The following is a 70,309-nucleotide window of genomic DNA, read 5'->3' as shown; positions in this document are numbered from 1 at the left end:
TAAACATGAGAGAAAAGGGGAGGAAGTCCCATGGACCACCCTATAAAGCTACGCCCGATGGCCCACATCTCACACGATAGCTCACACCTACATCGTGCACGACGTCACTCTCCTTCTGCCTCCTACTGTCGTGCGCTCTCTCACCCTCTACTTCTGCTTCTCATATTGCGGCGAACGGCACTCACACTGCCGCGCACGGCAGCACACACCTTTTGTCTCTTACTAATGCGTGCTCTTACTGTTGTGCGCTCTCTTACTGTTGCACGCTCTCTCACGGATGCGCCCTCTCACTGTCGCGCGCTCTCTCACTACTGCACGCTCTCATTGTCGCGCTCTCTCACTATCGCTCGCTCTCTCACTGCCGCGCGCATTCTATCTCTTCTTCTCCCCTCTACAGTACACTCTATTAGGCAAGGAAAAATCTAGGTCATCACATTATTCTCCCTCCAAGTATGAATACGTATCCGAATGTAGACTTCACATCATCTGGATCCTTGAGATAGTTTGTATCTGTATATCTAAATATCCAAGCAGCTAAAAAAAAAACATGGGACTATAGCAGCACCCACTCAATTATTGCACATACAATATATACAATCTCAACATTCTTATGCGTATATCATGAGGTGACATAGCAATTTTCGTGCAAAGTGTAATTCAATGCCCATTGGTTTCAGAATAAGTAAAACCTTTATGAACTATAAAAAAGTTCAACCACACTAGTCATCTGGTGGTAAATTCATACCAACAAAGTTATCTAATTAACATAATATGTGTGAAGGAAGCTTAGTAAGATGGCCTTTACAACATTCCCTATGGTTCAAGGTATTAGGTAATAGAGGATTCTAAATAACTACAAACATGAGTCAAGGCATATGGGTATTTTAAAAACCTGTGCATGACAGACTTTCTCCCAATTTGTAAATATCTTGATGGCATAATGGTTTTCCCCCTTTTAAAAAAAAAAATTGACTTGGTATATATATATATATATATATCACAAGTAATGGTTAGAGAATAGTATGACGGTTTAAAATGTTGTTTTCATAAAGACTTAGTGGATCTAACATGACTATATTGTTTTCTTAAAAGCCTCATTAATTGACTTAGGTTTTTTCTCAAAACATCCAAATTTAATTTTAAAATATATGTTTAGTCTTCATGTTTACAACTACAAAACAAGTCATGAAGTCCATATTACAATTTTATCTAAGTTAAAGCATGACTAAAGAATGATTATCAAAATCTTTACAAAAAATTATTTTTGTCAAATATGGAGACTTTATGAAGAGATCAGCATTACATGCAACACATCATATTACTGGACATTATTGAGAGGATGGCCACTAAGATCGAGTTCTATCAGAATATTTCATTCATGCTTACATATTTGAATGAGTCATATGCATACCTCGTATCTCATACTTAGGGCTCAAAGCCCTCAATCAACTCACATCTCCATGTGTATGACTCCCTTAAGTAGTTCGTACTCTTAGCGCAAGAGGCACTATAACACATGGTATTTATAAATAGACTCTATCAAATTTGTTAGTACATATCACTCAATGTCCATATACTCCATACATGTTTATGAAACATTTAACCAAAATATAACCAAAGCATATAAAAAGTTTCGGAATCGTCTTTCCCTATATGACCTTACCATGTAATGTGAGATAGATTTCATACCTCAAAATCATGTAGTGTGGTATCTGGGCTTTTATGATTCATTGCTTTTACAATTGTTTGGCAATGTTGGAAGAGCACACAATTGATGGAGAATATATTGATCTTCGTTTTCGCATGTCACGATGTGTCCATATCTGCGGCACTTGGATTCTTCCTTGTATCACACAGCGAAGAAAACGTCTTCTTCATCTCATCATTTCAAATATCACAAATTTGATTCTCCCATTTATCAGTAACTTTTTTTTTTGCTACCTCCAAGCCTCTATATGTATTTGTTCATTTCGAAGAAACCAATATACTTTTATAGGTATTGTGTTTCTCCTTCTTTCTGTTATTCTCAGATCGAATACTATTCATATAGAGTATCGTACCTTGCCAACTCTGTACTTCCTCTCTCTGAAGTTTTATTATAATAAATCATACCTATGTTACACTGTAAAACATTTTTAAATGAGCCCTAAAAATGTCTTCATTACTGAGAACCCAAATATGTGCATTAACATGCAACATCTTTTTAATCAACTCATAAAGAGTTTCTCTCCGAATCCTTTTGAGTACTAAAATAGACTCAAAAATATAAAAAAGTGCTCAGTTCCATCCCTAAATCACACCATTAAGTGAGTCTACCTTTTGGTAACTTTTACGACAAAATACAATTTTCTTAGCAGAAAATCAGGTTGAGCATCTCTCAATAAAAAAATTGTTTCTCTCAAACCTCAAAGAATTTCTTCCTGAAATCTCATGTCTAAAACTAAACTCAAAACCAAATCATAACATCATAGTATGTATCCCAAACAATACCTTCCTTCAGAGAAATAAGTAAGGTGACATACACATCACAAAATAACTTATACTGCAGAATTCCAAGATAAATATTGTCTAGTAAAATTGTATTTTCTCTTTACCCTTGTAGAGTTTTCCTTTCAAACTAATTTTGGTTAAAAGTAGACACATAATGGTAGCACATATATTTCCATAAGCCTTATATCACTCTGTTAAGTCGGCTTGATAATTATAAATTTTTAAGTCACAATGAAGAGCATACCATAATTGCTGAAAATTTAGGTTGACCTCTCTTCAATCCAAAATTTTTATTCCCCTCTTCCCATAAATATTTCTATCTCAAATAAATTTCATTACAAACAAGTCTCATAATGGAAGTATAAAAACTTAGTGTGAGCCATAAAACATTATGTTAAGAATAGAAATAAAATTTTGACTTCCAAGTCATGGAAATAATTTTCTTTGTAGAAAATAACACTTGCGCACCCTTCAATAAATTGATCATATATTTCAAACCACAAGGAATTTCTTGACGAAATATTTTTTGTTTGAAAGTAGATTCAATTTTATGAGTTCTAATTAAATTTCAGTAAGAAATAAAGTCATATCATTGGTGGGAAAAATCACAGAACTCAATGGACAGTTGCTGAATTTGGCAGGGTCAAACTGATACATTTCATTCATGAGTCCATAACTCTCAATTCCCTTAGGAACTCCCACTGAAATTTTGTAGATAGATCCTACTCTCAAAGACACACAAAATCATTGAAGTATGAAATAGAGAAATACATGATTATTTTATTCATATAACTAGTCCAAAATAGCACATAATACCTTTTCTGCAGATTTCCTTTCTCGGTGTTTCGAATATTTCAATAATTATTAACTGGGTGTATTACTTGATTATAAAGATTATTGGCTTTCTCGTATCTCATTCCCAAGGTTCGTCTTGACTCAATAAAGAGAAAACACATTTAATGACATCAAATATCAACTTTACTCAGATACCAATAAAAGTTTGACTAGTGTGATCTTTATCAGGGAATTTTTTTTTTTCTCACCCCTTTTTCTTTTTTTTTCTTTTCTTTGGCAAAGATCACTTGCAAGTAGTCTTATTACAATAACTCTTGCTTCAAATAAAATAAAAATTTACCAATCTAGGAACTTAATAACTTTGATGCCATTGAACCAATTTTCTTAATAAAAAAAAATAACCCTAAATCTTGTGCTTGAGAATATTAAGACTATACAATTAAATATGCAAGGAACAAAAGAGAATACTGGAGATTATCTCAACTGGGCTTATTACGCCCCACACCGAGTCACCACCATCCGATGGCGTGGGATCGACAGTCTTTATTCAATCTCAACTGGGAAAGCTACTTCCGGCCAAGCTCTTCAATGGAACCCTTATGCTCACGCTAGATTCTTGGGATCAATCCCCAAAATACTGAGACAAAAACTCTCCCTTTTTTATTTTTCTTAATCCCTAGGACTTTGAACAAAATTAAGAGAGATGAGAATTTTTAATTCTCCTTAGAGAGAGAGGCGTGCTATCGGAGAAAGAGTACAGGAGATATTGGGTAGAGGAGATATTGGGGAGAGAAATTAGAGAGAGATGGTTTATCTCTAGGTGGGGGGTGAGAGTAGAGGAGATATTGGGGAAAGAAATTAGAGAGAGATGGTTTATGTCTAGGTGGGGTGTACCTGCTAAGAGAGAGAATAGGTCTAGGTCGAGCGTGCCCCTTTTATTGAGAGCTAACAGAAGGGTGTGCCCCTTTTATTGGGCTAAGAGAAGAGGTATGTGCTTGAGAGGGATGGGAGAAGTGAGAGGTGCGTGTCCTTTATGAACAGAGAGATGAGAGAGGTGGAGAGTGATTAGAATGAAGGGGGATTACCCCTTTTTATAGAGAATTGGGTTAGGGTTACCATTTCTTACCTCACAAGATTGAATCTGAACCGTCGATCAACTGTGACTTGTGGGGTGAGAGATCTGAGCCATTTATTCTATAGATGGGTCATCAACATTACAGAATGTGTTGAACCATTATCCCCCCTTTCCTTTGACCATTATCTCATCAAATAAAAATTAATCAAGATAATATTATGCTCTATCCAAAATATATATTCATAAGCTTTATAAGCCTTCTAAAAGATTTACTCAAATCTCTTAAGGACAAAAACACAACTCAACCCAATTTGAGATAAAAAATGTCAACAAATCCCATAAAGAGGGGGAGGTGCCACCCATAAGATAAGCCTCCTCTCAAAAGGTGGTGTGCCACCCAAGATAGGGACTTATGGCCCCCACCTTCTAGAATATGGTGGGTCCATGTGCACAATGGGCCCCCATAAAATTTCATATATTTTAAAATACTATTTGAATATTTAAATCATTAAAAATCAATATCTTTAATTTTATAAATCCAAATTTCATAAATAAAATATCCAGTGATTTATAAAAATTCAAATGATAATTCTAAAATAATATCTTCCATAAAAAAATACAATTAAATTAATTTGATGGGAAAAGGATCCATATGGTCAAGGAATTAAATCAATAATGAAGCATTCCATCTTCAACTGTAGACTACATACCACGCTTGTTTTATCATGCCTACTCAACGTTGCCCATGACCCACAGTCCAAGCAGAGGCTCATTAGTGGGTCACCAAAGTCTGGCCGATGAGCCAAAGGATCGCAATCCCAGTCTATGGATTTCAGGTTCTCCCTTAGAGACGAGTCAATGTCACCTAGACCTGATGCGACCATAGCACTATGACGCATAGGGATATCTCTCACACATGTATACGCTTCACCCCTAAAAGGTGACCTGCTCGCTTTCTCAAACGGTCTATCAATATGTATGCTTTGTGATGGTACATGGATGAGGCTTTCGCTCCCATCTTTGTAGGCCACCATCACATACCAAGGTTACACAGTATTTCGACTCTCTCATTCGGGCATACTCCAACCTCATCAAGGGATAACCCACTAGAACCCTTCTCGATTTATTTCTATACTCAGACAATATATGTTTTTCCTAACCGACTGGCCTAGACTATCAAGCATAATATGGTATTTGCAAACCTCTTTTACATGATATGAGGGACTACACTCTCAATGAGTCCATGATCTATTGTATCAAATGTCTTATCACAATCACTCCTAAGGCCTTTAAAGGCCACATAAACCCAACATGGGCATCTTTCAACTAGGCAGGAGGAACCAATATGGGAGGATTTACCTATATAACTTATCAAAAATCTCTCTCCACCTCTCTTCTCATCCTTAATAACTTTGCAAGACTCTTTTCTTCGCCTTTCTTTTGATTCCTTTTCCTCTAAGGCATTTTGCTCGCGGGAATTCTCCCCATGAGGGATTTTTGTCGACTACATGTTTCATGGGAAAGCAGTAACCAAGGATGCCCCCAAAATTCATGCCATTGTATATTTTAGCAGGGTTGTTAGGAAATAGACTTCAAACTTTGCGAAGTATGAAGCTAATTTCCCATCTCTAGGAGCAATTTCTTTTGTTTTTCTGAAAGAATTATTTTTTCTTTTTCAAAAATTATGCATTCACACACGGTTCATCTAAAAGTTCAGAAAGTAATCTTCCAACAAAAGTAGTCATTCCTTTGTTAAAAAACATGAAAGATTAAGTTCCTAGGGGGTAGAAACTTAATCTAACTATGCATAATATAAATACATAATATTACTATTATTAATACGATATAATGTAGGGAAATTATCACAAATATACCTCTATTTAGAAAAAAAAACCCTCAACTTTCATAAACCTCACCCATACTTTTTTTTTTTTTTTTTTTTTTTTTTTTCAATTTTGGCGTTTTCTTTATCAAAATAGCCTTCACTGTAGTCATATTACCATGAAGCCAATTACCATAATTTAATTACCGTAAAAACTAATTCATGTTATATGGTATTTTAAGTACCGTAGAAAATAACCCATATTATACGACATTTTAAGTACCGTAAAAACTAACCCATATTATACGGTACTCAAAATGCCGTAAAATCTTTTCTCAGAGAATTAGAGAGAGAAATAAGAGAAAAAATAATTTGAGAGAGAAAGAAAAGATAAATATTAAAAATAATTAGAGAGAAAAAGAAGAGATAAACATAAAAAGAATTAGAGAGATGAAATAAATAAATATAAACAGGAGAAAAGGGTTTACAACATTTAGAGTGTCGTATAACATGGGTTAGTTTTTACTACACTTAAAAATGCCGTATAACATGGGTTAGTTTTTACTGTACTTAAAAATGTCGTATAACATGAGTTAGTTTTTACGGTATCGTATAACATTTTAGTTTTTACTTTTTACTTTTTACTGTACCGTATAACATTTTAATTTTTAGTTTTTATGGTACTTTAAGTAGCGTAATTGTGCTTCACGGCAATATGATTACTATGAAGGTTATTTTGGTAAAAAAAACTCTCAAAATTGAAGAAAAAGGGTGTGGGCGACGTTTATAAAAGTTAAAGGTTTTTTTTAAATAGACGAAAATTAAGGTATATTTGTGATAATTTCTCTATAATGTAATATAATATTATTATAGCATAATATTATATAATATAATATTATATTACATTACATTATATTCTATTATATTATATATTTATATTTATTCTATTAATGTAATTTATATTATATAGTATATATTGATTATTTATTACATGGAAAAAGTTTATATAAGATTGCAACCTTAAAATGTCAAATTATAATTGCACCTCAAAAATCCATCGACAAAAGTTGTTTAAATGTTGAAAAAACCTCTAATTGATCATCTTGACATAGAGATGTATGAATATGAAAAAAAAAAAAAAAGATTTTGAGTCCTATAAATAGTGCATCTTACAATACATTATCTAGACCGTCTATTTTCAAGATTTTTATATGTTTATAGATCTGCTTGATTTTAACCATTTTTGGAGTTTAAAATTTATTTTATCAATTCAATTGTTGGTACTTTCATTCGGGATTCAATTTTTACTAGTATGCGATCAAAGTGCGACCATTGCTTTGAAGTTGTCCTACCTTTTTTTATGGCTGAATAAATGGGTCAATTCATTTTCTTTTCTCTTGGGTAGTTCAGAGGTAAGCATCAAACTTGAGATGTAATACTGCTAAACTGCGAACTAATCATACCCGAGCCTGATTTCTATATAGATATAGCTAAGCAACCATCATTAGTCATGTAGTAGATATCAAGTGCACTATGTATATTAAATCTTCATATAAGTGTTGATTTCAATGAGAGTATCAATTAGGACGATGACAATGATGTTGGGAAAATAGAAGAAGAATAGTATAGATTGTGCGGTGCTGCAAGGTACTAAGACCTCCACTGCAGAAGCAGAGAGACTTAGGTTAGTTCGGGAAAAAATCGAGAGAGTTAGGCATAACCCCTGGACAAAGACGCACAGGTCGTGAGCATCGTAGGATAATTATTCATAGCGATGACAACAACGATGACGGACAAAACACATGCAAAGGAGGCAATGAGCATAAACAGTTTCAAAGTCTAGGTGACTATAGCCTAGAAACTTTACAATGTAGTATTCCTACTTGGCAAGGAGGTATTGTTGTTGCTCTACCGACTCCATCGGGCTTCACGGTGATTTTTTCCCTTGTCAAACCTGATAAAAAAAACTCAAGAAAATCCTGAACCCCATCGTCGATCTTACTACTTTTAAGTAGTGCTTTTTACTATTATGTAATATTATGTAAACTAGTTCATCAAAAACAGTATTACTTCAGGTATCTAAAATTTTCTCCAAAACTCTATTATGCCTATAATATATATTTTTTATTTTATTTTATGTGACAATATATAAAAACAATACATGTAAAGTTTTTTAAAAAAATTACAATTTTGTACAATTTTTTTGGTTTTTTTGGGAATTTTTACCCAAATTACATTTTCCAGTAAAAATTGGGGCACTAATCAGTTGATTTAGTCCGAATCAATCCAACTAATCGGATAGGACCAAGATTGACTAGTCAGCCCGATTCGTTTTTTTAACACTGACATCCACCACCCTAACCAGGCCCATTCCTCTCTCCAGCAACATTCTTTTGCAAAAGGAAACATGATTTAAGAGTTTCAAGAAAGTGATCAATGCACTTCAAAGGAGAGTGAGGCTGCTAGAGATTCTTAAAGTCTATTCCAAAGAGAGTGAGAGAGAGATATTCCAACAATTTATGAGCAAATGGGGTAACTCATCCACGGCCATGGATAAGAGGAAGGGGGAGTTAAAATGTCAAAGCTCTTCTTGACCAATGAATCACATTCGATATTTCAAAAATGAGAACTATTCTTTGGAGATCTATTTAGGTTAGCCTTCTTTGGAGTGTATGGAAGGAAAGAAATAGAAGAGTCATTAAAATTGAATATTTTGGCAGTTCCAGCTGATTGGTTCCTTGCACATAAGGATAGTGGCTTTATTCTTAAAAGTCTTATCATTAGCAATCATTTTGCATGACTATGAGTGTTACCACCAACACTCGTAGTGAAGTTGTATGTATACCACCACCAATTAATTCCTTCAAACTTAATTTTAATGGAAGTTCACTTGGCAGTCCAGAGCCAACTAACTACGGTGGTCTTATCAAAAATAATTTGGTTCACATTATATTTTCCTTCTCGGGTTCTTGTAGTATCACAACAACAAATATGACTGAAGCACAAGGTTTATTAAAAGGTTTGAAATTGCTATGCATGTTGGAAAGGGGCAGAATTATCGAATGAGACTCGGCAAATGTCATTACCTGGAGTAAGAGAAAGACCCATATTCCTTGAAGATTAAGGACTATTTTTCATCAAATTTAAGATATTTTATCAACTTCTATGGTAACAGTCCAACATTGTTATAGAGAGGCGAATAAAGATACCGATGTTTTTGCCAAAGGAGGAGTCTATACTCTCTCTCTATTGGTTACTTCATTTCTGTAATCTTGCATCTTTGCTTGAGCATCTTGTATTTTATATTTGAATTAATAATAAATCGTACGTTACCGGTTAGAAAAAAAAACAACAAGAGAGATAAGCAAGAATAAGGGACAAGGGAAGAGATCTTGAGTTTTGTGGCAATTTTTGCAGGAGATTCTTTTTTTTTTCTTTTTTTGAAGAATAGGGGAAGGGGAATCGGTGACCCTTTTAATTTTGCAGTTTTGTGGAAGGAGATTTATTTCATATTATTTGCTTTAACAAATGAAATCTGTTTTAGAAAATTAAATTTCTAAAAATTTGAAATATGATTCGAATACTTTTTAAAATCAAGTATCATTACTAATTAACAAGAAAAATTAAATTAAACTTATAATATCTCCTAAATAGGTACTATATCTAAGAGGATAAGAGCACTGTTATGTCACTCTCAATCTAATATTACTCTCTCAAGAGCATAAATTCTAAAAAAAACTGAAATCCCTGCCCAAGAAAATTTTTTATATCTAAAATTTCGAGATCTACTCAAAATCACTTGATGAGTATTTTCCAAAAAATTGGAGCAGTCAAATCTAATTGTTTAGAAACTCAAAATCCTCTTTCTCAAAAAATACTAATTTGGTTACTCTTTCAATGATTATTTAGTGTGAAAACGTCACTACAAAATCTATTCACTTCATCCAAAAAGAAGTTTTCTCCCATAATGGATGGTTTAAACTTTAGATGCCCAAATGTGATAGGTTCCTGCATATTGCTAATTACAAACAACCCAAAAGTAGAGGCTCAAAATACAAACATGTATACAATTAGCAAAAAGACAGTCAATCAATCCTTTTACATGATAAACCCTTCTTTTACTGTAACGCATCATGACTCAAAATTTTTAATTGAACCTCTAAAAACCTATTACTTAGTTTGTACTACTGGAAAAAAAAATACGGATAGAAAATTCGAGTTCTATAATTTATATACTAGAGGATTTTGTTTGATCATGGTATTAAAAAAAAAAAGTATAGGACTAGGTAATTTGTTTTTGCTCATAGATATTACTAGGGGTTAGATGTCAAGTTGTGAGCTTGACATTTATCATTGACTTAGTTCAAAATTCAAAAAGAAAAAAAAATCACATTTGATAAATAGGTTTGAACGTGATCTCCAAGTAAATGGTCTTATATTATACAATCTTTTTTTAAAAAAGTAAAATATATTTTATATCAAACAACCTTGAGTAAAATTCCTGGACTAACAACAAAAAATGTTAAAACGTTTCTCATTTATTATAATATCTGTGGATACTTTAGATAATTTTGTAATAATAAAAAAATAGAAATATCTAAATCTTATAACTCAAAATACCTGTCCCTTGCTAGTTTTCGTTAAAAAGAACGGTGCCACGTGTGCTTCATACAAAAAAGTTCATCACAATAGTTTTTCACAACAATATGCGCAGGAACAGCCAGCAAAAGGGAATAAAAACATCAGAGCGAGAGAGAGGAGGGCAATAAAAGAACGGAAATGTTTATTTGGACCATCAAATATAAGTTAAATGGGACCTCACTTTTTAGCGGTCGAATATTTGTTCGCCATTGGATATTAGTTCAATTATTTTTTTTAACAAAATATTTTTTATTTAAATTTTGTGCGTCCCATCGGGTGAACCTGAAATATATATATATATATATATATATATATATATATATATATATATATATATATATATATATAAGATGAGATCAGCCAACTAGCTCATTTGAACATAAGAACCCAACGTTCCAGATTGATTCTGTACCGATCTGACGATCACATATATCCGGTAGTGTTTGAATTTTAGTTTTTTTTCTACAAATCCAAATCACACAAAATTTTAAGCATGTGCCCATAAAAAATAGGTGAATCTTCAAAAAATATCAAAAAACTATTTTACATGATATAAATTGACCAAAATACTCCCAAAAGGTTTTAGAGTCATTTTATTTTTCACGAATAATTTTTTTTTATATTTTTTTTGGCTGTCTTGATGAGAATAACACACACCTAAAATTTGAAGTGATTTGCATCTGTAGAAAAAAAAAAAAAAAATTGAACACTACCAGACATATGTAATCGTCAGATCGGCCCAGATTCAATCTAACCCATTGCGCTTATATGTTCATATGAGCTAGCGGAACTAATCTCATCTTTTCCCATATATATATATATATATATAGGGAAATGATTTCATGTAACAATTGTATAGTAATATAATGCAACCATCTTCAAAAACCATGTTAAAAACATTTGTTTGACACAAATTTTTAATTGTACACTCTTTTCATTATGAAGAACAATCACCAAAAAAAAATTGAAAAATTGCACTATTTAGATGTTATTGAGATGGTTAGATATAGATCTCAAAGGGATTTTTGTATTTCCAAAATTTTTATATGACGTTATCATCATTAGATTAATAATGCTAAAAACAAAAAAAGTAATTTTAAATTTGTTAAGACCTAGATCTTGAAATTCACCAAAAGAATGGTCGAGATTCATTGTTGGATGGGTACTAATTTTGACCATATCTAGAGTGCAAATTGAATTTATTGTTTAGTATGATTGATTATGAAGATGAAGAGACTGTGTGCAAAATTTGAGGTCATACAAATACCAAAAATATGGTTTTGTAGAGGTGTAGTTGCATTATCCTACCATATAACCATTGCATTAGATCATTCCCCATATTATATATATATATATATATATATATATATATATATATATATATATATATATAATTCTAGTTTCAAATGTGTGATGCTCAATGAACTAAGCAATAAAAACAAATGATCAATCATTCACAGAAAGAAAGAGAGAGAGAGAGAGATTCCTGTTAGAATAACCCTATCTCTGATAAAGAAAATTTACATTAGTTGGTGCCAGTACACCGTTAGCACGCCAAGAAAACAACAATATCTTCTCCCTGCAAGTTTGAGGCTCGAGCATTGGATCTGTTTGATCAACTCAGAACAGACCCAAAAGCTAGCCCATCTAAAATGCCGTGGAGCTTCTCACAAAACTGGAGCTCCACAAAACGTGTTAACCCCCTAAAAATTTTCATATGTACAGAGTTTCCAGCTATAAAAATCTACAAAAATCTTTTAATTTCTTAGAAAGAGACTATCATGAGCATATAAATTTCACATAACATCCTCGATTTTCAAGAGTTCAGTGATAGGAGCATGGATCATCTCTCAAACTGTGTTTTATCTGAGCTCAATTTTCTTTACATGCTCCTCAATATCTGAATCATAGGGGCGAATGTGCATACCACATGATATTTTCCAACAGAGGTAATTTTCAATATTTGAAGGAATGAGCTGAAGTGCCTGACTTTTTCAAAACTTCCTTGAGAACCTTGGCAATTCTCTCAGCCATATGATGCTCCATAAACCTCTCTTTCACCCTTTCAAAGCCTTTCTTGCCCATTGTAAACCTGCGTTCCACGTGTGTAGCTAGCTTCACGATATTCTTTGCCAAAGGGATCACCCCTTCCTTCCCAGCAGGATGCAATAAACCAGTTGAACCATTTACAACTATTTCAGTGGTCCCACCAGCTGCTGTGCCCTACTAGTTAAAGATATGGGGATAACACCAAATTAAGAACTCAAATTAAGGATATGAACAATTAACTTGTGGTATATGAAGCTAAACATTGGATACAACCCACTTTCTTGATGCTTAGTCCATATGCATTTGCTTTGTATCTCCTAGTGTTTGTATTGAATGCATCTGCTGTGCAGCAACCTTTCTAGGTATTGCTTTTTCATTTTTCAATGCATGAAAGGGGGAAAAAAACAGCAATATCTCTTGCCCCTTTGTAGATTGAGGATACAAGGGCAAGATGGACAAATCTGGGTTTTTCTTTGGATTTTTAGTGTTGGAATTAAGAGATACATTTTTGGATTTTATGGGATTACTTTTAGGTTTTTTTTTTTTTGTTTTAATAGTTTTGTAGGGATGTTAGGGCCAGTTTGGGAAAGTAGTTAAGATAGTAATGTCAAGGGCAAAATTATACCCAAACCCATCTTTCCAAGCCCACCTCACATATTACGCTCGTGTAGGAGCCCAACCCCTCGGCCTACATCGTTAGTTCACCAACCACAAAAAAATGAATTGAATTCCACCAAAAATCTATGAAACCGATTTCCAATGGGCACCTTGTTTCTTTACTAATAATTTGAGAACAATTGGGTGTTTAAATTCCTTTTATCTAAGTTCGAGGACCTAAATTCCTTTCATATTTTTTAATAATATATGATTGGTTTAATAGTAAACCCTAACCCCATTGATGCTGATCTTGTCAAGGGGTATCCTAGGGTTGTTCGATCTAAACCCTACAGTTGTTTCCTAGGGTTTGTATGCAGAAGACCATGTGGATCTGCTGTTAATGTGGCAACGCTCTCTCTATCGAGATCAAGATCTACAAAGAGGTCCTGACCTAGTTTCAGTGATGGCAGTGTGGTGATGCTTAGATGTGTTTAATGTGGCATTGCTTTAATTCGTTCAAGTGTGAGAACAAGATTAGAGCTGAATAAATATCTCTCCCCTCTTTATGTGGTATCTAACATTGTAGTAGGCTTGTGTGAGTGACTGAAATTTGCTTTTCCTGCTTGTTCTATGTTCGCTTTATTTTATATACTAATGGATAAGGAATTAAACCTGGAGTCCTTAGTCTTCCTGAAACTATAGGAATACTAGTGACCTCAGTAAAATTAAATGAGTCTAATTATGTTATATGGGCTCAACATGTCAAAAGTATCCTACGGTGCAAGGGCCAAACTGAAATACTCGACTGTGAATAAGCCTAGCAAATTGATAGTCAATATGAAGAATGGATGATGAAGAATTATATGATCATGACCTGGTTGTGTAGTATGGAACCCCAAATAAGCCTCAATGTAATGTTTCTTGATACAATTGAAGAAATTTGGAACACTTGGAAAGAAACATATCCATTAGATAAAAATATCTCTCAAGTATATGAGCTGCTTGAGAAACCTATATTGCAAAAGGATTACAAGAGTGTGAGTATTACAGTACCATCAAGGGTATGTGGGAGGAGTTGAATCTATGTTAACCTATATCTAGTGATGTGGAATTAAAGAAGAGGCAGCATGAAGAATTTAGAGTTGCCAAATTTTTACCTGGCATTAATCCCGAGTACATTTCGGTAAATGGGCAGATATTGTCAAGCAGTGAACTCCAATCTCTCATAAATGTCACACATGCATTGAGCATGTCAATATATCTGCTTCTCCCACTCCTTCTAACTCAGCCTTGAATACAGTTGTAGGGAGAGGTGGAGGCAAAAGTCAAGGACGTGGTCATGACTCAGGAAGAGGCCAACGTAGAGGTGATGGTGGCAGGGGTCGAGGAACTCGCAAGTGGGAGCATTGTGGGTGTACAAATCATTAAGTGTTCAGACAAGGTTGGAAAGCCTGCTTGGGCATAGCAAGATACACATTTGAGAATGAGGACCTTTATCTGAATGGACCCAATGATAGCCAACAACAGTCCAATTCTACTGTTGACTCTATTGTGTTGTCCAAAGAGGAATATAATAAACATATTAAACAAGTACAGCAGTCTGTGGTTCCCTCTTCCTCTTCTACTGCCGTCCTTGCCAATTCAGGTACTTCTATGCTTCTTGCCTCCCAAAAACCTGCTCCGTAGGTTATCGACTCAAAACCCTCTGATCACGTGACTGATGGCTTCATTCTTAAAATAAGTGTATTCCTAATTCCTATGTTACCTTGGCTGATGGATCACTATCCAATGTGTTAGGACACGGTAAAATTATGCCCCATAGTTGCAACCTTGGGGTAAGGCCACGGTCCCACCTTAGGAACTCGATCCCACACTTCCTTTAAGGGAACTTAGAGAGAGCTGGATTTTGAGAGATAGGGATCTCCATCTACATCCTTGTAGGACCCCTCCAAAGAGAGGAGTTAACGCTTAATCGAACTACTGCTCCTCTCCTTGGTATTATAAATTTATTTCCTTCGAATATGTATAATTGTAGTGCATATCACATCGTGGTATACTGGAATTATGGTATTAAAAAACTACAGCTTAATATGATAGTAAGCAAATTTATGAAATTTATTAAAATATTTTATTGTAGTAAATCGGAGTACTATACCTATTGCATTAGTAATAAGCTAAGGTGTTTGATAAATGATAATAGATCGAACATGCATTGGCTCGATCCTAATTTCATCATATACATTTAATTGATCCATCTCATGTATAGTGGAGCTTACATATCTGCAAATCAAAACCTCAATCCCAGTGACAAGGGATCTCGCTCCCAAGTATCCTAGGATCTAGCTCCTTAACTTGTTGAATGTACCGGCTTCGATCCAAACCCCAAGGAGTTTCCACCGTATGGCGGGTTGGCATTCCCCGAACCAATCCTGCTCATGCCTCCAACAACTATAGTTATGCCTACTTCTCTTTTTCTGTCACCTGCATTATACATTCCAAAGTTACCTCTCAATTTATTATCTGTGAGCAAATTAACCAAATCTCTTCATTGCTCTGTAACATTTTATCCTCCTTCTTGTGTCCTTCAGGATCTAAAGACGAAGAGGACAATTGGTGGCGGGTACTGAGTTAGGCCACCTATACTAATTGGATCATAACCTGATTGGCGATGCTCTTCACTCCGTTGATTCTCCTTTCTTATGGCATCGTCGGCTGGGTCATCCTTCCCTCAATAACTTGAAGTTATTAGTTCCTTCTTTGAAGTCTATGTCTGCTTTAGAGGGTGCAGCTTGTCAGTTAGGAGAGCATTATAGGTGTCATTTTATCCTACAGTCGACAAATGGAGACTTGTTCCACTTACAATGGTTCATTTTGAGATATGGGGTCCAGCTAGAGTACAAAGTTTGTCTAGTCATAGGTGTTGTGTAACTTTCGTGGATGATTATTCACGAATGACGTGGTTATATTTAATAAAAGAGAGATCTGAAATTTTCTCCATTTTAAAATTGTTTAACAAAGAGATCAAAACTCAATTCAATAGGAATGTGTTTTTTTTTCTAATGCTTATGAGTATCTTTCTAGAGAATTCAATATTACTTTGCTCAAGATGGGATTTTACAACAAACCTCTTGTGCACATACTCCTCAACAAAATGCAATTGCTAAAACCAAGGCTCATTAATATGCATATTCCAAAGGTTTATTGGGGAAATGCCTTGCTAACCTCATGATATTTAATTAATCATATTCCCTTGCAGTCTTAAATGGAAAAACACCACACTCGGTTCTCTTTCCAAATGCTCAACTGTTTATCGTTCCTCCTTGAGCATTTGGTGAGTTTGCATTGTTCACATGTTAGGTACTAGTAATAATAAGCTAGATCCTTGGGCTCTAAAGTGTCTTTTTCAGGTTTTCACACTTCTAAAGAGGTTATCTTTGTTATCATCCTGGTTTAAACAAGAAATTTGTTTGTGCCAATGTTACTTTTTAAAAAATACTCCTTATTTTTCAAAAGAGAGCCATGTGTTTGATACCAATATTTTTTACCCTGCTTATGAAGAAGTCTCAAAGTCCTTGCCTTCTACGATTCCTCTTCCTATTCCAATCGATACTTCTTCACCCCAGTTACCCAACTCCACTAAATGGTACATCTACACATCATGATGGTTCTCAAGTTTACACCAGAAGAAAAACGTAGGGTGGACATTCCCCACCAACTCAGCCAGCCACTCAATCATCGTCTCCATCTACTGATCCACTTCTTTCTCATGATGACGTACCTATTGCCATCCGTAAAGGTTTCAAGCCTTGTACTCAACATCCAATTGTACTTTTTGTTACCTTTACATATTTGTCTCCATCACATCAAAGTTTTGCTTTAACCCTTTTATTTATTTCTGCTCCTAAGATCCATCAAGAAGCACTTTCTCATACCGGGTGGAAGAGAGCAATAGAAGAGGAGACAAATGCATTTCATTCAAATGATATATGGGTCACATAGATAACAGTTGGAAAAAGGGCTGTTGGATGTCAATTAGTTTATGCAATCAAACACCAACCTAATGGCACTGTACAGAGATAAATCCAAATAGGTAGCCAACAGATACACACAACATTTGGCAATGACTACTCCGAAAATTTGCCCATGTTGCTAAACTTAATTCACTTCGGGTGGTTATATTTGTAGTTGCCAACAAGGGATGGCTGTTGTGGCAACTCGATGTCAAGAATGATTTTCTCCATGGTGATTTACAAGAAGAGATGTACATGGAGCAACTACCTAGTTTGTCGCTCAGAGGAGTTAGATAAAGTGTATAAGTTGAAGAATGCCATTTGTGGCCAGAAAGACCCCACGTGCATGGTTTGAAAAATTCAGTGAAATTGTTATAGCATATAGATTTCCGTGCAGTCATGTACATCACTCAGTGTTTATTTGGAAAAAGATTCCAAAATAATTGTTTTAGTCGCCTATGTTGATGATATTGTTGTTACTGACAATGATCAAGAAAAAGTTAAGTCAATTAAAGAGACATCTAAAACAATATGCGAAGGATTTAGGTCAGCTAAGGTATTTTCTCATAATTGAAGCAGACAGATTTAAGCATGCCATTAGTTTGTCTCAAAGAAAATATGTGATTGATTTGTTGACAAAAACTGGAATATTGGGTGCTAGACCAATGGATACGCTTGTGGATTCAAATACAAAATTATTGCTTGATCACGAGGAGCGGTTTGAGGATCAACGAAGGTATAGAAGAGTGATAAACAAGCTGATTTATCCAACCATCACGAGGCTTGATATTGCTTTTGCAATAGGTGTTGGAAGTCGATTTATGCATACTATGAGGATTCCTCACTTGTTCATAGAATTTTAAGGTATCTGAACAGAGCTCCAAGTCGAGGTTTGATTTACAAGACAAATAATCATTTAGCTATGGAAAGTTACTCAGATGCTGATTGGATAGGTTCACCATCTGACAGGCTATCTAGCGCAAGTTACTGCATATTTATTAGTGGAAACCTAGTAATATGGAGAAGCAAGAAACAAAATGTTGGGGCTAGATCTTGTGCAAAGGTTGAATATAAAGCAATGAAATATACCACATGTGAATTGATGTGGCTGAAAAACACCGATGCAGTAGATGGGGTTTATAGCCAAAAATCCATTGTTCCATGAAAGCACCAAGCACATTGAAGTAGATTGTCATTTTATTCAAGAGAAAGTTGCAAGGAAGCAAGCGTCTACTCCATATGTAAAATCTAAGGATCAGTTGGCAGATATCTTCACCAAAGGCCTTGACTAATAAATAGTATGTCAAGTTTTCTTCTCAAAAAAAAAGGAAAAAATATGTCAATGTGTTCCAAGCTGGACATGGGTGACATTTATGCTCCAACTTGAGGGCGAGTGTTAAAAGTCCTTTTATCTAATCTCTAGGACCTAAGTGTCCTTTCATATTTGTATGGGCAGTTTTGCCCTTTCATATTTTTTAATAATATATAAGTGGTTTAAGAGGTGCACGGGGGGTCAATTTTTGAACCTCACGTCACTCTCTTGTCTCTCACATTTCTCTCATATCCCTCTTTTCTCTTTCTCTCACGTCTCTCACATATCTCGTCTCTCTTCCTCTTTCTCTTTTCTCTCTCTAGATTCTTTGACATTTGGAAAAAGACATACCAATACAGGGAGCTGAAATGCCATTGCTTCAATAGTTATCCTCCCAAAGCATTCTCCTCGGGCCTATATGGCAAGGAAGGTTTTAATATCAGAATGAAATTGAATTAAAAGAATGCCTTTCCTAAATCCAAAATATCTGAACTGGTCCATGACTTCCTTACTAAAGAAGATGGAGGGTAAAATTTTATGAACTTAAAGTTAAATATTCATAGCAAATGAAATAGCATGGTAGAAGTCCCGACAACGACTAAACAATAGTACCTGTGAGTTCTGAACAAGCACATCTATAGCAGCCAAATAAGGAGCAACAGTCAACGACTTATTGACAAAATGCACTTGATCCTGAATTTTTTTTTCTACAACAAAATCATGCAGTTGTTTTTCGAACTTTGGTTGTGCCTTCATATCACTTCCAACTATCACTGCATGCATTGATGGCACTTGTAGCTTCTGCTCTTGGATAATCTGCAGACTTTCATAGAATGATTGAAGAAATAAATCCTGGCCTTTCCCACGAGACACACCTACACATTGCCGATCCTAGGTTCAGGTAAGTCACGAAGTAGACATAGAATATACAGTTAATTTTAATACTCAAGATGGAAAAGCATGACACAGTCCTCAATTGAACAAATATGAACATCATGTTGGAAGGAGCTCTCTTCAGTACGTCATGCAAGAAAAACATATAGCATTCATAGATTAGAGAGGTTTTGTACTCTATGTATGACAATTGCGGTGTGTCTAACAAAATTTAACTAAGTTAGCGAGAACAACTGCAGTAGCTTTGTTTTGTCACTACATGGTTGGTTTAATTGAGTTGAGACACAATAAGAAAGCAATAACGCTTTATGGGCAGCAATGCTTATAAAAGAAAAAGGTAGGGGCACTCTCCCCTGACCTGACCCACCCAAAAAAATAAATAAAAATAAAAATAAAAAATAAAAAAACCAGTTAACCTAATCAAAAAAAGGAAAAGGAAAAGCTTCAACCAGTGTTTAAAAATCCAGCAATCCGATCCGGATCGGAAATCGTCCTAACTGTTCCGAATCCCACAGATCCACCACAGAACCGGTTCGTACCAGTTCCGGTTCTGACGTCATCATTTCGCTTTTAATATTGTGTCTAAGAAACATTTTAATAGCCTGGCCCCACAACCAATTAATGGCCCCAACCGTACACTGACCATGTGTCCTACTCAACCAAGAGCAATTAAACACACTAGCCTTAAGCCTTTTATACAACTCGATTCTCCCTAGAATTGTCGATGTGGGACAATTCTGCCACTTCTTTTCTTTCTTCAACTTATTCTTATTTGCTACTATTAGGCATTTAATAAAATGCTATACTTTCTTCATTTTATTGGTGACATATGGTTTATTAGTTCAACATTTCGTATTAAAATGGGCAGGTTTCTAGTTCTAGACCTTGAAGCAATTGTCCATCAAAATACAGATTTATTTTGGGCGGCCACCCAAAATATATATGCAAGAGCCATCTTTTTGCTTAAAAAATATACTAGCAATTTTAAAGTATTTTTTAAATTAATTATGTTTATTATAAAAAATATACTAGATTCCGGGCGATTCCGTTTATTGTTTTCCTTGGGTTGAATTATAAATTTCAAATAACATCCTGTATTTATAAATTTGTAATTCAACCCAAGGAAAACAATGAACGTAGAGCACAGGTCCAGATCTAGACAGTTTGTTCCAGTAAGTTGATTAAACAAATAATTTCTAATACCAGAAAATTCCAGTGAATGGTAACTGCACTAATAATTTTAAGGCACAAATCCGAAGGAAATTTTTCCATCGACAAGTAGAAAGCACGTACTATTTATTATGGCAAATAGAAGATCTTCATTTCGAACTCCAAGGGAGCCTCTTACATGCTCACGGAGAACCCTCCTTGCGACACTATCCTCAGCTGCTTCCATTAAATCTTTGCTATTACCAAGGTGCACAACATAGTTCTGGGGCATCTTAATCCTGTCAAGTGAAAGCCATGTAAGGCATGACTGTTTCTTTTTCTGATTGTTAAACGTAAGATATAGCAATTCCAAAGCTGAGAAAAGGAAAATTAAATGGAAACCAACTTATGTAAAGTGCATAAACTGCCTTTACATAAAGTGCCAATACACGCATGCCCATTTTATTTTGTATGGTATGGGGCCAATTGCTACAGAAATCAGTCCAGCTTTTGCATAAACTGCCACTTATTGCGATCAGGGCAAAACTTTTAAAATTTCAAAAAGTTTGCCCTCATTGGCTCACCCAGACGGCAATTCATATGCCGCAGCCAAACCGGCCCCTGATATATCTCAAAATCATGCACATACAAACAGGCAAATGGATATTTCTTGAATAGAAACATGAAAGAAAACAAAGTAGATATGATGACCATACTAGATGACAATTTTCCACATAATCAACAGTGACTTGGATAATGGTGATGTATGGAAAATAGTTATGTGCCCAGAGGTTCCCAGAGAAGGTAATAAAAAGATCTTGAGTTATAAATGAAGATAGAGCAGCATAAATTCCTAAGGTGAGAGCCAGCTGTGGTTACCCCAAACGCTGTTCGGTCCTATTGCGCCAATACTCTGCTGTTGTATGTGAATCAATCATGGCACCAGCAACAAAAGGCAGGTGCTTAACATACTCCAGTTTAAAGTAGTGCCCACGCATTTCATGGATCCACCACAAAACTTTCGGAAGAACACGAGAAACACCTTCCTTGAAAACAGCGTCCAGCCACTTACCAGCCACAGCAGTATTCAAGATGACTAAATTCGCATTCAAAGCTGTTTCTAAAGCTTCAGGACCCTTTGCCGGAATTACCTTGGAAAAGTAGGAACATGTATAATTAGAGAGTATCACAAACTAAGCTTTCAATTTCAATTTGATTCAGTAAAGGCAAGTCCGGAAGCGTAGACCATGCAAATGGAATATGTGGCTAGAAACTAAGAACAAAGCCTCTACTCTAATCCAAGGTATATCAGTGATAATCTAAATACCACAATCATAATCAGTGCTCAAAATGCACCCTGAAGCAAAACACTAGTAGTCTCATATTAAAAGTTATGATTAGAAATTAAATGCAAAAGGCATGACACAGGTATGCATATGCATGTAAGACAAACTAGCCTGATCATACAAGCTATGCAATTGTGGGACAGGAGATCATGCAAAGGTAGTTCTTAAAGGACAAATAGGGGCATCTGAATAAATGTCAATCACGTAATTACATACCCAAATTCACTAGATTTGAAACATAAAAATTTGTCCCCACGATTTGTGAATGTGAACGGTTCCCAACAGGCCGAAGGATGTGAGAAGGGAATTTGAAAGACATTCTTGAAAAAAAAGTCTTATGTACAGATAAATGCTTCATATTTTTATTTAGATCTGCCAATTGAATTTAATTCAACATGTATCCTCTACATATTTAATGCGCTAAGCCAAACAACAGAATAAGGAATCCAATTTATATTCTTAACTTTTCAGGAAATCTGAACCAGATAGTCTAACCATTTTGAAATGTATACATAATGAACATCTCAAGCCAAAGAAAACAATTATTTATTTTTTCAGAATAGGCCTGGTCTCTGTATGCCTTGGCAAGCAAAGATAAACTGAAAAGCATTAAACAATCCTCAGCTCACTAAATAGTTCATGAAGTAAATGTAAAAGTTGGATACCTGAACTCCTCTGTCCAACATTCTATGCTCCAAACTGTACACCACTTCATTTGGTTCAGCTGGGTTTTGGTTAGTGATCCATACCACCTGAGCACCACCATTTCTCAATAAAAAAGCTAACTCCATCAATAGCAAAGGGCCCCCTGTATAGAGATAACCATCATTGCAGGTCTGTAAGTTAAATATCTCATTTTCCGGTGTAATTTATATAGCAGTACTTTATATAGCACGCCAATCTTATGATTTACAGTGATTATCTTCCAGATCTTCTATCATTCTATACACAATGTACCAAGTACATATCAAACATTTAAAAGATAAGACAATTTCAATGCAAAAATGGGAGATTAATAACAAAGTTTCCGTTATTTCGTATTGCCCATATAACACATACAATTTCAACATAAGTGGGATCATAACTTAATATAAGATCAATTTTCCTGTCCTTCTGAGATTAAAACAATTGGCTTTATCAATTGGAAGGAATTGTTAGGAAGAATTTTGCAGATGTTTCGGAGAAGTTATTTTCTCAATCTAGAGTATTAGTTTGGTGGCAGGTTCTACAATGTGGCAGTTGAGGTCCACAGGCTGGACGAACCATTAGAGTAGTGGGAGCTCATAAACCTCTCAATTCCAAATCCATATCAAGACCTAGGATTTCCATTAGATGTTTGGAACCAGGATTCATACTTCTGAATGGACACGCTGCAAAGGATGTACCCACAAAGGGATGATGTAACAAGTAATAGCTTGTATATCCACAGCATGCTTTTTCATCATGGCAAATCCAGTCCCAGAGGACAACTTTGGAAGTTACAGAGGCTTTGTGCAAGGGAGCACTTTCTGTTCCTTTTGGTCATTACCACAATGAGTAATTGAGTATCTTCAAGGAAAAGCAATTGCAGAAGAAAATTTTTTCCCCTAGGTAGAGGAATTAAAAGCACATCTTACAGCTAGTAGATGCAAGCATTGCTCAGGAACCTTGAAGGACCAACTTTTGTTCCTCAGATTCACAAGGACAATGGTTGATATCAACCAATCGAAAAGCAAAGAAAGTGGAGAAGGGCTCACTCAAGGGGTTGAGACTTTGCGCACCCACAAGATAGGAACCCAATTATGGTTTCAGGAAGAGAGATCACAAATAGGGTCATTTCCCTCTCTTTCTTCCCAATATACTTTGAGGGAGGTAGATAGAGATGGCAATGGTGCTAACATGCGATAATCTTTTCACTGAGGCAGCCTCTTCCTAATCACTGACATGAAACCTATCTCAGTGACTCTTTCATGGCGTATTATATTTCATATGGTTGCCTTAGTAAAATTCGTACTATTGTTCAATTAAACAAGAAAATAAGGAGATAGAAAAATTTGATCACAAAGAAAAAAGGATTCACTGCAAATATAGAGACTGGGATGGAGAATCATTGCAAGCCTGGTTAGGATCTACCTTCTTTGTCTGTGGGAGCTTCAAGATCCTATTTTGAAAAGAGAAGAAGCATATATCATGGAAACATGAGATACTATTCATCAAGATTGGAAGATCTATACTTTCTTGCATTTAACAACAAAAGTGCAACAAAGTCAAGAGAAATAGTGCTTTCAAGCTTCTAAATGTAGACAATCAAGCACTTCCCTTCAGTCCTTCTAGATGCCGATGGCCCTTCCAAGTTCTGGACTGAATGAGTTTACATGAGATGGAGAAATGGAGAACCTTAAATCAATGAGCCAATACAAAGGAATGGAAAATAATTAGAAAATGAAAGGAATTTGTAATAATGAACTACCCATATTTAGAGTAGCCCATTTTAACAAATGGGAGGAATTATCATTGATAAGATCCAATTGCTAGTCATTTAAGACATGAAGTATACAGATGTAAAGAGCTTGGTTTTTGGTGATAGAAGGCAGCACGAAACAAAAGGAAAAGCAAATAATGACAATGCCTCCTGGCTCATAAGAACATATAATAACTGATAAGAATGGTGGGTGCGTTGATGGGATACCTATCCAAGATCTCTAGGCATGAACCAGACAAGCCCAGGCTTAATCATATAAGGAAAAAAGGCCCAGGCATTACTCAGTTATCAAAAGTACAGGGGGGAATAATCAGGAGACCTCATTACTCAATGAACACAGTTAAATATGGCTCCAAAATGAACAAAGGACACCTCTTTACTCGATGAACACAGTAAGATATGGTTCCAAAATGAACAAAGGACACCTCTTTACTCAATGAACACAGTTAGATATGGCTCCAAAATGATCAAAGGACACCTCTTTAATCAATGAACACAGTTAGATACGGCTCCAAAATGAACAAACAAACTGTTGCATCGACAGTAGATGGAATTCTAGCAAAGCCCCCAGTCTTGCCTCCACTAAGTAAATGAAAATAGAATATCAATATGACAACCAAGATGAACGAATCAAATAAGCAAATACTAATAAGATGAGATCTCTACGATACAGATAGGTTGAAATCCACTCTCGGTCTCGTTTTCAGCCATAGTCAATTCACTGTCAACTCCATCACTAACAAAGCATGAACATGAACCGATGCCATACGAATAAAGTAAACCACCTCTAAACCTAAAAAAACTGCTTCTTAGTGGCATAGATAACTCAGAAATCCTAAATTCTGCAAACAAAATGCATAATATTATAGGGAAATGAAACTTAAAGAAAACCATTGCAGCAAAAAAATATCATAAACTTGGGCATTACGTAATGTCCAATCCCAACAAGAAAAAGCATCTGGATGACACCCTTACCGGAGAGCGAAAGCTCGTGAGACACAAGAAGAATAAGCTTCGATTTCATGAAATCAAGAAACCCTGAGTTTTTCTCAGGTCCTCGTCTTTCTGGAATAGAAACCATGACTTCCTCAACGGAACGAGAATGGAAATCACAGGGATCAAAAGCAGCTCTCATAATAAAGGCGATGCCAGTCGATATGGAGAAGATAGCGAGGAGTAAGAGAATCCATCGTTTCTGAAAGTTTAGGCAGGTGACAGAGGATTTCGCCATTGCCGTTTCAGAGAAGGTCCTCTGGCTCTGCAACTTTTGGCTGGGCCATTTAAGGTGGCGTGGCCATGGATGTGCATTTGCATCCAGAGACCGAAACCTCAAAGAATATAGAAACGAAAGGGATCTAACAAAAAAGACAGAAACGAAAGGGCATTTGCAGATCATTAAATGACTGGAATAACCTGAAGGACATCCACATTCCACGTAGGTATTAGGAAAAAGTTTAAGATTGCGTGGAAAGATTTTTATGCTTCGCCCTACAGCAAATAACAATCATGTTTCCCCTCCTTCCTAGCCGTCCAATTCAAATAGGCAGCTGAGATCACTTCACTCAAGATATCACATTTCGAGGGTTTCGGGCTCAACTGATAGCTTTTCAGTAAAGGGAAAAGTTTATATACGGTTGCATCCTTTCGTCAATAGCTAAGGATGTAGGCCGTCTAATATTTTGGATGGTTCAGATTTTGCATTTCAACGTCATATGCCAATACTTTCAATTGGAAGCAACCGATCATTCTTCCGGTTGTGCATCTCGCTCTCTTCACTATACGCCTCTTTCTCTCTCCACCCTACACCACTCTCTCATCAAAACGATGATGGTTTTGCATTGTATGATTTTCTCGTATGGGTCTTGATCATTGATATAAACTAAAAAAAGTGAAAAAGTTTTCAAATGAAAGCTCTTTAGTAGTTTTTAAAGGCGCTTTTTAGTGGTGTCAATGGTGGTTTCTTAAGCTCCTTTTCTCTTGCACCATGTCTTAAGAAAACCACTTTACCTTTTCTGCTCTCTTTGCAAAGTCCATGGTGGTTTCGCATAAGCCCCATTTGTATACAAATAAATAAATAAACAATTTTTTTATGATTTCTAGTTTGGGCTCCGGTTTCCAACCGAGAATACCCAATGAGGGCTTCAATAGCACTCAAGGCGTTCCCCTATGACTTCACCTCCATGCCATTGGTGAGAACAAACCAAATCCACCCACCAAGACCAACTGACTTTTTCACAACACCTTGAATACCCACAACACAGATTTGGTGTGAGTATTACCAGTGACCACACTTTGGTGTGTCTCGAAAGAACAGAGAGCTCCTCTTCTTCACTGGATTTTTCTTTCTCAAATTCGCATGCCTCACCATTAGAGGCCCTCTCCACCCCTTCTTCAAGCATCGTAGAATGCATTGCAAAAATCACTTAAATTCAACAAAATTACAGATAAAATTAAGCAACAATGGCGGAAAGAGTGCAGCAGAATTTGAGCATTCCGCACCTCACTTCCCCCTCTCTCACCAAACACTTTCTCTCTACACCTTTTCCCTGTTACTTCCTAATCTAAAACAAAGATGGATGCAGATATGAGAGAAAATGCATATCATACCTTTTCTCTCTTTATTGAAACCCAGTTGCGCCTCTTTCTTTCTCTAGTTAAGGGAAGAAAACTAGAGCACCGGTGAGCGTCGGTATTCCCCTTGGTTTTAGTGCACAATCTCAGTCATTGAAATGTTTGAATGGTGGAAATTGTTTCAACCTTACCTCTACATGTACAAATGCATCCGTATGCCAACTGCACCCTTCAATAAATAGGGACGGAAAGAGAGAGAGCATGGGAAAAAGAAAAAAGGGCTCGTTTGAAATAGATCATAGAGAGAGAGAGAACAGGAGGAAGAGGGGAAGAGAAGAAAAGTGCAAGAGAGAACGGGAGAAAAAGGAAGAAAAAGCTAAAACCTTCATTATGAGCCTATTTTATTTTGCACTTCTGCTATCTTTCTTTCACTCCTCTTGGGTTTGCCTGCATTACTATCACCAGGTATGTATATCATGAAATCAATTTTTTTTCTGCTTTTTTATTTTATTGCCCGTGGCATAGATGAAATGGGGGACATCTGAGTTTTGAGGTCTTCATGTTCTTGTCGTTTTTTATGCGTTTTCACTTTAAGGGTTTTCATTGTTATTAATATTATTTTTTTGACAAACTGGAGTTTTCATTATTGCTTTAGGTTTTTTAGAATAAAGATAAACTTTCGTGATTGTTAGAGTGAGACGGAGGGAGATAGTATATAAGGTTTTTCACTCTATCCCTCTTTGTTTTGGATGATAGACAAAGATTGGGGATCTGATCAATCAATGAAAATTAATATAATTGTTGATTTGGTTATGCTAAATGTACTTGTTGCATTTATTTTTTTTCATTGTGTTAATCTTGTATCCCATTTTTCTTTCTTTTTTTTTAAAGTTTATGTGAAACCATGTTGTTTATTTTCATAAATTTGATTTAAATGTTATATGTGGTTGTTAAAGTAATAGAATTTTAGATTGTGGATAGAAGAATCATCCAAATTGGGCATTATTTGTTCAGTTAACTGAGCTAATGGAGATGTGGTAAATTATAGGCAATAAATTTTCATCTCTTCAAAGATAAGCAAGATGAAGTGTTTGGTTTGCCAAAATATTGGGCATGATAGGCATACTTGTCCAACTTGAGCAATTCAAAGGTAAATTAGAACTAATGTTTACAATTGCTCATCTCAAATGTTATATTTTAATATTGTCGTGAGTTTAAAATAATGCGTCAACGAATCACTATTTTGCAACTTATACAGGTCTGACATGGAAATACGCATAATGGCGCCTGAAGCTAAGTGAAACACTCTTTAGACTTCACTATATATAAGATTCTCTATGTTGAATGTATATCGATAATACATTTGCACTTTTTTGAAGTTATATGAATAATACATTAGCACTAATTGATTATTATCTATTAAATGTACTAGAGTGTAATGGCATTTGTTTTATGTTAAATGCTTAGTTCTTTCCATTTTCAATTCGTTACCGAGCTAATGAGTTTTCTAAATGTTTTATGACTATATCAGTTTGGATAACATCGCAAGAAGTCAAAGCAGTGGCTATATCTTTAAGAACGCGACTGGAGTTGGCTGGTGTTAAAAGCCCAATGCTTCCCTCAAGCTCCTCATCTCAAAAAAAAATTTCAAGCCCAATGCTGGTGGAGCAGTCCTTGTCTTATGAATGGAGCTTCGACGTGGAATTTTATATGGTTTTCATATGTTGCAAATTCATGTTGCAAGTGGAATTTTGTATAGTTTTCCTCCAAGGAAAATCAATAGTATACCCATTGGATTTTAGCTTACTATGAAAGTGTAATGTTGTGCCCATTGTAATATTATGAAAGTGTAATTCATCTCTCGCTCTATCTCGAGACTTTGCTCTCTCTCTCTCTCTCTCTCTCTCTCTCTCTCTTTGTATGTGTCTCTCTCTCCCCAACGAACTATGTCTATGGTTTGTGCTTTCAATGGTACTCCCTAGCAGTGTCACTCTGTATACACAATTACTTCTGGTGCTCAACAGGCCGGTCCGGCATATTTTGTGCTCAATTCGGCACAAAAACATTATGTTATCCTAATGCCTGACATTTTGTGACAGGTTGGGCACGAAAAGCTTATGCTATCATGAGGTCCAGTCCAACACATTTTGTGGTTGGTGTGGCGCAAAACTTTTGTTATCCTGAGGCCTGGTCAGCCACAAAAAGTTTATGTTATCATGAGGCCCAATTTGGCATATTTTGTGGCTAGTCCAGTACAAAACGCTTATGGTAGACTCAGTGGGCTTGGCTAGGTGGGTTAGGTAGGATTGGCCAGACTAGGTTAAGTTGGACATGATTTAGGTTGGGTAAGCTAGGCTAGGTTAGACGACGTTGGGCAAGGTTGGTCTAGACTAGCTTAGGCTAGACTAGGTTAGGTTGGGCTAGGTTGGTCTAGACTAGGTTAGGCTAGGCTAGTCTACGTTGGGCTAGGTTGGTCTAGACTAGGTTAGGCAAGGCTAGGTTAGGTTGGGCTATGCTAGGCTAGGTTGGACTAGGGTAGGCTAGGTTGGACTAGGGTAGGCTAGGTTGGACTAGGGTAGACTAGGTGGTATTGGAGTACTAGGCTAGACTAGATAGGCTAGGTAGGCTAAGTAGGCTAGGCATGCTAGGTTAGGTGGGCTAGATAGGCTAGGCTAAGCTAAGTAGGCTAGGCGTGCTACGTAAATAAGCTAGGTAGGCTAGGATGAGATGACCACTCAAAAAATCTGTAGGCCCTCCGGTGTGACCTTCCCTAAGAGGAAATACCGGCTATGGAGGCAAAAGGTACTAATCACATTGCTTAACCATAGGCGCAAGCCTCTTTAGAGAGTGGTTTAGGTAAGGGAGTGTAGATAGGTATGGAGTACAGATGGGTAGGGAGTACATATCGATATGGAGTATGAATGGGTATGGGTATGGGTATGGTCTAGCTAAGGAGTATGGATGCGTGTGGAGTATGGATGGGTATTGGGTATAGTCTAGGATGGGACTATGGTCTAGCTAGGGAGTATGGTAATGGAGTAGTAGTCTCACTTTTGCACAAAGTTTCTCTCTCATCCCTTAGGGCAAAGGATTTTCAACAGGGCATAATGCAAAAAACACACACTCTCTCTCATATGTTTAAGCAATTTTTATTGATTTTTCAACTCATTTACAACCGATTACATATTACAAAATATGGGGTGTATAGAAAGATAACCCCTGAAACATGGGTGTACACTCAAAACTCATAGATATTGATGAAAAATAGAAATAAGAAAAATAAAATGTAATCGCATTCAAATGACAAAAAAAAAGTCATTAAAAAATGTACAAATGACACCTAGGACCACAAAAAGTAGCCTCTTCCCATTCATGTGGCTTGGGGCCTTCTTTTCAGGTTTTCTAACAACGTTTTCTACGATCTATTATCTTGAAAATGTAGATTGTGCTGAGGTGATTATTTTGATATAAGATTTGCCTAGTATCCTAGAGTTTAGAGAGTGTTCTTGCAATTTTTTACTTTTTCGGTCACCATGCAAACTTTTACTTTCTTTGTTGCTCGATCTTATCAAAAGTGTTGCTTTTATTGTCTTGTTTTTGTCAACAAATCGAAGGGGATGCCGTCATAGTTGTTTTGCATCAAGATCCATGTGAATGGCCTCAGATTCATCATTTTGGGTTTTCGGGAAGTCGTCGAAAAATCACTTTTCCGATGTCTCAAAACTTGTGCCCACTTGCGAGCCATGGAAGGGTGTTTTCTCGGACCTCATTCTTGAGGTATCTTACCTCAAATTGTAGCTCGTCGAGCAACGATCAAAATGCCTCTGTTTTTTTATCGATCTAACCTCAGAGTTTCAATTTACGATTGTTGGAGAGAGGGTATTGTCACGCATATAGATTTCTGCATAATGCATTTTTGTGCGACATTCTCTCTAAGATTTCTCTCACTCCAGTTGCCAACTTTGTTCATGACGTATGTCAAAAGTTTGTGCTCGTCGAGGAGCATAACATAGCTGAATTTGGGCTCGATTCTCCTTACATATATTAAGATATAAGTGTTGCAAGGTTGTCCTGTTTTGGGAAGAGGTATCTGTTTTTTTTACTGTTTTAGGAAACTGGATTTGCTTGCCCATCTGTGAATAATAAATGGCCTACCCATTTGAGGAAAGTACGACCTAGATAGGTCTGTTTGATATGAAACTTACTAGTCAGTTTTGGCCTATTGAAGCCATCTGCGGTGGTCTAAATCTGATATCACCTTCAGAGAGTTCTAGCTATGGTGTATATTATACTCGCATAAAGCGCATTACTCCAAACCGCGTCTTCTTCCTATCCCTTCGGGTCTTCATCTGATCAGAGCGAAATTTGGGAAAGGACTTTGAGATGTCAAAGGTCACTCTCATACACATTTTGAGGCTAAGATGGTACCCTTGAAATGGCTCTTCAAAATTGGCATTATTCTGCACGGACTTTCATAGGCCCTAGGCAGATCTGGAGCCTATGGGCTATGGTTGCAGCTGCATCCTCTTTTATTAGCATGGGCGAAAGGCACGTCAAAAATTCATGCAAACAAAGCAATTCTATTGACGAAAGCTTTAGCAATGATATTGTATAAGCTTCCTAACAAATCAATGGGCCTCATATCATGAAGAGGTTCAATGGTGGATTTTTTGGGAATTAAAGCAATAAAAATGGAATTCACAGCTTTACTAATTTTTCCCCTAGCATGGAATTCCTGGAACATGAGAAGAAGGTCATCCTTTAAAGTATCCCAAAATTATGGTAAAATTGCATAGTGAAATTACTGCGGCCATGACCTTTCCCTGTTGGAAGGCCAAATAATTGCTTCCTTGACGTTCAAGTCAAAAGTTATTTGTAAGAGATGAGCTTGTTCCACTATTAGTCTCTTAAAGGTGATATTACTAATAGAGTAGGATGGTCTCTTCCCTATTGTAAAAGCTCTCTTAAAGTGCAAGACAGTGGATGCTTCTACCTCTTTTGAATTACTAGAGTCTACATTAGTGATGATGAGGCCCTCTAAGGAATTAGATCATCTTCTGACATTGAAGACATTATTAAAAAAAATTATTTCAATTTCCCTCTTTAAGCCAATGTACTCTAGATCTTTGTTAACAGAAGGCCTCTTCATGTAAAAGATTATCTTGTAAAGACGTTGGCATTTTCTCTCACTTCTCTCTCAGTACAATCAAGTGGTGTATGAACATACTGAAATGGAAAATGGCAATTTTTTTAATTCAATATAAAAAGTTATGCAACTTTTTTGAAAAAAATATTACGCAAGCATCACGTGAGATGGTTCCCTCATGCTGCCACGGTACTTTCGTCATTTCGTAATGGGATTGTATACTATGAGACTATTTACATTTAGTACAAGGAGGTCTTATTCTTAGTTAACCTATACCCGATGGGTAGTATGGATTAGGGGAACCGTACTCGTACCTGTACCTGACACTAGCCCAATGAGGGGGTTTAGAAATAATTAAATGCTTTATAGATCTCAACCCACCTATTTCTTTCTGTTCCCATCGATGTGGGACTAATCTTCCTATTCATAGAAGATGATACACACACATAGGTTTAGCGTTAGAGAGAAAAAAACTCACGATGCACCAAAGTAATTGGCTGGTGTCAGGCTTGCACTAATGTTAAAACTCACACCTTAATAAAGAGGCAAGATGCTCTTATTTCTTTAATGTTCTCTCTCTTAATGGGCTGATGCCGGTTGGCACACAAGACACACCAACTCATATGTCTCTCACGTTAAGATTTCCCTCTCTTATTGGCATAGGATTAATCCCACATCAAAGAGGTGTGTGGAATCCCTGGGATATAAGCTCTATAAAAGGGTGGGGGAATTTAAAGTTGCTATAAAAAATTAATTCATGCAAAAGAATAAAACTAAGGTTAAATTATATATAATAAATACAGATCCAGGTACTAGTCGGGTCGAATATATTCATACCCATACTCGTACCCAGTATTGTTCATGTGTTATTCATTGGACCGGGACCCGGACCCTACCCAAGAGTCTATTACTTGGACCCATACTCAGGACTGTGTCAGGCATACCAGCCCGATCTTGGATCAGGTTTGGGTCTATTGCCACCCCTATATACAGGAAATATACAAAGATAAAATTTGTACACATCTCATAGAATATCAAATAATATATTTGAAAGAATATATATCTTTTAGCACATAAAACAACTAACAAACAAAACTAAATTTCTTCCAAATGATTGACCTAATAAAACAAACAAATGAAACCTACCTTGACAATTTGTTCATCAAATGATCCAAGTGAAATCTATAGAGCATTATAGTCATTGTCATTGAAGTTCAAGTGCTAAACAACAAAACTCATTCTTACATCAACCTATTATCTTAATGGAATTTCTGCTTACGTGATTTGCATAGAAAATCCTATATTGAGCAATCAAACTATTCGAAATTGATACTTTAGAGTTCCTGGTTGGTTTGGATAGTTGTCACGGAAAAGGACTTTGTGAAACTGGATTAGGTTTTGTATATATTTTGAGCTCAGAGACATGGATAAAAAGATTCTTTAATTTATTCAATCATTGAACTATTATTCCATGTTCCAATGAGATTAAGAAGTTGAAAATGATAAACAAAAATCTAAAACAATACATGAATGGTTGAATCTCTTTGGAATCTTCTTTGCAAGTATTGTTGATCTCCTACTATTCTCTGCTAATGATAGGGTTGATGTGATGAGTTCATTTGATGATAGCGAAGACCTGGTGTCTTCTTGATCACCCTATACGCTGGTTTGAAGGTACTTTTAAGTTTTCCCTTTGTAATTCATGTCAAGGGTTATTGGACCCTTCGCTACCTCATGCTTGATCTTCCCAACCAAGATAGACTCTCTCTCTCTCTCTTTCCATGACGTTCATTATGCCTAGGGTTTCATCTTATATCCAAGCCCATCAATTGTGCCTCTTGGTCATCCCAACCAAGTCGGACTCTCTGTCTCTCCAATCAATTGTGCCCCTTGGTCATCCCAAGTCAAACTCTCTCTCTCTATTTCATTCATTATGGTTCGTTTTGTCTTCTTTGGATGTAGATTAATTATATCCCTTCTCTCTCTCTCTATTTCATTCATCATGACTAAGTTTTATCTTCATTAGTTTTATCTTCATTCTATGCAGATTAATTATATCCCTTCTCTCTCTCTCTCTCTCTCTCTCTCTCTCTCTCTCTCTCTCTTTCATATTAAATTTACGTCTCGTCTTCCTCACCAGCCCATTTATTATGTATAGAGCACAGTAAAATATGATATCTTCCTTGTAATATCATTTACGAAGCTTAACACTAAATCTCAAATTACATTCTTCCTAACCTCTGCCAAAAGATGTGTACTGATTTCTTGTGGGCTACATGACATCCAAACCTTGTGGTAATAGGTTTTAAGAAAGAATTTTACAACCAAAATTAAATTTATAATTTTGAGAACTAGTTTTACTTTAAGTTGGAATTAAACTTTTGATTTATACAACAAATTTTAATGTGTCTCACCTTTTGAGAAAATTGTTTTATATACAAAACTATAATAAAAAAATTTCTTTTTAATTTTCGTGAGTAAATTAATTTTTGTGTGGTATAAAAAATTAATACAATATTTATTTGGTTTTCAACTGAAAAAATGCTAAAACTTTAAAAATTATTATTAGTTTTTGAAATGGGTGAGACATATGGCACAATTTCCTCCAATAATATTTAATGTCAAGGGTATAGGTTCATTTAATGTCACAGACTTTTACGTGCAATGATATTATTCAAAATTTCTAATAAGTAAGATTAGGCAGTACGTTTTATTAAAGTATATAAGTTCTCATCTCAACCTAGTATCATGCAGAACCAGAAGCTGAAGCTACAGAGATATTTCTTGATTACCACGTGGCTACGAAGCTGTTGGTGTTTTATATATAATATAAATTGAGATCGTGTATACATTCACTTTAGTATATTAAGAAATAGATAGCTAATAGTAGTAAGATATGGTACATATCTAAATGACACATATCTATCTAAATGTAAAGTATACAATAAATATATAAAGATAAAATTTGTACATATCTCAAAGAATCTCAAAAATTATATTTGAAATAACATACATCTTTTAGCACATGAAACAACTAACAAACAAAATTAAATTGCTTCCAAATGATTGACCTAATAAAACAAACAAATGAAATCTACATTGACATTCATTCAACAAATGATCCAAGTGATTTATAGAGCATTATAGCCACTGCCATTGCCATTGGAAATTGAAGTGTTAAAAAACAAAACTCATTCTTACATTAGCCTATTGTCTTAATGGAATTTCTACTTTTGTGAAATGTCTAGAAAATCCTATATTGAGTAATCAAACTACTTGAAATTAGCACTTTGGAGTTCCATGTTTGTTTTGATCGCAGTCATGGAAAAAATACTTCTTAGAACTGGATTAGGTTTTGGATATATTTTGAGCTCAGATACATGGAGAATAACATTCTCTAATTTTTTCAATTATTTAACTATTATTTCATGTTCTAATAAGATTAGGAAGCTGAAAATGATAAACTAAAAAAATCTAAAAATACCTAAATGGTTGAATCTCTTTGTAATCTTCTTTGCAAGTCTACTTGATCCCCTACTACTCTCTCTGCCAATGATAGGGGCTGACGAGGTGAATTCTTTTGATGATAGAGTTAGCCTGGTATCTTATTGATCTCTCTACAATATGGTTTACATGTGCTTTAAAGTTTACCCTTTGCAATTCATGTGAAGTGTTATTGGACCCTTCGCTACTTCATGTTTGGCCTTTCCAACCAAGATGGATTCTCTCTCTCTCTCTCTCTCTCTCTCTCTCTCCTATCGTTTACTGTGCCTAGGGTTTCCTCTTCTTTTCCAACCCATTAATTGTATCCCTTAGTCATCCCAAGCAAGTTGGACTCTCTCTCTCTCGCTCCCATCAATTGTACCCCTTGGTCATCTCAAGTCTGGCTCTCTCTCTCTCTCTCTCTCTCTCTCTCCATTTCGTTCACTGTGACTAGGGTTTGTCTTTCTTCCATGTAGATTAATTGTGTCCATTCTCTCTCTCTCTCGCATATTATGTATATATCTCGTCTTTCTCACTAGTCCATTTATTATGCAAAGAGCATACTAAAATGCTAGATCTTCCATATAATCTCATTTACCAAGCTTAACACTAAATCTCAAATTCCGTTCTTCTTAATCTCTGTCCAAAACTATGTACGAATTTTTTGTAGGTTACAAGGCATCCAAACCATATGGTTATATTTTTTAAGAAATAAATTTTATGACCAAAATTAAATTTATAATTTTGAGAACTATTTTTTCTTTAAGCTCGAGTTATACTTTTTATTTATACAACAAATTTTGATGTATTTCACCTTTTGAGCGAACAGTTTTACACACAAAACTAAAATTCCTTTTCAATTTTTCGTAAGTAAAATTTGTTTTTGTGTGGTGTAAAACTTTTTTAATTAATACTTAAAAAATTATTTGATTTTGAACTAAAAAAATGCTAAAGCTTTAAAAATCATTATTAGTTTTTAAAATGGGTAAGACATGTGGCATAATTTCATCCTATAACATTTAATGTCATGGGTATAGATTCATTTAATGTCTTAAAATTTTGCGTCGCAATGATATTATTCATATTTTGTAATAGGTAAGATTAGACAGTACACATTGATTAAAGTATATAACTTCGTATCCCAACTTATTATCATGTAATTTATCCTATGGTCGAACCAGAAGCTGAAGTTGTGAAGATATTCTTGATTGTCACTTGGCTACGAAGCTGCTATTGTTTTATATATAATATGAATTGAGATCGCGTGTACATTTAATTTAGTATATTAAGAAATATGTAGTTAATAATTATAAGATATAGTGTTATTTTAAAAAAGAGTGGGTGCAATACACAATAATACCTATCTAAATGGTACATACCTATCCAAATGAATAGTATACAAGAAATGTGCAAACATAAAATTTATACATATCTCGAAGAATCTCAAAGAATATATATCTTTTAGCACATGAAACAACTAACAAACAAAATTAAATTGCTTCTAAATGATTGACCTAATAAAACAAACAAATGAAATCTAACTTGACAATTCGTTCATCAAATGATCCAACATGGAAGTTCAAGTGCTAAATAACAAAACTTAATCTTACATCAACCTATTGTCTTAATGTAATTTCTGTTTTTGTGAAATGCATATAAATTCCTACATTGAGCAATCAAACTATTTGAAATTAGCACTTTGGAGTTCCTGATCTGTTTGGATAGCAGTCATGAAAAAAGACTTTGTAGAATTGGATTAGGTTTTGGATATAATTTGAGCTCATATACATGACGAAGAAGATTCCTTAATTTATTCAAACATTGAACTATTCTTCATTATTCCAATATGATTAGGAAGCTGAAAATGATAAACAAAAAAAATAAAAAATGCCTAAATGATTGAATCTCTTTGTAATCTTCTTTGCAAGTCTTGATCTCCTACTGCTCCATCTACTAATGATAGAGTAGGTGTGGTGAATTTTTTTAGTGATAGGGTTGGCCTGGTGTCTTCTTGAACTCTCTACAGGCTGATTTGAAGGTGCTTTAAATTTTTCCTTTGAAATTTATGTAATGTGTTACTAGACCCTTCGCTACCTCACGCTATCCAAGATGGACTCTCTCTCTCTCTCTCTTTCTCTCTCTCTCTCCATGTCATTCATTGTGCCTATAGTTTCATCTTCTTTCCAAGCCCATCAATTGTGCCCTTAGTTATCCCAACCAAATCGGACTCTTTATCTCTCCCATCAATTGAGCCCATTGATCATCCCAAGTCGGACTCTCTTTCTCTTGCTATTTCGTTCATTATGGCTATGTTTTGTTTTCTTTCCATGTTGATTAATTGTGTCCCTTCTCTCTCTCTCTCATATTATCTGTATGTCTCATCTTCCTCACCAGTCTATTTATTATGCATAGAGAAGGCTAAAACACTATAACTTCCATACAATCTCATTTACCAGGCTTAAACCCAAATCTCAAATTCCATTTTTCTTAACCGCTGTCCAAAGCTGTGTACGGATTTCTTGTGGGTCCATGGCATCCAAATCATGTGGTGATATTTTTTAAAAAATAATTTTTATGATCAAAATTAAATTTATAAATTTGAACACTATTTTTGCTTTAAGCTAAAATTATACTTTTATTTGTACAACATATTTTAATGTGTCTCACCTTTTGAGCAAATAGTTATATATACAAAACTATAATAAAAAAAATTCTTTTTAATTTTCATCAGTAAAATTTATTTTTGTATGGTATAAAACTTTTTTAATTAATACTAAAAGTTTATTTGGTTTTCAACTAAAAAACTGCTAAACCTTTAAAAGTCATTATTAGTTTTTTAAATGGGTGAGACATGTGGCCCAACTTAGTGTCATCCAATTTATCCTATTGCCAAACTAGAAGTTAAAGTTGTGGATATATTTCTTGATTGCTACATGGCTATAAAGCTGTTGGTGATAATATGAATTGAGATGTACATTCAATTTAGTATATTAAGAAATAGGTAGCTAGTAGTAGTTAGATATGGTGTTATTTTGAGAAAAAGTGAGTGTAATACTGATGCAAATAATATTAAGGTTATTTTAATTGTATTTTATTTTTTAGTTTATCTCTTCAGGAATAGGAGAGATGCGTAGGGATATTTGTGGGCATTGAGTTTGTGTGTGAGTTGATATATATGGATTTAGGTTAATTAGTTATTGATTGATTTGGATTAGTTAATTTGAAATATAATTAGATAAGGTTAAATTAGGGGAGCTAGTTTAGGAATAAAAATAAGATAAGATTAAGTATAGAGAGAGTTTATCCACATCAACAATAATCAAAATTGGGGAGAATTTTGGGCAAAAAGTGGGATAGAAATGAGCCTAATTTTTCGCACATGATTTGAAGAGAGAAAAAATAGGGAAGAAAAGATAAAATAGGAAAAGTGTCAAGAGAGTTTTTTTTGTTAATGTTTATCTTAATTTTTATTCTATTTTAAGGGAGGTTTCCCTTCATTGTAAGAGAGCTAGATGAGTTAATAAAATTTGGCCTCGTGAAGAGATTATTGTGGGTAGATTCCTTCTCTCACTTTGAGAGAGGGTATATTCGCTCAATCTTGGGATGAATTCCCTTGCAAACCTTGAAAGAGGGTACTTTTTCTCAACTTTATATTTTTATTTTTTTTTTGTTTTATTTTCTCTTTTTACATCAAATACACAATGGTACCTATCTAAATGACACATACCTATCTAAATGAAAAGTATACAGGAAATCTACAAAGATAAAATTTTTACATATCTCAAAAAATATATTCGAAATAATACATATCTTTTAGCACATGAAACAACTAACAAACAAAATTAAATTACTTCCAAATGATTGAGTTAATAAAACAAAGAAACAAAATCTACCACGACAATTTATTCATCAAATGATCCAAGTGTACTATATAGAGCATTACAGCCATTGTCATTGAAAGTTCAAAGCGCTAAATAACAAAAGTCATTCTTACATCAGCCAATTGTTTTAATTTAATTTCTGTTTTTGTGAAATGCATAGAAAATCCTACATTGAGCAATCAAACTATTCGAAATTAGCCCTTTTGAGTTCGTGGTCTGTTTGGATAGCAGTCATGGAAAATGACTTTGTGGAACTGGATTACGTTTTGGATATAATTTGAGGTCAAATACATGGAGAAGAAAATTTCTTAATTCTGTAATCATTGAATTATTCTTTTATGTTTTGGTAAGATTATCTAATTGTGGAATTGGATTAGGTTTTGGATATATTTTGAGCTCAGATACATTGAGAAGAAGATTTCCTAATTCTTCAATAATTGAACTATTCTTCCATGTTCTAGTAAGACCCCATAATCGTGGAACTGGATTAGGTTTTGTCTTCCTTTTATGTCGATTAATTATGTCCCTTATCTCTCTTTCACATACAAATATTATGTATACGTCTTATATTCCTCACCACTCCATTTATTATGCATAGAGCAAGCAAAAGCGCTATATCTTCCTTAAAATTTCATTTACAAAGCTTTACACCAAATCTCAAATGGAGTCCATTTTTCCTAATCATTGTCCAAAGCTGTGTACCGATTTCTTGTAGGTTACATGGCATCCAAACCATGTGGTGATATATATTTTATAACCAAAATAAAATTTATAATTTTGAGAACTATTTTTGTTTTAAGCTGGAATTAGAGTTTTTATTTATACAACAAATTTTAATGTGTCTCACCTTTTGAGAAAATAGCTTTATATACAAAATTATATATATATATATTTTTTAAGTTTGTGAGTAAAATTTATTTTTGTTTGGTATAAAACCATTTTAATCAATACTTAAAAATTATTTGGTTTTCAATTAAAAAAATGCTAAAACTTTAAAAATCATTATTAGTTTTTGAAATGGGTGAGAAATGTGACACAATTTCCTCCTACAACATCTATTGTCATGGATATGGATTCATTTAATGTCATACATGTTTGCGTACAATGATATTATTCATACTTTGTAAGACTAGGCAGTACGTGTTTATTAAAATATATAACTTCTCACCCCCAACCTAGTATCATGCAGCTTGTTTTATTACCAAACCAAAAGTTGAAGCTGCGAAGATATTTCTTGATTGCCACGTAGCTACAAAGCTATTAGTGTTTTCTTGTGCAATTGAATCCTTGGAGTGGATAACTAATTTTTATCATTATTTGAGAAAGGCTGTATGCGACTTGTGAAAAGTTTCTATATTTCCATAGACTCCCTATCCAGCAGTCTAATTTAGATCTAGTGAGCGACTAGCCATTTGATCTATATATCTGACGCCTCAGAGCATTTAATTTTTTGTTTTTTTACAAATTATATGAATGTGAAATTTAGTACGTACCACAATCTCAATGGGGCGCACCTAAAAAGACATTAGTAGGAGAATATTTTTGGTAACATACAATAACCAAAGGAAAAGTTATATAACCTTATAATATAGAACTACGGATGCACCTAAAAAATCCATAGGAAAAGGTAGTTTTAATGTTGAAAAACCCTTTGATTAATCATTTCGACTTCAAGATGTATGACTATGAAAAATAAATAGATTTTAAGCCTCATAAATAGTGCATTTTACAACATATTATCTACATCGTCGATTTTCAAGATTTTCATATGTTTATAGATCTACTTGATTTTAACCATTTTTGAAATTTAAAATTTTTATAATTAGTTATAAAAATGAAATTTGAGATAATCCTAAGAACATTTTACATCAAAATTATATATCATGATAAAATTTGAAGGTGCACCTTACTTCTACAGCTACGGACACATTCGTATTCCAACTACACCCATAACCAAAAGGAAAAAGTTTATATAAGGATGCCACCTTATAATGTTGTAGAACTACGGATGCCCCTAAAAAATCCATCGGAAAAGTTAGTTTTAATGTTAAAAAACCCTTTGATTGATCATCTCGACATTATGATGTATGATCATGAACAATAAAAAGATTTTAAGCCTCATAAATAGTGCATTTTACAACATAATATCTACACCGTCTATTTTCAAGATTTTCATATGTTTATAAATCTATTTAATTTTAACCATTTTTGAAATTTAAAATTTTATAATTAGATATAAAAATGAATTTTGAGATAATCTTAAGAACATTTTACATCAAAATTATATACCATGATAAATTTTGAATGTGCTCTTTACCTCTAGAGCTATAGATGCATCCGTATTCCAACTACACCCATAACCAAAAGGAAAAAGTTTATGTAAGGATGCTACCTTATAATGTAGAACTACAAATGTCCCTCAAAAATCCATTGGAAAAAGTAGTTTTAATGTTGAAAAACCCTTTGATTGATCATCTCGACATCGATATGTATGACCATGAAAAATAAAAAGATTTTAAGTCTTAGAAATAATACCTTTTACAATATATTATCTACATCGTCCATTTTCAAGATTTTCATATGTTTATAGATCTACTTGATTTTAAACATTTTTGAAATTAAAAATTTTATAATTAAATATAAAAATAAATTTTAAGATAATCCTAAAATATTTTATACCAAAATTATATACCGTGATATCATTTGAAGGTGCACTCTACTTCTACACCTATGGATGCATCCGTATGCACGCAGGAACCCAACCAAAACAAATGCCTCTAAAACTTTATGGGGTATTTAACGCTACTTTTGATATTTATGGGAAAAGAAGGGGTTTTACCAAGTTTGCCCAAACTATTAGATGTCCACAGGAGCGCCAGTGAGTTCTGCTTTTCCTCTTCATCAAGCAAACCCTAGGAAACACAGGAAAACCGCCATTAACTTCTTGGAAAGCCGCTTGTGGTGATCTGGGCAGCTAGATCCAACATCAAAACCGCCTTTGAAAACCGGGAGGATGAGTGAATCAGATGAAGCAGCTCGTCGAATGCATGCGGTGAATGAGCATAGAAAAAAACTTCTTCAGCATAAGGAGTTGGAGTCCAGAGTACGAGGAGGTAACTTTTTTTTTGAGATTTATTCTGTTTTTATTGAAATTATCAATCAATACCCGAAATTGAATGATTTACTTTTCTTTTTTGATCGTTTTGTTTGATTTCGATTTTAGTAAGAAGAGTGTGTTTTTCAGCTTGCTTTATTCGACGATTTTATGTTAGGAGATATTGGATTGAAGATTAGAGTTGTTAAAATTCCGTTATTCTATGTAGTTATCAATTTCTCATTTAGCAGCTTATCGTTTTTCATTTTATTTTAATGGGGTTTATGAAGCTAGGGTTCGGAGTAGAGTAATTGAGTTTCCCTGACGTGAAAATATTTTAGTTGGTTGTTGCAGATTGTAATATTGAATGGAGCATTTTAGTTTAGCATGTTGAAAGTGAGAATTGTACAACTACAGCATTTTCTTGTGATAAAATGTTCACAATTGTATAATTGTAGGATTTTTGTGCAAGTTAGGCGGTTAATGAATTTAGAGATGCAAATTTTGTCTACTAGGTTATGTTGATGATCTTTAACTTTCCAGCTGAATGGGGGCATTGATGGAGTATCTCAAGGGTTGAACTTACAGGGTTTCATTCTTGCCTTTTCAGGGTTTACTGATTGTATTTTGAACCTTACTGGACACCAAACCAGTGATACTCGCATTCTGCTCGGAACATCAACTTTTCTATTTAAGTGATAGATGTTGGTTTATTGAATTCCTCATGTCACTAATTTAAACTGATTTATACATTATATTACCGATTTGTCTGCTGCTATATGCAATATATAAGACAAGTGTGTGTTGATTTACACATATATGAGACAAGTGGGCTATGCGGTCTTGACTACTCCAAAGTCTGAATAACCAGTTTATGAGGATAAGATTCGTGTCTAGTTCTCTCATCCTTTCCAATTAGGAAACCTCACTGAACTAATCAATGGCTCCAATTATATTGGTTTAATGAAATGGGGACGTGTAATCTCTCTAAACTCTATGGGACATTCTCCTCGCTAAATAAATCTTTCTCTCCTTGAAGGATCTCATTTATCGTCTACACCAGTAGCAAATTGCAAAATAACAAGTTATTTCTGTTGTGAATGATCGTTAGAACAGATACTGTCACAACAAAAAGGAAATACTTTTATTTATCTCTTACTATACAAAATGGAAGTACTTTTGTTGAAATTGATTATAAAATCCTATATGGAAAATACAATAAAATATGAAAATTTAAATTGGATATAAAAAAGCTATAGGAAACAATGAATTAAATAGAAAAAGTAATAAAAATGATATAACATCTTTTAATTGAAACTAAATATAAAAATTTCCCTATTTGTTAGAGCAGTAAGCAATGCACTTCCCATTAACTTGCATGCTACAATAAGATATATATCTCAAAATGTAATATAATACTCGTAAAGAAAGCTTCACTAAACGTGGAAGGCCCATAAGTTTGATGTCAATTTCTAATACTTCAAGGGACTCCATAATAAATTACTTAAAATATGATAGAAATCTAACAAAATCCAACAAACATCTATCTTTTTCATTTTAAGGACACTTATGTGTAGATCTAAAAATGTTAAAGTCCCTCGTTCCTTAGAAAAGCATGGCTCTACTGAATAAACTCTTTCTAAGAATGCTTGGGTACTTTGAAAGTAGTTAGGGCGCTGACTTGTGAGTACTCTGCTCTCTTTTTTTTTTAATTGGTAATTATATGTCATTAAACAAAATTGATATAAAAGTATTTCTCGAACTCATTTACAGAAATCTAGCCTATTACTGTAGACTCTAATCAAGTAATATTGGAAAACGAAAAGAAATTTACTACTAACTCTTGTTTGGTCATGCCTTCCCGAGCATATGCATCTTATCAATTTTATATGCATTTTCTCTACTCTTAGGGTTTTGTGAATTTGGGAGCATTTGAGGAAGGATATCGGCATTTATAGGGTTTTCTCATGGTTTTATGAATTGAAAAATCTAATGCTTGGTAGTGAATTGGAGCTTTTTACTTAAATTTAGTCTCTTGTAACTCGGAATCTGGTTGTTTGGGTCATTTTGATGCTTGTGATTTATGAAATTTGTTAAAAAAAACTTGATATATAGGGTTTTCTTTAGGTATTGTGCATCACGTAGTCAAATTGAGAGTTCTTGCCAAGAGGTTATTACTTATTATTTTCCGTAGTCAGGGAAGGAATGATGGTTTTTAAGGGGTTTTTTTGTTTGGGAAGGAATTGAATGAGGTTAATTTTGGGGGATCTTGAGGTTTTTGTGATTACAGGGATGCATTTGCTGAGGGGTTTAGGCTTTTTGAGGTTTTTGTGCACTTATTATACGGGGAAGGTTGTCAATGCAAGACCATGTGGTTGTCGTGGCTTTCTTTATCTGTTTTAAATAGATTTATGATAAGTGTTGGGTGGCAAATTTTTTATTATAGGGTTTGCTTGAGGGTTTTAGAAATTAAATAGAGCAGTAGATAAAAGACCTCTAAATTTCTATTTATTTTATTGAGGGTTCCTAAAACTGATGGATTTTGTAATCTATATGATATTAGGGGTTCTCTTGTGGGCTTTTACGAAGTGAGGAAGTGAGAAATCATGGATGTTTTTTAAAGCATCAATTTTTGTATCTTTGTTGACACCTCATGTACTGTAAGTTCACGAGAACAGTTTTGACTTTCTTGTCATGTATTCCACACAATGGGTGATGCTGAAGATGCCTGCTACCATCCTCCAAGATAGTTCTTTGTGTCTCTTCCATACTCCATAAGTTGTGTCCGCTTGCAAATTCTTGATGGATCTGAAGGAAGTGGAGTAATAGGAACTTTAGAGAGCTCACTGTGTGCCATGTGGAGGTCAAAGAAGGTTGGTGACTCTTTTCATCTCACTTGAAGTTGCAAGGAGAGAGTTGGGCTCTTGGGGGTTATAAGGATGGAGGATTATGATTTTGGATGGATGATGGTTGTACTCAGTTGGCCATGTTTTGAGGACATTGGATGCAATTTCAAGCCATGGATGGCATCTATGAAGTTGAGTTTGACGGCAACTGCTTTTCTATCACAGTTTGTCAAGAGTGGAAAATCTCTTTAATGACATAAAAAATTGTACTTTATACGTGGAGGACTAATGTACTTTGGAAGTGGAAGACTATTTTCTTAGTCCTTTGCTGGTCAAGTGGACGTTTATGTCTTTACTAAGATGTAGGCGAGAGCTTCTTGCCTGAGGCTACTAAGACTTAGGTGAGACTTTCGACTGAGGCTAATGCCTAAGGGTTCTCGCTGCTGAGTTAGCACTTTATTTCTCTTGATAATGAAGAAATGTTCTCACACACTTTCTGGGCATTATTAGCTGGAAGCCGTTCACTTTGTTATCAGATGTGTCTGGCATGAACCTCTGGTCCCTTTGAGAAGTACAGATGTACTAGAGGGAAATTTTTAAGATAAACAAGCTTTTGCTTGTGTTCTTTCATCTCGTGCGGAGAGGTTAGGAAGACTGTTGGCTCTCGGCCTATTGATGGGTGTTTTAAGCAGGGCTGAGGTTTGGGGATCTCAGCCACACTTCTCATGAACATTTATTTATTTTGATAGGCAGAGTAATCATGAATAAAAATATTTATATTTTCCTTAATTATATCTGTGATCTTGCTCAATATTTTTCTCCAGGGAGCCTGGTGGGAAATGTGGCCTTCTGATTGTTTGATTTTGAGTCTACCCTTTCATGCTACTTATTTTAACTCCAGAATTCGAGGCATCCAGTTCCTAGTCTGGTTTTTATTCTATAAAAAGTAGTTCACCAGTGGTCACTGAACACGACCTTCTATTGCATGAAGTTGTGAACCTATCTTTTGGCAAAACTTACCTGGTGATTTGCTCTTACTCTGCCCACTGGCCATTACCTAGTGTCTGTATAAGAGGCTACATGCATATTGGAGGGTGAATGGGTATGGAGAATCTTTTGTTGTTCTTTTAGTGCATCGTCTTTTAGCGAGTTATACTTTTGTTTCTAAGTAAAATGTGTTTGCATTGAAAATGTTTCAGTAAGAGAGAACCTGAAAGCTGCAAAGAAGGAGTTTGCCAAAACAGAAGATGATTTGAAGTCTCTTCAGAGTGTGGGACAGATTATTGGAGAAGTTCTTAGACCTCTTGACAATGAGCGTTGTAAGTTTTATGTACCTTTGTCTTTCCCTTCTTCTCTGTGACCTAGTTTGATCAGGTTATTATCAAGTCCCTCTTATTTCTTTTCAAATTTTATGAATCTGGTTTAGTAATGCAATTTGGTTAATTTGGATAGTGTGCCTATGAGATGTTTGTTACCATTTTCAAAACATGGTGCTCAAAGTGATTTGCTTCATTTAGTAACTTTTCTATCAAAATAGAACTGATGTACAATCACAGTTAACCTCTAATATTATTGTGATGCCACATGTACCTTGAAAAAAAGCATTAAGAAGGAAAGAAACAAATCAAGCAGTAGACAACAGAGGGTGTCTGAGCATTTGGTACTTTATGGCCTAATTTTAATTTTGTGTCTGAGATTTACCATTTGTATGTTTTTTCTGAGGAGTATAAGTTCATCTTCAAAAACAGGAAATAAAAAAGAAAAAGTGAAGTACAAAAAAATAAGAAGAAGAAGATTTTGATACTGATAAGAACCCTACTCGCTTCCTTATTCCCTCTCTGTCAGATCCCACTGAGAGCAGTTTCAGTGATTAGATGGGGTTTGAGCATGTGCATTTGCCCACATGCGCATACAGAATTAAATACTGATATAATTGATGGCCTGTGAATCTTGTGTTTATCTGTGAGGACACATACAAAGACTGAGGGATGGAAGGAAGCTTTTCTTATTCTATCACTGTTGTATAATACTGTATGCTTAGAAAACTAGAATTCTACATCTCTAATGTTACGCTTATTATTAGTGATTGTGAAAGCTAGTAGTGGTCCGAGGTATGTTGTGGGTTGCCGGAGCAAAGTTGATAAGGAAAAGTTAACTGCGGGGACTCGAGTTGTTCTTGATATGACAACTCTTACAATTATGCGGGCTCTTCCACGTGAGGTGATTGTCCTGTCTTTGTTATCATTTTCCTTTCTTCTTTTAATTGTCCTTTTGGGATGCTTTCTCTTTGTTCATTTCAAGACATAAACCAGCATGTGGTACATTTACTTCATTATGAAAGAATTTCAATTTGCTCATACTAAGCAATAAAGAGTGCTGGTGAAGCTGATGATCAAACTGCAATAATTGAATTTCAGGTGGACCCAGTGGTGTATAACATGCTCCATGAGGACCCTGGGAATATTAGCTACTCTGCAGTGGGTGGATTGTCTGATCAAATCCGGGAGCTTAGAGAGTCTATCGAGCTTCCTCTAATGAACCCTGAACTCTTTATCAGAGTGGGGATTAAACCCCCAAAGGTAATTGAGAACTTAAGGCCCTATTTGATATTCATCATGAAAAAAGTCTTTCTTGAAATTTCAAGAAAAAAAATCTGAAAGAGAAATACTCCCAACCCTTGTTGAAATTGACATGAATTTCCCACCAATTGCAAGCTTACATAACTTGAGCCTGCTAGATCACTCAGTTGAAAAGAATTGCACTGGTCAACATGTGGGTGGGAAGGGTACTTCCAACCAATGTTCAAAAATTCGGCCTCCCAGCTACCTAAGCGGCACTCCTAGGCGCCAATTTACACGGGGCACCTGGGTGGCCTGCGTCTGGGCAGCCGCCTAGGTGCTACAGTCCTTGAGGCAGGTTGCTGAGGTCGGAAAAATGCCTTCAGCTAGGGTCAAAATTATTCATTCCCCCCCCCTAAAAAGGGGGGAAAAGAGTTTTGGGGGACATTCTAAACCATAGTTGTTGGAAATGCCGGGGAACCCGAATTGTTTCAGGAACCGAAATTGTGCTTGCCCAGAAGTTTCCCATTGTAGGAATCGTTGTCCGTACAATAGGAATCGCTGGGAACGAGATTCCCATCCCCCTGGGTTTGACACTCCAAGTGTCAAGTTTCATGAATATGCGGAATTGAGTTTCCGTCATCTATGGAATCGAGTTTTTGACATATGCGGAATCAAGTTTCCGACATATGCGGAATCAAGTTTCCATCATTTATGGAATCGTGATTCTAACATATTTGGATTCGAGTTTCCATCATCTATGGAGTTATGTTTCTAACATATTTGGAATTAAGTTTCTTAAGTATATGGATAAGTGATCCATGCTGGTTTGAGATCGAGAATTACAATAGCAGAATCGAGTTTCCGACATCACTTGATTCGAGTTTTTGACATATGTGGTACATAGATATGTTGCTGTGTAGAATCGTCAGTCCATGTGTGTTGCTTTATATGTTATTAAATGATTTGAATATCTTACAGGCATTTAAATTAGAGGCGAATAAATAAAATTAGCATTATTAATAACCACTTGACATTCGGTATTTCAATACTGAGCAATGTTGCGAGGCTATACATGGTGTAAGATCACATAAACAGTCTTTTCAGATAACATATGAGCAAGATTAAGAAACCAAGGTAGTTTACATCACCGCAAATATAAGAAACATTATCTTATGGCCATTTAAATAATTTCACATAACATATGAGCAAGATTAAGAAACCAAAGCAGTTTACATCACCGCAAATATAAGGAACATTATTCTATAGGCATTTAAATCAGGAAAAAAAAAAGTAAAAATAACATTACTAATAACCATTTTGCAAGCGGTAGTATAGTACTAAGCAATGTTGATAGGTGAGACGTGGTGCAAGTTCACTTAAGCAATTCACATAACTATGAGTAAGAAACGATAGCAGTTTACATTAACGCGAATATAAGAAACATAATAAAGATAACTAAAAAAGCAACACAATCTCATTAAATTCCTTCTAAATACATGCCTTATAAATAATAATACCCCCTTCTAGTATACATGCTGCCTAATGCTATCGTTTGGGACCTTAAAGCATGATATCCACTAGAAAATAAAACATTACTTTTGTGGTTATTATTTACAAGAAACCAATGTTTTAGACGGTGTAGATGATTCAAAACCTTGACGAAATGAGTTCCATTACTTGTAGAATCGTGTATCATTTAACATGGAATCAAAATTTAAACCTTGCTAGAAGCCAAATTCAATCTATTAGGGAGCATCTAACTACAATTAGGGGGTTCAAGTTTCTCTAAATCAGTTGGATCGAGATTCCGAAATTAAGGAATCGAGATTCTAAAACTAAGGAAACGAGTTTCCTTGGTTTCGAAAAATATTTTTAAAAGAAGTGTTGAATCAAGATTCCGAAATTAAGGAATCGAGTTTCCTTGGTTCTGAAAATAGCTTTCCACATTTGTGAGGAATCAAGATTCTGAAATTAAGGAATCGAGTTTCCTATATTGCAAAAAAAAAGGCTTCCACCTAGGTACGGAATTGAGATTCTGAAATAAAAGAATCGAGTTTCATTGGTTCAAAAAAAGGGTTTCCGTGGAGTTTCCTTAATGGAAACGTGGAAACGGGTTTCGGAACTGGAATCGTGGGGGCCGAGGAGAGATTCTGGTAACTATGTTCTACACCCCCAAAACGAAATATGTGCCATCTAGAGAGACAAAAACTCCCGAAAAACCTCTATTTTATGATTTATTGAAAATCGATAAATTTTTTATTTTTTCGATTTCTTCCCTAAACAAAGGCAATAGTTCGTGGGTGTTTTTGGAGCTTGTATTACTCGATTTTGAGGACTTATGGCTATCGAATAGACGAGGTTTGGGTTGACATCATTTTGATTTTGATTATTTTTAGAGCATTACCATTGTGATATTTGAATAAGGGTATTATGTTTTGAATCGTTTGATATTTCTTTTTTAGTCTTTTTTTTCTTTTATGATATATTTACATTTTTGAAGTTGAAAGATAAATTTTTTTGTAATTAATTGATTATTAACTCATTTGGATGATGAATTGGTCCTATATCGAATTATTTTAAGAATAATTGGTTCTTATTTTGTAGAATGTGTGATGTTTTGATATTCTATTAGTTTTTTTAACGTTTTTGATATTTTTACATATTTGTAGATGGAACATTTACTGATTTGAACTTATATTTTGTGAATAGTCATAAACTTTGGATGAAATTGATATTTTGTGAATATTTGATATCCAAAACCAGATCTTATGGATATGAATTAATTAATAATAATTAAAATGTAATAGTCCACCTGTCTCCTGGGAGCCACCCTAGGTAGGCGGTGGCCCCCAAAACGCCTAGCAGGTGCCTACGCCTTTTTGAACACTGATCCCAACCCATCTTGAAATTGACATAAATGTCCCACCAATCACAAGCTTACATAACCAAGCCTGCAATATATCTCAATAGAAAGGAATTCCACTGTCAACATTTGGGTGGCGAGGGAGGGAGGGAGGGCTCTCTCTCTCTCTCTCTCTCTCTCTCTTCCCCCTCCTGCCCCAAAAAAAAATGCAGACATGCATTTGATATTATTAATCATCTCTTCTTAATTTCAGGGTGTTCTTCTTTACGGCCCCCCTGGAACCGGCAAAACACTTCTGGCTAGGGCTATTGCCAGCAACATTGATGCAAATTTCCTGAAGGTGTGATTTCTTACTTGGAGAAGACACTTTTTTTTTTAGCTCCAGTTGAGCTCAGAGAATGCCTGATACTGTTTATATTTGTCTGTTATGTACCTTTGATGAATCAGATATTTTGCAGGTTGTTTCAAGTGCCATTATTGACAAATACATCGGTGAAAGTGCTCGGTTGATACGTGAGATGTTTGGGTATGCGCGTGATCATCAAGTAAGATCTCAATGCTTGTTATTTTTTTTCTGCTCTTGAAATTTCCCTGTATCGATTGTCAGAAAGCAGCAACACGTCAGAACCTAAAAAGTCAGAATGTAAATTTTGGATTATATTTCAAAACTGAAAAGAACATCTAAATCATTTTTTTTTTTCTGGTTTATAGTTTGACTGAATTTCTCAGTTCATATATTTTGTTCTAATGTACATTTCTTCCTGTGAAATTGATGTAGTGCTGCTCATCAATTTGCCAAGCATTTCATAGATTTTTTTTATTCTACCTTTGACCAATGTTATAGAAAGCGGGATGCGGCCCAATACGTGGCCAGGGGGCGGTTGGCTGCCTATCGCGATGCGGGCACCTCTTTAGGCACCCTACACATGCATATATGCATGTATGCAGTCCAAAGTCCAAACATGCAGATATACACATACATGTAAAGGAAAAGTTTATATAAGGTTGATCCATGCCTTCTGATGCAAGTGGACCCCTCTTGTCACAATCATTAAGATGCTTCTTTAGCATCTGATAAAATTGGACGGAGACTAAATCATTGAGTTTCTTTTTTGCTCAAGCCTGTTCGTTTTCTTTGTATGCACCTGTGAGAAATGCAAGAGATGGTTTTAGAGAACTTGAGTAGTGGTATAAATCTGTAATAGTCTCCTAATAAAGTTGTACAACAACATACTCGTATAAAAAAGTATGAGCTACATGAACTTATATTCTTGTAATTTGTATATGCTACATGGACTTATATTCTTGTAGTTTATATACATACAATCAATGGATCATAATTTTAATTTACAACATATAAAATATTAACTTCGTAATACATTGATAATAATGTGAAATATTATGCTCTATGCAAAATGCAAATTACTAATGTACTATCTTGAATGAACTTCAATGCACAACTAGATGAGTTAGGGGTCTAGTTCAATATCTGGCTGGCCATTTTCTAAGTTACTAAGTTGGGAGCACTACTCCCATGTTTGGCTCCATTGTTGGCTTGCAATTACATTAGAACATTGTTTAGAATTTTAAAATTGTAAGTCAAAGTTTGTAATTTATAAGGTGTAACTAATAAGAAATCAAGTGTACAATAACTATAACATCACTTGAGACTATGCAAGTTGAAATTTAAAAAACAATATTATTCAAATTAGATTGATCACATGGATTGGATTTTGGTCCTCTTATCTCACCACGATTTACTTTCCAAATGATTTTAATGTAAAATGTATATAAACTCAAATCTTCAGCAAGTATCTTATCTTGGGTATACTTAGTAGGAATCCGCCTCTCAAGGTTTTCATTAAAGCCATCCGTAATTGCATGCTTCCACTCAATATCCTCATCTGCATATGAGAATTATGGGTTTAACACATACACACACACATATATATGTATGCATGCATGCATGTGTATGTGTGTGTGCATGCGTGCGTGCTCATGTAACGTTGTATGTAACTATGTATGCATGCATGAAGAGTAGTAAGATCACGCCTATGATGCTCCTAGATTAGGGACTTGTTGGTACTGATGATCCCTTGATCCCGCACTTGCTTCCGCTTCCAATGATTATGGTTGGGTTTTCCTTCTTATACTTGTGTTCAAATGTTACTTTTTTTTTTTTTCTGTTCTCTATTGCTGCCTCAGGGTCCAGGGAGAAAGGACAAACATTGGTCCCTTCTTAAGCCAATTCCTCTCTTGGAATTTCGAGAGGAATCCACTTCTTTCTCCCCTTCATTTTTATCTTCTTCGTTATCACCAAATGTATTCACTCCAGGCTTCTACTCTGCTATGCTTCCCTCCCTTGCCACCTTTACATTTTAAATGACATCCAAATATTCAGGCATCTCCTTCTTAATATCCTCTGGGACTTCCTTAATGAGGCAGCATCCCCCCTTCTACTGGCAAGGTGTTTTGAAAATATATTGAGCCGCTGTTTATTTCTTGGTTACACCGAATTTTCTTTGACCATTTTTGTTTTGGTGGCATCCATATTTGCGATCTGGATTCATATTCATACCAGAACTCAAAGAAGACATTTGAAAGAATCAAAGTCTCAAATATTTGACTAAACTTGGTTGCCCGATCTTCGATCCTCGATGTTTTAGATGAATTTCAAGCTCAAAGTCACCCACAATCCTCTTATAACTTCTCATGATAGTTCATAATGAATCTTATCCCAAAACAATAGATTTGAGAAGACTACTCAAGCTTCTTGAATTTTTCGATCTCAAAAAACAAAAAAAAAAAAAGGAAGAAAAATTACTAATTTTTTGGTGTTTCCAATCTCAAAAGGCCCCTCTTTTTTTGTTGGGTTGGGGTGTTTTAGAATACCTTGAACATCAAAGTGGCCACCTAGGAGGCCCCCTTCGGCCAAGGCAGGGAACTTAGGCGCAAGCCTCTCTCCATGAAGTGCGGCGTGGGCTTCTTTTTGCATCATATCCTGTAACATATATTTTTTATGCGAATTAAAATGTTAGTGTTTGGTTTTTGAGAGTGGATCATGTGTTGGTAGATGTATGGACTGACTTGCAGTTCCTGTCATTCCAACAAGTTGAAAATGCATATTTTTTTTTTGGCCCTACTTGGCTGTCATGATGGTCATGTACCTGCAAATGAATGCGTCATCCTTGTGTATTTCTGTAAGAACATATGTAAGAACATAAAATGTTGATGTCATAGTCATTGTTATGCTTATATCCATCATTTTGTCAAAGTTGAAATAACAAAAGCAAATACCTTTTTGTTAGTTGTTGGGCAGAGTGAGGGAGAGGGAGAGAGAGAGGTTTGAAAATGAAGAATTCTCTAATTGTGTGTGTCAGTGTGTGTAATTGTGTGTATCTGATAGATCCTTTAAAAAACCAGGACTGCTCTACATGTCATCTTCTATTTGCATACTCTCTGTGGCTTATGAGCAACAGTCTTCTAAGGGTTTGTTTCTGCCTTTCAGCCTTGCATCATCTTCATGGATGAAATTGATGCCATTGGTGGACGTCGTTTCAGTGAGGGCACAAGTGCAGACCGTGAGATACAAAGAACATTGATGGAGTTACTCAATCAGCTCGATGGCTTTGATCAACTTGGAAAGGTAGATTTCATTACAATTGGCGCAAGGTACTAATATAAGTCATTCGTACATCTAGTTGTCAAAAAATTATTTCCTTGAAGGGAAAACAATAAATGAATCATTGCAAAGGAAAAAAAAAGAAGCACCAAAAGGTTCTATCAAAATATAAAAAATTTGAAAAGAAAATGAAAACCAAAATCTAGGAATTCAGTTTAGTTTTTACCTTCTGTTTCCTTTCTGTTTCACTTGGTATTTCATTTTGGTTGTCTATAATTCATGCAAACTGGACATACCCATCCCCTACTTGTTATTAGTTACCCACCAATTAGTCCCTTTTCATTTGCTTGAACACTAAATTGTGTTTTTTTGGGGGAAATTTTTGACAATATATTACCATATTAATAGTTACAAAGACCTCACAAGGCTGTCCACATGTATGGTGCTCAACAAACCAAAATAAATTATACATAAATTATACATATAATTATACATAAATTATACATAAATTTGGAATTCGGAATTCGGAATTCGGAGTGCAGGCTTCCCACATATATGCAAACTGAATTCGGAATCTTATATACATAAATTGTTTGTGTATTTCTTGATATTTGGCATTAGATTGTCATTTCTCACGGATGACAATCGCAACATAAACATGGGAATGAGCTTGCTCACAGCTTTTGCAATGTTCAGGTCAGGTGGAGCCTCAAGTTAGGTTTTGAATTTCTATTTGAAATTGGCATAAACATCTTTTATTCAATAGAGATTAAATGTAGAAAATATAGGAAGTGCTACATTTTTTTATTATTATTGAAAAAAATTAAGGTAATCCAGATAATATGAGAGGTCATCTTTATCAAACATCTGCAAAAAACTTTACGTAGGACTCTACTATGTAAAATTGAATATTTTGCACCCTTATTTTGTATTAGAGAAACAATCTTTTCATATTACCAGCATAATTAAAAATTCAAAAATTAAGAGTCATTTCTTACTTGAAAATAAATTTTTTTAAGAAAAGCCAGGGCTTAAAATATCTTAATTGAATATATTAAAAGGAAACCTTCTTTGTTAGGACCTTTATGAGGAAACATTTGTATGGGGAGAGAAATATATGCAAAGAACGCATATTATTAGGAATCTAATGGATAAGGAGAGATTCCTACATATAAGGAAAGAGAGATGATGTACAAAGTTGTTTTTAAATCAAATACAAGAGAGATGATATTTGTGTGATGATGACACAGGGATTAAATCCGTGTGAGATTAGTATATGTACTAAAGATTAAAGCATATATATCTTTGTGCTTGATTTTGGCAGCTTTCTGGATGCTTGACATTTTTTTTGGGGTTTTTCCTGTATAAATAATTTATGACTCTATTAAATGACTAGCTCATGTTGTTCTTACTTAAAAAGTATTAAGAAATATCATTGCTTAGTTTGATCATTATAAAGGAGGAAAGATGATTGCTGATTTTGATTATGATGATTATGGGACAAGGTTAAAATGATCATGGCTACAAATCGACCTGATGTTCTGGATCCTGCCCTTCTTCGTCCTGGGCGACTGGATAGGAAGATAGAAATCCCATTACCAAATGAACAGGCTAGAATGGAGATCCTTAAGATCCATTCAGCTGGAATAGCTAAACATGGGGAGATTGACTATGAAGCTGTCGTGAAACTTGCAGAGGTGAGTCCCTTCTTTGGATAATGAACTGTTGTTATAAGTCAGTTATTTCTGACGTTCTAACTAATATAAAAAGGAAAAAATTAGGTGCATTAGCTGATACACCTATTCAAAAGCAGTCTCCTTCAAAATCAATCTTAGAAATGGTTTTTGGACCTAATAATCTTGAACAGTGTTCAAAAAGGCGGGACGCAGCCAGGGGTCCTGACTGCCTCAATGGCTCAGTGGCCACCTAGGCGGCCCTAAGGTCTCAGGGGTTGGAGGGGGTGGAGGAGGGGTGGGGGGCGAGGCCCAGCATGAAACACTTCGCGGTCATCTGTTTCTCTTATCTTATATGTTAAGAGTGATAGAGAGAGAAAGCATATGCATCTGTGTGTGTAGGGGAAAGAGGCTCCATTGAACACTTTGGGGGCATTTCTTCTCTGTATGTGGGGGGCGAGAGAGAGAGAGAGAGAGAGAGAATGGCCTTGTGGATCCATGTGTGTGTATGAAAGAGGCTTCGCATCAAACATTTGGTGGTTGTCTTTGTTTATTGCTTCCTATATGTGGGGAGAGTACATGGGCCTGTGGCAAGGAAGAGAAGGGCCTTGACCGGTTTTATGGTGTCAATGGGAACCCACCTTGGTCGCTCAGGCTTCCACCATGAGCCTGCCTAGGTGGACGCCTAGGAACATGTCTGTCCATGGCGCACACCTAGGCCAATATTAGGTATTTTTTTCCTTGTCACCTTGGTGACTGGAGTTTTGAACCTGGATCTTGACCACCACGATAGTGAATTTGAAAAGGAAAACTAGATTTTGAGCCTCAAATAATAGACTATTTTAAGCTTGTTTTTGAACTATTCATCCCCATCCATTTTAATTATTCTTTATCAGATTTGTGCTATTTTTTGAGCTGCAAAATCATGAATCTATAGTGGAAATGGTCCTAGAGGGGCTTAAGAGCCCTTTCAAATCGTAAATCCATTTCTAAGATGGATTTTTGGGAGGAGCCACAATGTATAGGACCTCATTTGAACTTTTCCTAAAAGAATAAGGTTGGTAGTCTCAGCCATATTTTACTTCCCCCCACCCTCCAAAAAAGAACACATGGTGGCAGACTAGTCGGTGGTTAATTTTGTGATTCTCACGCTTGCTGTGAGTGGAAATTGCAAGACATGGGTGAGGAAAACAATTCCTTAGGATTTTAAGTGTTAGTTCTCTGTGACAGTAAACAAACAGAAAAAAGAAACTGCAGGGAGTAGTTTATCAGAACATCTGCATCTCTAATGATAAATCATGAAATAAAATTTTAAAGTGCAACTTTTATATTTTGTTATTTCTCATGTTAAACTGCTGAAACTAACGGCAAAAAGTGTTTTATGTTCTTATGAGAATTTTGTCCAGGGGTTCAATGGGGCGGATCTTCGGAATGTGTGCACAGAAGCAGGGATGTCAGCAATTAGGGCAGAACGTGATTATGTGATTCATGAGGACTTCATGAAGGTAAATTCTGAGGATATTGACTTCTAATATACAGTAGCCTAAAATCCAGAAAAATGAAATGAACGAAGCCAGTCTCTCTCTCTCATATGGGAAATTTAATCAAAATTTGACATTTTTCCTTTTTTTAACCATTCCAACTTGTGTTCATGCGTATTTGAAATTAAATCATTGAATAGTTGATCTCTTATATGTATTCTGATAAATTTCCCATATATATATATAGAGTAATGATCGTATGGGTCCCTCCTCCATCCATGTGTGTAGGACTTCAAAGGATCACCATTAAAGTTGGTACAGATCTATAAAAAGGTTATCATTTAATGGTACAGATCTATAAAAAAGTTATCATATGGGTGTGTGATATGACTTTTCTAGATATCCATATCAACTTTAATGGTGATCTTTTGGGAGTCCTACACACATGGGTAGGAGAGGGTGTTATAGGATCATTTTTCTCATATATATATATATATATATATATATATATATATATATATATATGGAAGTTGCTACAAGACGCTTATAGGTGAAAATGAACAGTGATTTCGTCTACTTTCATCACCGTTCAAAGTTCATCGTACGGTCACGATTGTTCGGTAGTGTTTTATTTTTCATTTTTTTTTCTACAAATCGGAATGATCTGAAATTTAGATCGTGTTCATAAAAAATAGGCGAATTTATAAAAAATGTCAAAAAAATATTTTACATAAAAAAATTGACTAAAATATTTTTAAAAATTTTTGGGGGTATTTTGGTCAATTATTTTTTAAATATTTTTATTAGGTGCGTTTCACCAAGATGTATACATGCTTCAAATTTCAGATCATTCTGATTTGTAGAAAAAAAAAATGAAAAATAAAACACTATCAAACAATTGTGACCATGCGATGAACTTTGGACGGTGATGAAGATAAACGAAATCACTGTTCATTTTCTCCAATAGGTGTTGGGAAGATTTTTCATATATATATATATATATATAAGAAAGATAGAGAGATGAAAGTGTTCGATTTTAAAAAGTGCAGCAATTGATCCATCGCTAATTTTTTGTTCATAGGCTGTTCGGAAACTAAATGATGCCAAGAAACTTGAATCTAGTGCTCATTACAGTGCTGATTTCGGAAAAGAGTAAAGCTTGGAAATTCAAGGCAAAGAGCAATTTTATCATATGACTTGGCGTACAATGCTCGAGCATCTAAGTGGACACAGAAAGCTCTGGGTACAAGATATCCATATGCATTGTTTTGCTTGTGGCCTCTCGATTTGCCTTCTGATGTGCTTCCCCGCTTTCAATATCTCGGATGTCCTAGGAATTGTAATCTTTGTAAGAATGATGATTTTTTTGGCTGCCATCTGCCCTTCTCTCTCTCTCTTTCTCTCTTTCGTACATGCTTAGTCTCTCTTTTTTGCGTTGAGCACGAGTAAGGTGTACGTAAAAAACCCACTAAAGGTCATTTTTATATTGGAAAACTTTCAAATCGATCATCTCGACCTTGCGATTCATAGACATTATCTAGTTCTTTAAATAGTGCATATCTGATGCAATATTTGGATCATTTATTTTCAAGATTTTTAGGCATTTGTCCACTTGATTGTCACCATTTTTGAAATTTTAAATTTCAAAATTGAGAACAATAGATTTTCTTATCTTTGCGGCACCAAAATGTATTCCCAGCATAGTTCTGTGTTGCACTTTATTTTCAATAGTATAACGTTGATACTTTTTACAAACCTCACCCTATTGAAATTGTTTGTACAATCTCAGTCTACTTCCACTCGGCCTTATTTATTTAAATTGTGTACTTTAATGTGTGCCAAAACTACCAAATCATGCTTTACATATGACTTGGAGTCATCTTCTCGAGTCTCAAGCTTCCTCAATTTGCTTGCGATCAAGTTCAAGTGCACGACAGTAGTGCATTGCAGTGATCAGCTGTTACTCGGGAAATAAAAAATATTGGAATCATGTTAGGGAGCTCGTGAGGAAGTATTTGAAAAACGAGTTAGTACTTCGCAAAGAAAGAATTGCTTCTTGTGCACATCTTCAATGGATTTATCGAAAACAATTGAGTTAGCTGATCTCCCTATCTTGGTTGCCATCGATACTTTCTAACAAGAGCACTGTGAATGCGCATCTCTAAACTTGAGCTTTTTCTTCTCTCCTATAGAAGAGGTTGGCCTCCAAAGAATATCGGTACATGCCTTACTGAGTGGCTTCCAAAAGAGTACTTTTTGATCTCCCTATCTTCTTGGCGTCGTTGGAAGATGAGCCGGGGTGCAATGGTTGGTGAGTTTCAAGTTATGTAAAAAATTACATATTATTAATTGATATATTCCATATATTACATTAGATAGATATCATGTGCTGGGAGTGGAATACAATTTACTTTCAAGATGCCTTGATGGTGAAATGGTACTAAAGGGTGTGGAGGTTAGTCCTCTTTTAAGGCATGGAGAATGATCATTGAATGAGCAATTCAATAATAAAAAGATATTAGATCTAATCAATGTTGGCAAATTTTATACAAACCATTTGGTGAAACTCACGATCCAATTCTGAGCTATCAGAATTGGGGTAGGTTTGGCAATGGATTGCAAAATCTTGGCAGTCTTCTCTATGTAATTAATTGAGACATTTTTGAAATGGTCTGCCTAGCACCCCCCCACAGATCCGCCCAACCTAAAAACCTAGGCCTTGGGTCACAAAATGTGGTCCAAGGACCAGGCGACCACAACTTGAGGGTAGGGCTGGCCCTACCAAGCCCTTTTTCCTTTTTATGTTTTTGTTACCTGCCTTGGCCTACCCCGGTTAGGGTTGGCCCAACCTACTCATGTCCAGGCTAAAAAACAATGGAGTAAGGAAACGTTTGGTGATATATTAAAAATTTTGGCATATATGTTGACAATTTAAGAAAATAAAGTGAGACTCGTGGATCATTTACCCTATTTGTAAGTTATATGGAAATACATATAATAAGACCATTTATCAGTGATATAAGGAGGTCACAACCATTATTGAAGGCTAGAAGTGAAATAAGGTAGTTGACGATGTGTTATTGACTCGGCATAAAGTCCAAAAATAAAATTTCTCAAAAATATATATATTTATATATCAATCTTTTAAAAAAAAAATGCTCCCATAGGAGTATTTTTTGTAAGAAAACAATAAATACCGAAGTGCTATTGGCCCATGCAGGTTTCAAACTTGTGTTCTTCGCGTTATTAGCCTGAAGCTCTAAGTAATGATAGGAAAGTGCCCGGGCCTGATTGGTTTAACTCTTGACGATTTGCAACATACATCTTAGGATTAATTCATACCAAGGGTAGGGCCCTCTCCCCACAAAAAAAATAAAATAAAAAAAGTAACGGTATAGTTCAGTTCGTCCAAATTTAAATGGCTAAAAATGGCAATGACATTCTTGTATAAAAAATAAGTAGTCTTAGCCGTGGAAATACACCAAAAGGTAAGCGAGCTGTGAGGGCTTGTGTGTAGAAAAATTATATAATATGGTTGGCAATATGGTTTATCACCGTCCAATTAACAGGTCGATGATGAAGAGAAATTAGGGATGTAAAATTCGTCAATTTGACTGTAGAGTGGGACCCGCTCCACTCGAAACACTACATTGTCGTGATGTTAACAGGATCGTATAGAAGATATTACGCACAGAAATCTATGGAATTTAATTTGTTCTGAAAACCCCTTTCAAACATGCTTTCATAGCTCAGTTGGTTAGAGCACCCGTTTAGTAAGCGGGAGGTCTTGAGTTCAAATCTCAATGAAAGCGGCATATGTACGAGGAAAATTTCTTTGGAAAGGGGAAAATTTTTGGGAATGGTTTACATGCTCCCTCCCTATATACGAGGAATTTTCTTTGGGAAGGGGAAAATTTTTGGGAATGGTTTACAGGCTCCCTCCCTATATACGAGGAAAATTTCTTTGGGAAGGGGAAAATTTTTGGGAATGGTTTACATGCTCCCTCCCTATATACAAGGAATTTTCTTTGGGAAGGGGAAATTTTTTGGGAATGGTTTACATGCTCCCTCCCTATATACGAGGAAATTTCTTTGGGAAGGGGAAAATTTTTGGGAATGGTTTGCATGTTCTGTACAGTATAGAAGATCTATCCTTCCCTACCATCCTTTGTACGAGGAAAATTTCTTTGGAAAGGGGAAAATTTTTGGGAATGGTTTACATGCTCCCTCCCTATATACGAGGAATTTTCTTTGGTAAGGGGAAAATTTTTGGGAATGGTTTACAGGCTCCCTCCCTATATACGAGGAAAATTTCTTTGGGAAGGGGAAAATTTTTGGGAATGGTTTACATGCTCCCTCCCTATATACGAGGAAATTTCTTTGGGACGGGGAAAATTTTTGGGAATGGTTTGCATGTTCCGTACAGTATAGAAGATCTATCCTTCCCTACCATCCTTTGTACGAGGAAAATTTCTTTGGGAAGGGGAAAATTTTTGGGAATGGTTTACATGCTCCCTCCCTATATACGAGGAAATTTCTTTGGGAAGGGGAAAATTTTTGGAAATGGTTTGCATGTTCCGTACAGTATAGAAGATCTATCCTTCCCTACCATCCTCCATCCAAATTTGATCTATAGGGGACCCTACCATCCTCCATCCAAATTTGATCTATAGGGGACTACTTGCTTTTTCTTTGGAAAAAACTTATGGAAAAGGTTTCTATGCTACCCAAATTTGATCTTTAGGGGACTATTGACTTTTTCTTTGGAAAAAATTTATGGGAAAGGTTTCTATGCTGCCCTTACAGCATAGAAATTCTATCCCCCTTACTATCCAGCTGTCCAAATTTGATCAAGGAAGCCACTCAGTGTTTGAAAAAATTTATGGGAAAGGTTTCTATGCTACCCTTACAGCATAGAAATTCTATCCTCCACTACCATTCAACTGTCCAAATTTGATCAAGCGAGCCACTCAGCGTTTGATCTTAGATCCGACGTTTCAAAGTATTTTATTTTTAGTTTTTTTTTATACAAATTGGATGAATATGTTGGTATGTGTCATTTTCTCATTGGGACGCACCTATAAAAAATATTAAAAATAGTTTTCGATAAAATATAATGATCAAAATAACCCTTGAATCTTTCAACGGTTGTTTATTTTATTTTATTGAAAATATTTTTTTTCTAGTGTGAGTTTAATAGAGGAATGGACGTCCAAAATTTGGTATCAAAATAGTTCATAAAAAAAAATTTAAAATAAAATAGTGTAGAGACGTGACATTGTGATTAGGGTAATCTTAACCCTCCATTCAGAATGGACAATTGGATAAGGGGGAGAATATAACTTCTATGCTGTAGGGGAAGCATAGAAAGCTTGCCCAAATTTTATATACAGTGAGCGACATCAAAAATTTCACTAGCTCTAAACAATCAAATTAGAGCCCACCTCAAAAGGTTTATATAGAGTGAGCCCTTATCAAAAATTTCAATAACTCTAAACAATCAAATTAGTGCCCATCTAAAAAATTTCACTAGAAGAGATTGTTTTGATGACCAAATATCTTCAAATTGATCATCTTGACATCAAGATGTATGGAAATGAGAAAAAAATGGATTCCAAGTTTTGGAAATAGTGCATCTTGTAATACATTTTTGGACTGTCAATTTTTCAAGATAAAATTCACTAGCTCTAAACAATCAAATTAGAGCCCACCTCAAAAATTTCACTAGAAGAGATTGTTTTGATGTCCAAATATCTTCAAATTGATCATCTCGACATCAAGATGCATGGGCATGAGAAAAAAATGGATTCAATGTTTGAAAATAGTGCATCTTGTAATGCATTTTGGACTGTCAATTTTCAAGATTTTCATACATCTGCTCGATCTACATTATTTGTGAAACTTTCAATTTTATAATTAAAGATGAAAATATATTATAAGGCTATCACAAAGATTCCCTGTATTAAAACCACAGTTCTCGATACTATTCGAAGGTACACTTTGTTTTAATTGTTTAGAGCATTAGCTCTATACAAACTGCACTTTTTTTTTTTTTTTTTCCAATCACTTCCCTACCCTGTTTTCCCTTAAAAAGAATTGCTCTTTGAATACGTCTCTACCCTTGACACCCTTGGCTTTACTATTATATTGTTAAACAAAACATGATTAAAAATACATATAGACTAAAATTTGACTTTGTCTATTAATTAAATATATTATTTAGATGCAAATTTATTACATAATTATAATTTTGTTAAGTTTATTTATTTATTTTTATTTTATTAACTTTCACCCTTTTCTTGAATTTATGTCATAAAATAAATTATTTTTTATTATCATCATCATTATATCTTTTTTCTAATTAATTGGGGTCGACAACACAAATCTTGGTACGCCATTCTACTTTATTAAAGGTCATATTCTCAGTGAGGCCATAAGTCTTCATATCTTTTCGGACTACTTTGAACCACATCCTTTTGGGCCTACCCCTTGCCATTTTCAGTCTTTCTACTTGAACTAACTTGCACTTCCTAACATGAGCTGTACCTGGTTGGAGCCACACATGGCCAGCCTACCTAAGTCTACCCTTTGTCATCTTATCACATATTGGTACCACACTTAAATTCTCTCGAATGGATTTATTTTCAATTTTATCCCTTTTTTGTCTTACCAGTCATCCATCTCAACATCCTCTTCTCTGTACACTCATTCCATGAGTATATTGTTTTTTGTTCGCTTAACATTCCGCCCCATAGAGCAAAGCTGGTCTCACAACTGTCCTATAAAATTTGCCTTTCAGCTTCATTGATATGCTGCAATTACATAAAATTCTAATTGCTCCACTTCACCCACCGAGTTCTGATTTTGTGTGCAACATCTTCTTCAATCTCTCTATTTTTCTAGATTATTGACTCAAGATATCAAAAGTGCGGTCTTTTTGTATACTTCCTACTCGTCAATCTTAACGGCTTCTTCATCTTTACTCCTATTATTACTAATTGCATTCTATATATTCTGTCTTAATCTGACTAATATTAAAACCTTTGGATTCTAAGGCATCCCTCCAAAGTTCTAACTTTATTTTAACGCCGTTTCGGGTCTCGCAGATCAAAACTATGTCATCTGCGAACAACGTGCACCACAGTACCTCATCTTTTAGGTACCTAATTAAGGCGTCCATAATTAAGATTAAGAGGTACGAGCTCAATGCTAACCCTTGATGTTGTCATTAAAAACTCAATTGTCCCTCCACTAGTTGTTTATATACTAGTAAGCGCTCTATCGTACGTATCTCTCATTAAGTCAATGTAGTGTCTGGAGACTCCTTTATTTTCCAACATTTGTCAAATCAAAATTCGCCGTACTTTATCGTAAGCTTTCTCTCGATCAATAAAGATCATGTGGATGTCTTTTCCTTTTACCTTAAACCTCTCAATCAGTTGTCTAAATAGGAAAATAACCTCAGTTGTTGACCTTCCTGGCGTAAAACCAAGTTGGTTTTCAGATACACTCATTTTATGCCTTAGTCATTGCTCAATTGCTCTCTCCCAGATAACCTTGATCCTCGATAGTTTGCACAATCCTTTTCAAAGCTTCTTTCACTTTCGACATCCTAATCCAACACATGTATGTATGACCTTCACCCTCATTTGCGCCAACAATTCTTTCTACATCTATGTTCCCATTGTGTTCATCATTTAATAACATCTTTTATTGACCTCGTCATTCTTCACCAAGACCTTTTGATCTTCGCTCTTAATGCATTTAATAAGGTTTAGATCCCTACATTTGGTTTTTCTTTTATTTTTGTTAATTGAAGGTATCTTTTATGAAAATTTATATGATTTAAATTTTCAAAAAATGGTGGTTTTATATAAATATCAAATTTGATTGTGCTCCTTCTAATAATTTACTAGCAGAGTGCACGTGCTCCGCACGTGATACGAATTCAGTCTATATTAGTTAATTCTCTAACCGTATTTTTTTCTCTCAAACTTTATCCTGAACATGTCATTTACTTAAATCCTTTGTTGTTGACTATGCTTTTTCTCTTTGTAAGTTATCTATCTATAATTATATACATTTTTTGCAATTGCAATATCACTCAATAAGCTTTTGTCTGTCTAAATATGTCTTTTTTATCTCTAATCGTGCTCTAAGGTCTTATTTAATTTTTTTTACGGTAAAAAAAATTGTGAAAAGGAAATTAATAGAAATTTTGGACTGGCATTTTCTATGTATGAAAAATACTAAAAATAATATTGGATCCTTTAAAGTAACTCATGACGATCCTATATCAATGAATTAGTCAGTCAATAATATATAGCTATTCAATACAATTTCTACCAAAATGGAGGTTTTTAAATCAATCCTAAGTAGTGGCATCACAAAAAAAATGTCTCTTTACACTGCTCAAAGCAATGGTTTTGTTAAGATTAATACTTCTTTAAATTAATAATACAAGTTGCACGAGTAACACAACATAGTGTCACCACAAAAATGACATGTTGTATTGTTCTAAGCAGCAATTTACTTAATATTATTATCAATTGAATGTCAACTTTGAATCTTAATAAAGTATTATTCCTTTATAAGTATAATTACAACTTATCAATCAAATTATAAAGTTACTAAGTTATATTTGTTATCACACAAATTGAACTGTCAGCACAATAAATTAGCATCACAAACATAATGAATTGCACTATTCTAAGTTTTATTTTACTTAAAATTAACATACCAAATTATAATTTATTAAAAAGGAAAAATTTATATAAGGTTGTAACCTTAAAAATGTAGAATTAAGGTGCACTTATAAAATTCATTTTAACGGACTATTCTGAAGTTAGAAAACCCTCTAATTGATGATTTCGACATCGAGATGTATGAATATGAAAAAAGAAAAAAGATTTCGAGTCCCAAAAATAGTATATCTTGCAACAAATTATTTGGACCATCCATTTCAATATTTTCATGTGTTTATAGATCTTCTTAATTTGAACCATTTTTTGAGTCTACAATTTTATAAGTAGATACGAAAATAGATTCTTAGGACATCCTATGATTTTTTTACACCAAAATTACATCTTGTGATAAAATTTAATGGTGCACCTTACTTTGATTGTTTAAGGTTTAAACCTTAGATAAACCACACCCTCATTAGAAACTTTCTAATTTTGCACTATGTCATGCTACCCGCTCAATTTGTGTTAAAACTATTTTAAAGTAGTATTATTCTCAAGTAAACTATTCCCTAGAGCAGTGCTGTCCGTCAATTTTTTTATGTGTGGCACTATGTTTTATTGCCCCCTTAACTTGTGTGAAATTTATAGTATTGGATCCTTTAAAGTAATTTATGACTATCTTACATCAATGAATTAGTCAGTCACCAATATATAGCTATTAATACAATTTCTACTAAAATGGAGGTTTTTCAATCAATCCCAAGTAAATTACTGCTTAGGACAGTGTTACTTGTTATTTTTATGGTGGCACTATGTTGTGCTACATGCTCAATTTGTGTTAATGCTATTTTAAAGTAGTATTAATCTCAAGTAAACTACTCCCTAGAGTAGTATAGTGCGTCATTTTTTTCCTCTTAACTTGTGCAAAATTTATTTTAAAGAAGTTCAAGCGAATGTAAAGTTTATATAAATTAGATGTATAGTTTCATTATAGAGTTCAAAGGGGGATATGTGCTGGATAGATTAGAAGTTGTAAACTAGACATTCTTTATTATGGTATTGTTGGACTATATTATAATTTTATTTTTAATTAATTTTATAGCAACATAATGTATTATTTTTGTGTTGACATTGTGTTGAGCTACTTGCTCAGCTTGTGTGAAACTTATCCCATGTGGAGAAAAATCCTAATTATGTTTAAAAGAGTTCAGATCAAGAGTTTATGGGTATGTGTGTTGGATAACTGAGAGGTCGTAAACTGGAAGTTTTTTATTATGGTATTGTTAGACTATATTCTCATTTTGTTTTTAATTAATTTTATAGTAGTGTAATATGTTATTTTTGTTTTTGGCATCGTGTTGGGCTACTTGCTTAAGCTTGTGTGAATCTTATCCCATAGAAGACAAAATAAATGAACTGAGTTAGATATATTGTTTAACCATAGACTTTAACGGGACATATGTATTACACATAAATGTGGAGACTTTATGCTTTAATCGCGTAGTAGAAGAAAATTAGAATTTTTTTATTGTGGTCTTGCTCGACTATATTGTAGGTTTGTATGTAATAAATGTTATGTTTTGAAGTCAATTAGATTTATTAATAAACTTTTAAAGTTATTAGTTAGAGTATGAGTCATATATATATATATATATATATATATATATGAAAAACTCTTCCCAATGCCTATAGGATAAATTGAACAGTGATTTCGTTTACACTCATCACCATCCAAACTTCATCGCATGGTCACATTTGTCTGGTAGTGTTTCAATTTTTATTGTTTTTTCTACAAATCCAAATTATTTGAAATTTGAAGCGTGTGTATATCTTAGTGAGGTGCACCTAATAAAAATATGAAAAAAATAATTCATAAAATATAAATTGACCAAAATACTGTCGAAAATTTACGAGGGTATTTTAATCCATTTATATTGTGTAAATTATTTTTTATTAGGTGCGCATCACTAAAATGTACACACACTCCAAATTTCTGATCACTCCGATTAGTAAATAAGAAAAATGAAAATTGAAACACTATCGAACAACAATCATAGTTGTCTGGTAGTATTTCAATTTTCATTTTTTTTACATATTCAAATTACTTGAAATTTGAAGCGTGTGTACACTTTAGTGAGGTGCACCTAATAAAAATATGAAAAAAATAATTCGCATAATACAAATTGACCAAAAAATCCCAAAAATTTATGGAGCTATTTTGGTCAATTTATATTTTGTGAATTATTTTTTTTCATATTTTTATTAGGTGCGCTTCACTAAGATGTACATATGCTCCAAAGTTCAGATCATTCCGATTAGTAAAAGAAAATAAAATGAAAAATGAAATACTACTAAACAACTGTGACCATACAATGAAGTTTGGATGATGTTTGTTTGAGGTCATTTTCCATCAGGTCCGCAGGTACAAAAATGCCCGTGGACTACATAAGCTGTTGGTCAATAAGCCCTAATCCAGAAGTGAAATTTTCGACAATCTCAGAATGGCCTAAGAAAGTTCAGGATTGTGGCTAAGAGTCTCCCAAGAACACTTGCTAAGTTTCATGGCAATCCGACGAGTTTTAAGCAGTGCAGACTATAAAACAGCTTCGAGAAATTCTGCCTTTATCATGTTGAAAATGAACTCTGAACTATAGCACCATTATCGGAGTATCAAATAGTCTCCAGATCATCGCCATTGGATTCAGGACGTTTAAAAACCCCCGGGTATGAATTTTTGATACGTTTGGACGCTTCTATAACAAGTTATGACCACATTACTCAAAATGGGTAGGTCATAAATTATTATGGTGCACCCTCGGTGAACCAGTTTCAATTAATGGAAACTATAGTTCTCAATTTCGGAGGCAAACTTCACATGACTATATCTTCTTCATTTGGGTCAAAACGAACCCAAATTTTGGGAGCATGTTCATCTTGACGACCCAGTCGATTTGATATGTGGCACGCACAATGACACGGCCCGAGCCGAGAGAAATCAAAGAGAGAAGTTCGCCGAAAAACTTTCAAAAGTACTAGGAAGTTTCCAGCAACATGTCTCTTCGATCAATGGCCATATCACGACCCTCGCGAGTCGGATCGACCTCAAACAAGATCCATTACGAGCACAAGGTAAGAGGCGTCATCTGAGCCAAACCTCACGCGTGATGGATGGTCAGAGTCGATGCACAATGAGTCCAAAGTTGTTGCAATTTTGGTCATAGGAATTCAAACTCCGACCAAAGTTTCCCAATTTGGAAAACCGTCATCCGGGCACCAAATCAAGCCGTTATTTTTGTAAAACGATCATGGCAACATGTTCGACATGCTACAGTGAAGAAACCAACAAAAAATACAAAGAAACAGACTCATTCCTAAATCTAAGGTCACACATTTTCCCATGTTTTGCCGCGTCATGATCATGGTCCGAGAGTCCGATTGAGGGGTAGAAATGAGTATCAAAACGATCACCTTTCCGAGCCGATCAAGAAAAGAATAATCTTTTGGCCGGATGAAGACAAGAAGGACCCCGAACGAATCCCGAAAGATTGTGAAGATTGCATGACCATGGCAGGGACTTGTTTGGAATTTCATGGATTGTTGGTGAAGAGGCAAAATTGTCATTTGCCTATATTTTTTTAATTTTTTTAAATTAATTTAATTGTTAATTTTCATCAATTAGGTCAAAAATTGATTGTACATCCATGTTTGGGTCCCACTTCTATATAAGCACGTACCATCATCATGTAGAAAGGTCTTCAATCAT

General features: G+C 34.9%; 2 protein-coding genes and 1 non-coding gene across 4 annotated transcripts; 2 read left to right on the top strand and 1 right to left on the bottom strand.

The window, feature by feature from the left end:
• Positions 1–12,310: 12,310 nt before the first annotated feature.
• Positions 12,311–25,951, bottom strand: LOC18430634 (uncharacterized). 2 transcript variants are annotated; one of them, XM_011623744.3, is made up of 7 exons: positions 25,617–25,951; positions 22,846–22,988; positions 21,714–21,985; positions 20,979–21,133; positions 19,404–19,666; positions 19,143–19,205; positions 12,311–13,049 (listed from the first exon to the last, which is right to left on the bottom strand). In XM_011623744.3, the coding sequence occupies exons 1-7, from the start codon at positions 25,870–25,872 to the stop codon at positions 13,047–13,049; spliced, it is 1,155 nt and encodes a 384-aa protein (XP_011622046.3). In that variant the 5' UTR covers positions 25,873–25,951; the 3' UTR covers positions 12,311–13,046. The 2 variants fall into 2 exon arrangements, with proteins under 2 accessions (XP_011622046.3, XP_006840846.3); XM_006840783.4 differs by having other exon boundaries at positions 12,311–13,046.
• A 16,658-nt stretch (positions 25,952–42,609) lies between these two features.
• LOC18430632 (26S proteasome regulatory subunit S10B homolog B) lies at positions 42,610–59,238 on the top strand. Its single transcript, XM_006840781.4, has 10 exons — positions 42,610–42,835; positions 46,862–46,981; positions 47,746–47,882; positions 48,080–48,241; positions 51,340–51,426; positions 51,545–51,631; positions 54,595–54,732; positions 56,214–56,405; positions 57,788–57,886; positions 58,944–59,238. The coding sequence occupies exons 1-10, from the start codon at positions 42,736–42,738 to the stop codon at positions 59,016–59,018; spliced, it is 1,197 nt and encodes a 398-aa protein (XP_006840844.1). The 5' UTR covers positions 42,610–42,735; the 3' UTR covers positions 59,019–59,238.
• Positions 59,239–61,600: 2,362 nt separating this feature from the next.
• TRNAT-AGU (transfer RNA threonine (anticodon AGU)) lies at positions 61,601–61,674 on the top strand. The gene has a single exon. It is a non-coding gene; the product is annotated as a tRNA-Thr (tRNA).
• The last annotated feature ends 8,635 nt before the right edge of the window (positions 61,675–70,309 follow it).

This window comes from Amborella trichopoda, chromosome 3, assembly GCF_054954075.1.
Source record: "Amborella trichopoda isolate Santa Cruz 75 chromosome 3, AtrichopodaSantaCruz75HAP2 v2.0, whole genome shotgun sequence".
Lineage (NCBI taxonomy): Eukaryota > Viridiplantae > Streptophyta > Magnoliopsida > Amborellales > Amborellaceae > Amborella > Amborella trichopoda.
Note: the sequence above shows the minus strand (reverse complement) of the source record. Positions and strands in the feature narration are given on the sequence as shown.

Bases quoted from the DNA above. Each gene is read 5' to 3' on its own strand.
- LOC18430634 (XM_006840783.4), bottom strand. From the start codon at position 25,872: ATGGCGAAATCCTCTGTCACCTGCCTAAACTTTCAGAAACGATGGATT. The intron at 21,986-22,845 runs GTATCCAACTTT...TACTTTTCCAAG, and splicing joins TGTTGGACAGAGGAGTTCAG to GTAATTCCGGCAAAGGGTCC. The intron at 19,667-20,978 runs GTACGTGCTTTC...GGCAATGTGTAG, and splicing joins TCTATTTGCCATAATAAATA to GTGTGTCTCGTGGGAAAGGC.
- LOC18430632 (XM_006840781.4), top strand. From the start codon at position 42,736: ATGAGTGAATCAGATGAAGCAGCTCGTCGAATGCATGCGGTGAATGAG. The intron at 42,836-46,861 runs GTAACTTTTTTT...AAAATGTTTCAG, and splicing joins GGAGTCCAGAGTACGAGGAG to TAAGAGAGAACCTGAAAGCT. The intron at 57,887-58,943 runs GTAAATTCTGAG...TTTTGTTCATAG, and splicing joins TTCATGAGGACTTCATGAAG to GCTGTTCGGAAACTAAATGA.